The sequence below is a fragment of the Octodon degus genome, unplaced genomic scaffold (genome assembly GCF_000260255.1).
Source record: "Octodon degus isolate 3935 unplaced genomic scaffold, OctDeg1.0 scaffold00027, whole genome shotgun sequence".
NCBI lineage: Eukaryota > Metazoa > Chordata > Mammalia > Rodentia > Octodontidae > Octodon > Octodon degus.
In genome coordinates this window covers 5,625,633-5,691,659 of record NW_004524603.1, presented here as the reverse complement: position 1 = coordinate 5,691,659, position 66,027 = coordinate 5,625,633, and the positions used below count along the sequence as shown (strand labels likewise).

Sequence of the window (66,027 nt, the reverse complement as noted above, 5' to 3'; positions counted from 1 at the left end):
CAAGTTCAAGGGATAGCCTGGGCTACACAAGTGAGTTCAAAGCCAGCCTCAAAAATAATTAATTAATTTTTAAAAATTTAAAAGAAGTAGGGGCCAGGTGTGGTGGTCCGTACCCATAATCCCAGTACTCAGGGGGCTGATTCAAGAAGATTGTCATGAGTTTGAGGCCAGCCTGAGCTACATAGTGAGGTCCTGTCTTTAAAACACAAAAAGAGCCATGCAGGCCCGCCCTCTGGGGTGTGCTGAGATGGAGGTTGAGACTGGGTGTGGTGGTGCACACCTGTAACCCCAGGTCTTGGGAGGCTGTAAATAGGCAGATCACTACAAGTCCCATCTAGTTGTGAGACCCTGAACACCCTTTAGACCCTTCCCTAAAATGCAAAAAAAAAAAAAAAAAAAAAAAAAAAGAATTTCAATCTCCACCAAAAATAAATTAAATAAAAAACCAAAAGAAAGAAAAGAAATAGGGAAGAGAGAGTGGAAGGATCTCTGTTCGCTCTGTTCAAATGAGGCAGAATTGAGAGTTTACCCCAGCATGGTGGGCGTGGGAAAGCCAGCCTGACACTAACCCTTGTCTGGAGGGAAGCCACCCCTTCCCAAGGCCCTGATCTGGTCACTGGAAATGGAGGGGCTTATAGTCACTTGGAAGGACACAAAAGAAAGAAAGAAAGTCCACAGGTCTCTGCTTCCTGGCTACCCTGAGGTAGGTACCTTTGCTCCCCCTCTGCCTGGCCACAGGCCCAAAGCCAGCAGCCATGGTCCAAGCCTCCAAGACTATGACCTAAAATAAAACTTTTCTCTTAAAAAAAGAAAAAAGACATACTTCGCAATGACTGGAGGAACATCAGGATTTGGGGTCGTGATTTCTGTATCTCCAGGCCAGCAGGAGATCTGAAGCCCTGCAGGCCTGCTCCTCCCACCCCAGTTTGGAGAAAAGGTCTGCACCCCACTTGGGCACCTGAGGGTGTGGGTGCCCGGACTTTCCATGCTGGGCACACTCGCTGCTCAGAGCCCCGCTTCCCAAGAGACCCAGCACCACAGCAAGCACACCAGGAAACTGGGCCAGCCTGAAGGATTGCAAGAGAGGAAGGGAGAGGGGAGGGGCACGGGGGGCTGTCACAGCTTCAGCCACAGGTCTGGGGTGACCTGTTGGTCTTGCACTACTGCTCTCTATGTAGGGTCCCCACAGGCCAGGACAGGCCCCCCATGGTTATCATTCAGGAGGCTCGGCTTGACCCTAAAAACTACTCATGTTCACTGTATCCCAGGAATGAAGAACAGGTTCAAGTCCCTGTGGATGTTAAAACATTCATATCCACGTCAGTGTTCTTGGCCCAAATTAGCTTTGGAGAGGCAGGGACCAGATTAGGAGGCAGGTGAGTGGGAGAGCCCCAGGACACCCTGCTCAAAGGCACATGCACATGTGTGCTTCCGTACATATTACACACATGCACACACATACACACACATGCTCACTCACATATATATATATATATATATATATATATTCAATTATATAAACTAAATGTTTAAACCCCTCCCAAATGCATATGTTAAAATCCTAACCCCAAGACAGTAGTCTTAAGAGGTGAGGCCTTTGGGAGCTGATTGGGGCACGAGTTGCCGCTCTCACGAGTGGGATACTGCCCTTGTGAAACAGAACTCCAAGAACCCAACGTTGGCAACCTCTGCCCCTGACAAGACAAGGTCTGATGGTTTCCAAAGGCCAGTGGACCCCAAGATTTTCCTGCCAGTCTTGGGGCCAGGAGGCAGCAGTGGCTCCAGAAGAGGGTGACTGTCAGGCGGTGGGAAGTGCCCTCCCAGTGCCCTTCCCTGGCTTCCCTAGCTACAGGAATTCCCTGGTCTCACAGAAGGCATGGTGTCTGGTGCATCCTCGCCCTTGGCAGTGCTGGGCATCGCTCCAGGCATCTCCCGTGCCCCAGGCCCTGTGCAGTGTGTGCATAAAGGAGGAAGGGACAGAGGGACTTGCCCCTTGTGGTGGGCTGCTCCGAGTCCCTTGGGAGCTTCGGGTATGTGAACGAGTCACTTCGGTGCCCCCAGAGAGCTGGTGTGGACCCACTACCGCGCCTGCGTCAGGCGTGCACATCCTGGACTCAGCGTTCGCTCCCTGAGTCACAGCTGGCTCGGGCGCGGGAGCCCAACGCTGGCCTTGGTGCCTGATCCCAGACTTTAGATCTTTCCTCTTCAGCTCTCTGCTGCCCCCACGTGGCACTCTCAAGCAGGGCGCAGGATGCTAGAGGGCGCCCGCGGCCGCCGCCACCGCCCTTTCACCCCGCAAACTTTTGCTTGCCTGCAGCGCCTAACACCCTAGGCCCTGCCGGGAAGCCACCCCAGCGCCCCGCCCCGGTCCTGTGAGCACCTCTGGGGCGCGAGTTACACCCTGAGGAGGAGGTAACTGCCTGGCGGGCAAGGGCTGCCCCTTCCCGCTCTGCCTGGCCGCTGCTCTCCATCCCTCCTTTCCCCTCGGCTCCCCACCCGGTCCCTGCCCACAGGCAGGAAGGAAGCGGCTCATAGTGGAGTGGGTGGGCCACTTCCAGCTCACGCTGAACAACCCCGGGCTGGGCTGTAAAGAGTCAGGGCCTTCCGCTGCTGCCACCGGCCACCGTCTCCCGCCCACACACATGCCCTGAGCTCAGGGCCTTTACTTCCAAGCACGGGCGCCCCAAGGGCAGGGCAGTGCCCCCTCTCAGACTTGCAAGCTCTCTGATCTAAGAAGGAAGGCAAGAGCGAGATCCACTGTGTTCTCTGAAATTCAGACAGGAACAGAGCCTCCCAGGAGGGGTCCCCTGCTCACCCCAGAAGGCCAGGAAGGGGTAACAGGGCAACCTTGGCCAACAGCAGAAATTCAGCATTCAGGGATGGAGGGGCCACGTTCCAACCGCACCATCCAAGTTCCCTCTATGTCGACAGCCCCTGACCTAAAGTCTAAATTCCTTCTTTTCAATACTCTAAAGCCTTGGAAATTTTGTTTCACAAATTACTCTTTAAAACGCAGCTGCTGAGCTGGGCATGGTGGTGCAGGCCTATGATCCCAGCGCTCAAGAGCTAAGCAGGAAGATCACCGAGAGTTCAAGGCCAGCCCGGGCTACACAGCAAGACATGCTCTCAAAAAGAAAAAAAAACCAAGTGTTGGCCAGGGATTTAGCTCAGTGGCACAGCGCCTGCCTGGCAAGCATAGGGTCCTGAGTTCGATTCCCCGTACCTACACAAAAGAAGAAAGAAGGAAGAAGAAGAAGAAAGAGAAGGAGAAGAAGAAAACAGAAGCAGAAGAGAGCATAGCCCTAAAAAAGAGAGAGGTCAGGATGGACCCTGTTTTCCACTTTTTTGTTTTGTTTGTCTGTTTGCTGTAATGGAGATGGAAGCCAGGGTCTTCACCCTGAGCTACCTCCCCAGGGGTTCTTTGTTTTTATTTATTTATTTATTTATTTATTTATTTATTTGGTACGGGGTCTTGCTATGCAGTTCAGACTGGTAATGATCCTCCTGTCTCAGGCTTCCCAGTGCTGGGATTACAGGTATGTGCCCAGTTTCGGTGGCCAGCGTGTCATGCGGTACCAGGAATTGAACCTGGGTCCTTGCACTTGCCAGACAGGTGCTTAGACCATTGAGCTATGTCCCTAGTTCCTGTTGTTTGTTTCTTTGTTTCTTTGTTTTTATTTTCAGACAGAGTCTCACTAAGTCCCTAAAGTGCTCAGGCTGGGCTTTAACTTGGGATCTTCCTGCCTCAGCCTCCCAGAGTGCTGCAAAGACAGGCATGCACCACTCCCCGGGCCTTGTTTTGTTTTATAACTGACTCATAAAAATTGCCCCGTTCATAGGGTATCACGTAATGTTTCCAGGCATGCGTCCATTGTGTGATTTCAGACCAGATTAAGTGAACTCCTTTCTTCAAGCTCTCTCGACACACACGGCACCCTACAGTTTTCTAGTCCCCCCGCAGGGCATCAGCACGCAGGGCCTTTTGCTCTTCCCTCACTACAGCATGTAGCTGTTGACCAGCCCCCTTCACCTTTTCCTCCCTGCTGCACTGTCGCCATCCAGCGCCTTGACGGAAGTTAGGCCGGGCTATCCCAGAAGGAAGGGCAAGCAGACTTTCTTGTTAGTAAAGCCTCACTCTGCTCTTTACAGTCCCTTTTATTTAGGCGCCAGGGAGATGGCTCGGTGGAATCAGCGCTTCCCTGACAAGTGCAAGTGCCTGAGTTCAATCCTTGGTTCCGCCAAAAAAAAGAAAAAAAAAGAAGTCCCTTTTATTTTCGTAAATGTTGCCTGAGACCAGCCAAATAGCTCAGCAGATTAAAGCGCCTGCAAGCTGGTGCAAGGGCCAGGGGTTCAATCCCTGGGCCTGCTGGGCCGGCCCTGCCCCCGGGGCCTGCTGAACAATTGAGACTGGGTGTGGTGGCGCACACCTGTAATCCCAGCTCTTGGGAGGCTGTAAACAGGCGGACCAGTACGAGTTCAATCTAGTAGTGAGACCCTGAACACCCTGTAGACCCTTCCCTAAAAAATACAATAAATAAATAAGTAAATAAGTAAATAAATAAATACTGCCTGGTGTACTCTGCCCCGACGAAACCCCACCTGGGCCCCTGGGGCTGGAGTTTTCAATGCTGTGAACTAGACCTATTTGCTCCTAGCACTAGATCACTCTCTGGTGGCCCTGTCCCTTGGTACAAGCCAGTGTGCAGGAGAAAACCTCCAGGCGCATGTGCAGACCCCACAGAGACTCCCAAGCATCTCAGGCCTCCAGAGCACTTGGAGGTGAAGATGAGACACAGAGTCAGCTCCCTGAAACCATAGCCTGGGGGACCTGGAGGGAACATGGGCCCAAGACCTGGGGACAGGACCACAAAGAGTTGCCCAGAGGAGTTGGGGAGGTGCTGAGGAAGGCCTCTGGGGGGAAATCACATGGGGCTGTGTGGATTGGGTCCCCTGGGAAGCAGACCCCAAGAAAGAGGCGGAAGCTGAAGAGAACTATGGAGGGGCAATGCCTGAGGAAGCTATGGGGGAGAGGAAACAGGAGTAGAAGACAGGTCTGGGACATGGCAAGCTCTGACTGGAAGGAAGCAGGGATCTAGAGGACAGGCCAGCGCACTGAAGAGGCTTGGCCTTGCCTGACGGCTCTGAGTAGACCCCAGGCGTGAGGTGAGCACTGCTTCTGAAATCCTGCAGCAGCGAGGCTTCGGGAGATCCCCCAGGAGGAGCCAGGGCCCAGGGGAGCATTGTGAGGTCCCAAGAGTGTCAGTGCTTGCCCTGGCCCCCTTCCCTGGAACCTGGGCAGGAGTCTTTGGGTGTGTATGGCTGAGAGGTCTCAGAAAGAGGAGCTGCACCCCATCTCTTCCCCACCCCCCAAAGAAACGAGGCTCTGGGGATCAGCATGGGTACCAGGCTGGGAGGCCCAGGGATGAGGCCCACTGAGCACAGCCTCCTGCCTCGCCCCTGCCCTGCCAGGCCAGGCTTCTCCTGTGGACAAGGGCTCTTGCCCTCCACCCTCACAGACTGGCAGACCCCACCTTGTGGGTGACCCCAGAGCGCAGCACAGCCTGTTCCTTCCGGGTGATCCGCCTGCCTGCTGGCCCCCCACCCAGACCACCCCAATCTTATCCTCTACTGCTTTCCACAGGAGTCCGGCCAACACAAATCTACATGTTTGTTTGTCTGCTGTCTGCCCCTCCCAGTCTCTGCCCCTACCTATTTCCCAGCTTCTGTTTCTTTCCCATAGTCTCTCTCATTCTCTAAGGTCTCAGACCCACTAAGCTTCCATCCTGTGAACCCAGATTCCCAGCTCCCAGCTCTTCTCCAGTGCCTAGGTTGCATAGAACTACAAACCCCAGTGTGCATTTCTGCCCAATGTGCCTGAAAGGTGCTAGTGAGCTCCCTGTGCATGCTGGGAAATGTAGTTCATTAGTCCTCCAAGCGCTTGCCCTTGGGCTATCCTGCCTCTGTCACGTCAGGTTTCTGCTGACCTCCCGCTCCTGGGGAGCATGCGTCACTGGATAACAGGGTCAGGGTGGGGAACCTAGATGGCAGCTTCCTGTCCTTTTATGTCCTCACTTGAGTCATGGAGGGACAGGGGTTCCAGGAAATTGGGGCTGGGAGGGAAAGGATACCCTAAGTCCCACCACAGGACAAAGGGTCACTGCAGCCTGACTAGACCCGCATCCCCCAAAACTCCAGAAGATTCTGAGGGCCACAGGTGAGCCTCAAGGTCCATGTGGCCATTAGGAATGGGGATTCCATCCCACAGTCACCCACAAAAGCCTTGAGGTGCCCCTCCCCTCCAGGCTGACACCTCCACAACCTCTCTCAGGCCCCTGTTGCTCTTCCCCACCACTCGCTGCAGGGTCAGCATCTATAGGGCAGCCCCAAGCCTCTGCCAGACACCTGGGTCCCCACTTATCAGCTCTGGTCCTTATGGCGGAACCCAGGCGTCCGGCCCCCCACCCTCTGAGCCAGCGGGCGTGGAGCCGAAGCTTTAGAGCCTCCGGCTGGCCTTGTTCCTGTCCCATTGTGTAGGGGACAGGGGCGGGGCGAGGGCCAGCACAGGAGAGTCCCCCTCCCCTCAGCCCCCTCCCTGCTTCCTAAGGAAAAGGCCAGGACTGCTGGAGCGGGTGGCAGAACTGACGCGAGGCTGACATGGGCAACTTCAAGAGTGTGGGCCAGGAGCCCGGGCCGCCCTGTGGCCTGGGGCTGGGGCTGGGCCTGGGGCTATGCGGCAAGCAAGGCCCAGCATCTCCAGGGCCAGCGCCAGCACCGGAACCCAGCTGGGCACCAGCATCCCCCCCTCTGCCCCCACCAGCACCAGACATCAGGTGAGAGCCGGGTGGCCAGGAGCAGCGGACAGGAGGGCAGTGCAGATACATGATGTCCAGGGCCAGAGCCCACCTCCTGGCCAGGAGGCCAGGCCGCCAACACAGAGGCTACTGCTGTGGACAGAGCAGGACGGGCAAAGAGGCTCATGTGACGGACCAGGGTTGCTGGGCTTGGTGGCGCACGCCTACAATCCCACTGTTCAAGAGAAGGATCCTGGAGGATCACCACACGTTTGAGGCCAGTCTGGGCTATATAATGAGTTCAAGGCCAGCTGAATTACCTAGCAAAACCGTGTCTCAAAAAAAAGAAGAAAAAGAAAAAAAGAGATGGACAGACAGACAGAAAGACAGACAGACTGACTAGGGTCAGGACTGGCTGGTGACAGGTAGAAAGTACAAAGGTTTCTGCTGTAGAATCGGGCCAGGGTCTGAATATTGCTCCACCATTAAGAGCTGTCGGGGTTGGGCGAGTTACTTAATCTCTCTGACCACTGTTTTTTATAAGCAGAGTTTGGTGCTGCCAACCCCACCAGGCTGTGAGTTTCTAGCTCACTGCAGGCCTTCAACACGTAGTAGTGGTGATTACTGAATTGGAGGTGGGGGGGGGTGAATGGCCTAGGAGAGGGAGAAGTGGGGTGTCGTGGGAGGGGGAGAGAGTTGGGCCAGGAGACTCAGGCTCTGGGGTGGGGATGCTATGAAGACAGAGCTGCGCGGCCCTCTTTGTGCTCCAGGGCCCCCTCCCCATGGCTCTGACCCTCAACCCAGGTCCCAGAAGAGTTCTCCCTGGGGCAAAGGTCCCTGGAGAAGAGAAGGACCAGGAGCCAGATGGGGTGCAGGCCAGGCTGCTCCTGCGGAGGTCTGAGCCCTGCAGCCCAGGCACGGGGGGCCTGCGTCCCTCCCTTCCTCCCTCTCTCGCTGGCGGCTCTGGGAGGAAGTGATAAGGCCTCCAGGGCTTCCCTTCACACAGGCCACTGTCAGGAGGGGTGTGAGTGGAAGGAAAATCAGGGCTGAGGGATCCCAGCCTGGTCCCTCAGCCTGAGCATGTCCCCGTCCCCTCACGTAGGGCTCATGCCAATTCGGGCTGGCCACTTGTCCTAGTCCAGTCTGCTGCTAGAAGGCAGCGCTTGGGGTGGGTGATACATAAAGGTATCCGTTGTCCACGGCTCTGGAGGCAGAAGTCCAAAGGTGTGGCACAGGTGTCTGCTCCGCAGCCTGTGAGGCCCAGGCCACCTGCACGAGGCAGGAAGGTGAGCGGCATGCACCTTAGTTTGTCTGTGTTTGGAAACAGTCCCACTATGTGGTCCAGGTTGGCCTTAAACTGCTGATAGTCCTTCTGCCTCAGCCTTCTGAGTGCTAAGATTAGTTACACACCACATGTCCAGCTCCAGAGCTTGCATTTATAACACAGCCAAGCTGCTAGAGCCCGCTGAGCCACTGGTCCCTTGATTTAGGCCTGGAGCCATCCTTATGAGGACACCTTTCAACCCCATCACATCCCCATGGTCTCTGCTGGGAACCCAGTGTCCAACATGTGAAACTGGGGTACGTGTGCAAGCCCCGGCAGCAAGCCCTCTGCAGAAGAGGCAAGGTGGGCACCCATGGCGGCCTCTGGCATCAGGACCCAGATACAGGGCAGAAGTGAAGGCCCCACCTGTGCATGCACTGGTGGAGACCTGTCCATCTGAGCCTCAGGCCCCTCATGTGTGAGCAAGGCCACACGTGCCGCCCACCTGCCACTGTTGTTACGAGACTAGAAGCGCAGAACTTGGTCAGCCAGGCCATCAGTGCTGCAGGAGTGGCCTCCAGTCTACACAGGGAGGAGGCAAAGAGAACAAATTCCCCCCTGTGACTCTATTCCTGGTCCCAACAGCCCCCCGCTAACCCGGCCCCCGGACGGGCCCAAGTTCCCTCGAGTGAAGAACTGGGAGGTGGGCAGCATTGCCTACGACACCCTCAGCGCCCAGGCTCAGCAGGTGAGGAGGCCCCAAAATATCTCTGGGGCATTGGGGGGCCCAATCTCAGAAGAGACCAAAGTGAGGAAGTTCCAGCCTGCTCCCAGATTGGCCTCTGGTCTCTAACAAGGATGCTAACTGGGGAAAACCAGAGGATGGAGGGGTGTGCAGGGGCCTCCCAGCCTTCACTTGAGTCTTGCCCCGCCTCTGCCCCGCAGTCCCACGACAGCCTTGCTTCCAGTACCAGCCCTGCAGGTACCCATACCTCGCTGGGCCCTTGCTCCCATGCCCCCCATAACACACACTGCACCCTGAGCTGCTGGGCCTCTGTGCTCCCTGCCCCTTGAACCAGGACGGGCCCTGCACCCCAAGACGCTGCCTGGGCTCCTTCGTATTTCCAAGGAAACTACAAGGCCGGCCTTCCCAATCCCCGCCGCCTCAGGAGCAGCTGCTGGGTCAAGCCAGGGACTTCATCAACCAGTACTACAGCTCCATCAAGAGGTGAGACCTTCCTAACACCCCAGGCCTCCTCATCCAGCTGGGACCTTAGAAACCCCAGGGTCACCCTATTGCCAAACTCCTCTCCTGCAGGAGCGGCTCCCTGGCCCATGAGCATCGGCTACAGGAGGTGGAGGCTGAGGTGGCGGCCACAGGAACTTACCAGCTCCGGGAGAGTGAGCTGGTGTTTGGGGCCAAGCAGGCCTGGCGTAACGCCCCCCGCTGTGTGGGCCGGATCCAATGGGGGAAGCTGCAGGTGTGGCCAGTGGACTCATTCATGGGGCAAGGAACAGAGGGGAGGGCACTGGCATGGGCAGCTCCTGACCTTCCCTGGAGATGTGAAGCAGAAGGGCAGGAGATGCCTGTGGTTGGGAAGACCTACAGCAATGCTGAAGGGGAGAGAGAGAGAGAGAGAGAGAGAGAGAGAGAGAGAGAGAGAGAGAGATCCAAAAAGGTCCCCTAACTGACTGCCTGACACACACTCAAAAGTGTCCCCAATCAAATGGCCATGAGCCTGTCTAAGACTTGCCCAATGCTTGCAGCTGTTCAACCTATAGAGAACTCTGGCTTTGCCCCCATGGGCCCCAGGCCAGCCCTTGCAACCCCTGACCCTGCTACAGGAGGACATGGGAACCCCTCCTTGACCCTCTACAGCAATGCTCCCTCGCATCAGAATGTCAAGTGGCAGAGTCCCCAGAACCGGCCTAGACCTAGCACAGCCCTCTGTCCCAGCAACAGTGTGCTCAGAGAGTTAGGTGACTGATGGATGGCAGTCACTGGCCTCTGCTAGGGCCACAGCACTAGGGTTTCCCTAGGTGGACATCAGCTGGCTGTGCCCAGATCCCTGTGCCAGGTATGCAGTCGGCTCCTAGAGTGTGGGGAGATCAAGGCCAAGTAAGAGGCTCCAAACAGGATCTGCAGGGCGTGAGGGTGCGGGAGGCTGGCTGCAAAGGAGCAGAGAAGCAGGCACTCAGGTCCCCTCTTTCCTCGCCCTTCCCAACCACCACCACCACCACCAACCCCCCCACCACCACCACCCGCCAGTGCAGGTGTTTGATGCCCGGGACTGCAGGTCTGCGCACGAGATGTTCACCTATATCTGCAACCACGTGAAGTATGCCACCAACCGGGGCAACCTCCGGTGAGTGCCCCTGCCATGCCTCAGACCCCAGCCCGCCTGCCCAGGCGCCCTGCAGGAAGAACCCTGACCAGCCCCTTTCCGTCCTCAGCTCAGCCATCACAGTGTTCCCACAGCGCTGCCCAGGCCGCGGAGACTTCCGCATCTGGAACAGCCAGCTGGTGCGCTACGCCGGCTACAGGCAGCAGGATGGCTCCGTGCGGGGGGACCCAGCCAATGTGGAAATCACGGAGGTGGGCACTGAGATGAGAGGGGGCAGCCAGTGGGGGGAGGCACGAGGGGACCCGGCCAGAGAGGCTGTTCAAGCCAGGTGTGGAGGTTGGCTTTGAGAGAGAGAGAGAGCGAGAGCACACAGAAAGACAGAACCCTCACTACGAGTCAGCTGCGTAGAGACCCTGTACCAACTACAAAAAATTAATTAATAATGGGGTTCTATAAGCCAGAAGAGGGGGGGTCCCTCCTTGTGAAGGATAGGAGGTACCAAAAAAGGGGCTCCAGGGTAGGCCTGGAGACCCAGCGATGAGGGATCCCGGGGTGAAGGGTGGGCACGGACTAAGGGGAGGGACTCTGGGGAAGACAGGCATGGAGCCTCATAGACCCCGCCCACTTGCTCCCCACAGCTCTGCGTGCAGCACGGCTGGACCCCAGGAAATGGCCGTTTCGACGTGCTGCCCTTGCTGCTGCAGGCCCCTGACGAGGCCCCTGAACTCTTCACTCTGCCCCCTGAGCTGATCCTGGAGGTGCCCCTGGAGCACCCAACGTGAGCGCGAGAGGGCCAGGGTGGAGGAGGGGCTGTGGGAGCCACGGAGCGAAGGCTGACCCAGCCAACACCCCCAGGCTGGAGTGGTTCGCAGCCCTGGGCCTGCGCTGGTACGCCCTCCCCGCGGTGTCCAACATGCTGCTGGAAATCGGGGGCCTGGAGTTCCCCGCCGCCCCTTTTAGTGGCTGGTACATGAGCAGCGAGATCGGCATGAGGAACTTCTGTGACCCGCACCGCTACAACATCCTGGAGGTGAGGGGCCCTCGCCAGGCGCAGGAAAGCCCCAGCTGGGCCAGGCGCAAAGACCAGGGCTCTGGGATCACAGATGTTGGGGCACAGGGTGTGCGTGCGTGCGTGCGTGCGCACATAGCGTGCACATGCTTCCTGAGCCAAGTAAGGTGTACAGTTCCATAGTTCTTGTAAGACTAGCAAAAGGAAGGGTCAGCCAAATAGCTCAGCAAATTAAAGTGCTTGCAAGCAGCCCAGGGGCTGGGGGTTCGATCCCTCGGCCCTTCGGCCCGTGCGCTGAGACCACAATTGAGATTGGGCACAGTGGCGCACCTCTGTAATCCTAGCTCTTGGGAGGCTGTAAACAGGCAGATCACTACAAATCCAATCAAGTAGTGAGACCCTGAACACCCTATAAACCCTTAAGATCAAGCTGGGCATGGTGGGGCATGCTCATGGGATTCCCAGAACTTTGTTGTTTTGATTTTGTTTTTGTTTTTGTGACTATGTATTCTAGGCTGGCCGTGAACTCACTGTGTAGACCTGGCTGACCTGAATTTGTAGTGATCTTCTTGCCTCAGTCTCCCTGATTGCTGCACCACCACACACAGCACTCTGGGAGACTGAGGCAGGAGTGGTGCTCAAGTTCAAGCCCAGCCTGGGCCATTTATTGACTTAGACCCTATCTGAAGGACTAATGATGTAGCTCAGTTCAAAGGCCCTGGATTCAACCTCTGAAAAAAATTAAGGCTCATTTCTGGGAGGAGAAATTCAGGCCCTCTGTAGACAAAACCTGGCCCAGCCCTCCTGGAGGGCCAGCCCCTTGCTACCCACCCCACAGTCCTTTCACTCAGAGTTAGCAGAGAGGCATTCGCCTTCTGCTTCCCGTCCCCTGTCCCTACCAATACTGTGCTCTCACGGCCCAGGATGTGGCTGTCTGCATGGATCTGGACACCCGCACCACATCGTCCCTGTGGAAAGACAAAGCAGCAGTGGAGATCAATGTGGCTGTGCTGCACAGCTACCAGGTACCTGCACCAGACCGGCCAGGAGGGCAAGGGGCTCGGGGCAGGGCAGGTAAAAGACAGGGTGGCTCAAGGATGCTAGGGCGGGGCTCTTAAAGGTGTGGTCCCACAGTCCCTGGGCCACAGGGCACACTGGGCCTCCAGCTCTACACACAATGGTGCCGTGCCAGGGGGCAGCAAGGGGGTACCTAGTGCATGCCAGGTGCCTTGCTGTCAGTAATTCTGCTCCTGGGCCTATTGCGGGACCCTCAGGGAGTCTGGGACCTCTAATACCTGGACAGAGTGCATGCTGGGTAGGGAGTGTAGTGCATTCTGGGAGATATCATTGAGGACAGTCATGCCCGCTGAGTATTTTCATGGGGTTCCAGATGGATGAAATTTTGGCTTTGGGTCAAGGCAAACAAATTCCAGAGGTTAGGGCTTCCACTGCATGATGAACACAGGAGTAGCAGGACCAAACAAGCTGCAGGTTAGAGGTGACATAGCAGTCAGAGGGGACAGAATATAGGTTAGGTCTGTGGTGACCCAGGTTCAGTGTGACCTGGGGTGACAGAAGCAGTGGAGGCTAAAGGGGCAGAATCTATAGGGCGCTTCTGAGTCCAGCCTTCCCTTCCCTGCCCTCAGCTGGCCAAGGTGACCATTGTGGACCACCACGCTGCCACAGCCTCCTTCATGAAGCACCTGGAGAACGAGCAGAAGGCCCGGGGCGGGTGCCCAGCCGACTGGGCCTGGATCGTGCCTCCCATCTCAGGCAGCCTCACTCCCGTCTTCCATCAGGAAATGGTCAACTATTTCCTGTCCCCAGCCTTCCGCTACCAGGTGTCCGCCCCATCAGCTCCTGCCCACCTGGGCCCACCTTCTGCCAAGCAGCCTCCAGGGCCTGCTCACCTTATGTTTTTTTCTCCCCTCCCTCTGTGCCCCGTGCTTCCCTGCAGCCAGACCCCTGGAAGGGGAGTGGAGCCAAGGGCACTGGCATCACCAGGAAGAAGACCTTCAAGGAAGTGGCCAAGTGGGTGCCCTAGGGGTGTGCCCTACCACTATGTGCTTCCTGTGGGCCCAGCCCCCTAGTGGCACCCCAAGACCTTGTATGATGGGCTGGACCCCTGCCCAGGGAGTCCCCGCTTCTGTTACCCAGACACCCACATGGCACCCTCACCCACAGTGCAGTGAAGATCTCTGCCTCGCTCATGGGCACAGTCATGGCGAAGCGGGTGAAGGCCACCATCCTGTATGGCTCCGAGACCGGCCGGGCCCAGAACTATGCACAGCAGCTGGGGCGGCTCTTCCGGAAGGCATTCGATCCCCGGGTAGGCCTGAGACCAGAGAGACAGGGAGCTGGATGTGGTGGGGGCTCTGCCAGTGTCTTCAGAGAAGCCGAGAGGGCAGGAGGAGCCACAAGTCAGGGCTGACAAGCACCCCGGCATTCACAAGGCTTCAGGAATGGAGTCAGGATCTGAACCTTGCCTTGCCTGCCAAGGAGGCCCAATGTCGGGACAGGGGCAGTAGGGGGCTGGGTCCTTGGGATGTCTGTCTTCTCACCCACAGGTCCTGTGTATGGATGAGTATGACGTGGTGTCCCTGGAGCACGAGACATTGGTGCTGGTGGTGACCAGCACATTTGGGAATGGGGATCCTCCAGAGAATGGAGAGGTGAGGTGTTCCAGGAGGGGGCGGCCACTGGGAATGCGGATGGTGGGTGGCGTGGCTGGACAGATGTGTGTGCTTGCATACACACACACACACACACACACACACACACACACACACGCACGGGCAGAAAATTCAGATTCCGAGGTAGCTTCATGTGAGTGGACCTGCCAGCAGGAGCCCCAGTCTCTCCACTCCAAGCCGCAGACCCATGCACTCCCACACCTGCTGAGCTGTGCTCCTAAGTCTTGGCACAAGTTTTTAATGTGACAAAGGCACTTCCTGGCTGACCCAAGAGGTCAGAGTGTCCTGGGTATTGACAAGGAAGAAAAACAGTAAGAGCCCACTCAGTCTCCCACTTGAGCTTTTCCTTTCCCTTCCCTTCCCTTCCCTTCCCTTCCCTTCCCTTCCCTTCCCTTCCCTTCTCTTTTGCTTTTCTTAACATGCCAGCTTAGATTAGCCCACTGGCCTTGTCAGCAACTCTTCAACACAAAACCAGAGTGCACCTTCCTGCCTCCCCAGCTCCCCAAGGGCCTTGCTGTTGACCATCACAGTGTGCACATCTCCAGGCTGCCCCCAATCTCCAGGCATTTCAGGGTCTCCCACATGCTGGACCGAGGTGCTAAATGCCTCGTTAGCCACGCAGGGCCTTTCTGGTCTCCTACTCTAAATCCCCCCTAAAGCATCCTTGATTTCTGGGTGCAAATCTGTGAAATGTCAGCCGTCATTCAGATCAGCCACTTCAACACAAATAACACCTGTCTCGGCATCTGCTTGGCATACGGTGGGAATGCTTGCTGCACCCTGCGGGGCAGAGGGCATCATGTGGCAAGACAGAGCAGGAGTGCCAGAAAGTTTGCTTTGTAAGAAGGCCACCTTTGCCCCAACCCATTCATCCCACACCTGTGGCCTGAGTGGGCTGGCAGATGGCCCTCAGGACCTGAGCGCCTCCCAAAGGCCCCACCCCTAAGCATTATTACCCTGTGACTTTAGATTTCTGACACATGGATTTTAAGTAGCACCATAAATTAACTTCTACTCACATAAGAGTAATCCATGCGCCTGTGCAGCCCACGGCCTCACAAGACAGAACGTCTCCATCGGCCAAGGCAGGCCCCTCCTCATTTCCCCCGAGTCAGTCTTCCGGGTCTGTCTCCCTGCTGCTCTTGGGATCTGTCATGAAAGACGGGCTTCTCCTCCCCCAGAATGTCATATAAATGCAAGCACACGGTGCTGTGGCTTCTGTCGTTCAGCCTGTTTTCTGAGCCTCGTCCGTGATCCAGTGCTTGGTCCCTTTCTGCTGAGGAGTGGCGTTCATTGTGCCACTACCCCAGCTTGTTTATCCATCTTCCACTGGTAGACAACTTGGGCCACTTCCAGTTTGGGGCTATTATAAGGAAAGCTGTTAGGAACATTCTTACTCCAGGCTCTCGTGGGCTCATGTTTTCATTTCTCTTGGATAAATACTTATGAGTGGAATTACTAGGTCATAGACTAGACCTAAGTTTACTGTTTTCCCCCCTTTTTCAAAACTGCTAAATGGCCAAATTTGTGCATGTCAATCTTATCATAAAATTTTATTTTATTTTATTTTATTTTATTTTATTTTATTTTATTTTATTTTATTTTATTTTATTTTATTTTATTTTTTTTGGTGGAACCAGGGATTAAACTCAGACCTTTGCACTTGCCAGGGAAGCACTTATTCTACTGAGCCAGCTCCCCACCCCTCTACCATAAAATTTTAAATGGAGTAAATATAGGATCTATCCCATAAAAAATGGGGCATATTCTTCAAAATTGTGAACAAGAGTATTCATACCAGCATTAGTCATTACACCCCACATCAGAAATAGTTCAGAGGGGCCGGGGAGATGGCTTAGTAGAATAAGCACTTCCCTGGCAATCGCAAGGACCTGAGTTCAATCCCCGCTTCCGCAAAAAAAAAAAAAAAATTATTCAAATGACAGTGACAGCTTGGATCAATAAATTGTACACTCAAATACAACACAGGAGAAATGTGGACAAATTCTACCTCATACAATACTTATTGGTGAACCCCAAAACAAAAAAGTGAAAAGAAACCAAATAGAAAAGAACACATATAATAGGATTCGCTTTGTCCAAAGTTCAAAAGCAGGCAACAGCAATATCCATGGTGTGACAACTCAGGAGAGCGGTCAGGCACCCCTACCTAGGTTGGGAGCCTGAAGGTGACTTCTGGGATGGTGGAGACAGTTCTGTACAGATGCTGAATATGCAAGTGTGTCAGTTGGTGAAAAATCTATCCTCAAGTGATAGCACACACCTGTAATCCCAGCACTGCAAGTTCAAGGCCAGCCTGGGCTACAAAGTGAGTTCAAGTTCAGACTGAGCTGTATAGTGAGACCCTGTCTCAAAAAGACAAAAGAGGCCAGGGGAGGTGCACACTCCTATAATCCCAGCAGTGAGGAGACTGAGGTAGGAGGATTGCTCAGTTCAAGGTCAGTTTGTCGAAAGAAAGAAGGAAAGAAAGAAAGAAAGAAAGAAAGAAAGAAAGAAAGAAAGAAAGAAAGAGAGAGAAAGATTCACCCACCTATACATTTACAGCAAGTGTGCTTTTCTGATATTATACTTCGACAAAGCATTACAAACTAAGGCAATTCAAATCTCACGTGCTACTTGTGGCGAACCTGCAGAGTCACACCCAAGCACATCCACAGTATTTATTTATTTATTTATTTATTTATTTATTTATTTTTAAATTTTTAACATTTATTTATAGTGTGTGTGTGTGTGTGTGTGTGGCCAGCTCAGCCCACCAGGGGGCGGGCGGGCTGGCATGTGGTGCTGGGGGATCGAACCACAGTCCCTGTGCTTTGCCAAGCTTGTTCCAAGTAGGTGCTTTAGATCACTGAGCCATCTCTCCAGCCCCACATCCACAGTATTTAGATGTGATTTCCTTTCTTGGTTTCTCCTTTATGTGAAGCTTTGCTGTAGTTCTAAGCCATTTTCAAGGCAGCGTGAAGGCATCTTGCAACCTCCTGAGGAAGGCCACTTAACAGCGCCAGTGGGGGACCCGGGCACTACAGGGGCACTGAGCCTTGTCCACCCATGAAGTTGGCTAAAGCATTAGTGCCCGCTTACACCCTGGGCTGCTGCCACAAGAACAATTCAACTCCCTCAACTAAGTTTTACACCAAGGAATACCTGTCTGAGACACACACACAGAGATGCAGGCTGTGTGTGTGCGTGTGTGTGCGTGTGTGTGTGTGTGTAGGGCTGTGCTGGGCACTGCGTGTGACCTCAAAATGTCCTGAGTAAGAGGAAAGTGATGCCTGGTGGCGCCCGAATGGCGGGATACGACATAGCCACAGAAAGAATGAGGCCAGGCTTGATGCCTCCACCTGGAGGGATTCCACGATAGACCATTAATAAAACCAGGCGCATAGTTTGGTCCCACTTCTACTTTTGTAAAATATAAATAGACACACAGATGTAAGTACAGACAGTCCCCACTTAGGATGATTTGGCTTATGACTTTTTTGATCGTATGAAAGCAACATGCGTGCATTAGAAACTGAATTTCAAATCTTGAAATGCTGTCTTTGCCCAGACCAGAGATGGGTGGTATGATCGTCTCTTTTTTTATTTTTTAATTACATATAGTATTAGGATTGAACTGAGGGCCTTTGCACTGAGCTATATACTCTCAGGTCTCACTAAGTCACTAAGTTACCCAAGTTGGGCCCCAACTTGTGTCCTGCTTCCGCATGCTGGGGTCACAGGTGTGCACTACCACACCCAACTCAGCCTAGTAGTTTTGTTTGTTTGTTCGTTTGTTTTGGCAGAACCGGGAATTGAACTCAAACCCTTGCAATTGCCAGGGATGTGATTATTCTACCAACCCATCTCCCCAGCCCATAGCCTAGTAATTTTAAAGTGCTGTATAGTTTATTTGTTTGTTTTTCACTATTTCTTTTTTGGCACTGGGAATCCAACTCTGGGCCTTGAGCTTGCTAGGCAGGCGCTGTGCCGCTGAGCTACATCCCCGGCCCTGTGCTGTATAGTTTGAAGTAAAGCAGGACTAACCTCCATGCAAACACTTCTCTGGGCAGAGTTTTGCAGCCGCCCTGATGGAGATGTCTGGCCCTTACAACAGCTCCCCTCGGCCAGAGCAGCACAAGTAAGTGGTCACAACAGTTTTGGGGAGGCAGGGAGAAAAAAAGTCTGACGAGCACCCCAATATACACAAGGCCTCAGTCCTCCCAACAGGACTAAGGGAGGTCTGAGAACCACCCTAGCTCCAGGGGACCCCTCCCTTCCGTCCTGGAGATCTGTCCCCTCTGGGGTCCCCAGACTCTGAAACACGGGGGCAGCGCCAGTCCCATGCCTGCTTCAGAGCGAGGGGAGGCAGGCTGAAGCTTCAGACCTGGGCCTCAGCCCCTTCTGAGGGTAAGGCCCTTCCTTCGCAGGCCCAGGCTGGGCCTGACCCACATTTCAGTTCCCTGTGACGCCCTTGTCTTCCCCTTCTCTTGCCAGGAGCTACAAAATACGCTTTAACAGTGTGTCATGCTCAGACCCGCTGGTGTCCTCTTGGAGGCGTAAGAGGAAGGAGTCCAGTAACACAGACAGTGCCGGGGCCCTGGGCACCCTCAGGTTGGGAGTCCTCACCAAAGGGGATGCGGGGGGCAAGCTGCCTAGGCAGACACGGGCCGGCATGGGGGGCTGCAGCAGTGCTCCCTGTACCGCAGGTTCTGTGTATTTGGGCTGGGCTCCCGGGCATACCCACACTTCTGTGCCTTCGCCCGGGCGGTGGACACACGGCTGGAGGAGCTAGGCGGGGAGCGTCTGCTGCAGCTGGGCCAGGGCGACGAGCTGTGTGGCCAGGAAGAGGCCTTCCGTGGCTGGGCCCAGGCGGCCTTCCAGGTGAGGCCCCGATGTCCCCACCTAGCCCCTCACCCTGTCCGGCCTTGCACCACATACACTGCCTCTCACCGAACTGAGGCCCAGGCCCCAACTCTTCACTACCGAGCCTGCAGTAATGAGGCTGGAAGCTCACCACCTCCCTATGCCGTGTAGTTCTCTGCAAAATCCACCCTGTCTCACCATGGCACAGCCAGCTGGGTGGGCTCAGCCCCAAGTAGTGAACAATGTGCTCTGTGAACAGAAGGTACGGTGCCCAGTCAAAAGCGTGGCCCGCTTGGATATGGTAGCACATGTGTGTAATCCCAGTATTCAGGAGGCTAAAGCAAGATTGGTGAAAATTCAAGGCCAGGGCTGGGGAGATGGCTCAGTGGAATAAGTGCTTCCCTGGCAAGCGCAAGGGCCTGAGTTCAATCCCCAGTTCCGCAAAAAGAAAAGAAAAGAAAATTCAAGGTCAGCCTGAACCGCATAGCGAAACCTGGTCTCAAAATGATTTTTTTTTTTAAAAAAAAGTGTGGCCCAGAGACAGCAGACAGGGCCTGGCAGGAGGGCGCTTAACCAGCAGGCTGGGCCCATGAGTGGACACACAAAGGAGATGTAGGTAGGACTGCAGGAAAGAGAGAAGGCAAAAGGGACAGCTGAAACTGAGCCCAGCACAGGTCCTCAGGCTATCAGAGCCCAGGCCAGGGAGGTTCCAGGGACCCTGACTGTAAGCCTGAGAGTCTGTGGGGGGCAGCATTTCCGGCCTGGTAATCCACCTGGAGCTGGCCCGACGGGCTGTGCAGTGCTGGCTCCACTCGCTACAGGAAGACAGCCATCCCTCCATCAAGCTGGAGCACGGCAGGTCTGGCCCCTGGCTGGGAGGACAGTTCCCAGGAGTACACAGGGGCGGGTGAGCTGGGGAGGCAACCAAACTGGACAAGCAGCCCAGATTGACAAGAGGGAATGGGAGAAGACTTCTGAGTCCTTCAGAGCAGGGCAAGACAAGAGGACAGGGCTCAGAGGGCAGTAGCTGTGGGGATAGGAAGGAAGGGAGGGAGGGAGCTGAGGAAGGAAGGAAGGAAGGAAGGAAGGAAGGAAGGAAGGAAGGAAGGAAGGAAGGAAGAGATAAAAGACTGCACACCACAAAAGGAACAGTAGCAGGACCTGGTAAGGTGGGGCTCAGCCAATCGCAGGCCGGCCACAGCGCTCAAGCCTGAGGAGCTGTGTGCCCTGCACGCGCCCACAGTAAGACAGCCTTGCTGTCTCTCTGCACATGCTGTGCCGAAGGTGTTTCATAGAATAATACCTCACTGCATTTTCACCAGAACCCAGAGATGTCAATATAGGGAAACTGAGGCACACACAGGCCTAATCTGCCCTCCACGACCGGAGCTGTGCACCTGCAGGAACAGCCTCCCCGCCCTGGCTGCTGCAGCCACCTGGAGGAAGGAGGCTGTGGGAAACCCCCCAGGTCTCACTGCACCTCTCACTGTCCTGGGGGGGGGGCAGGGGAGGTCCTCAGCTGTCACTCACTCCTCCCTCAGGCTGCCTGTGAGACTTTCTGTGTGGGAGAGGACGCCAAGGCCGCTGCCAGCGACATATTCAGCCCCAAATGCAGCTGGAAGCGCCAGCGCTACCGACTGAGCACCCAGGCCCAGAGCCTGCAGTTGCTGCCAGGTGTGGCCCTGACCAGGCACCAATCTGGCTGGGGGGGACGTTGGGGGTGAGGCATGGGGGGGAGGCATGGGGGGTGCAGCTCACTTATCAGGGGCCAGGCCTGGCTTCCAGGCTAAGGCTTTCTCCTTCGTCCCCATCCCCACCCAGGCCTGATCCATGTGCACAGAAGGAAGATGTTTCAAGCCTCGATCCTTGCAGTAGAAAACTTGCAAAGCAGCAAATCTACGTGAGGAAGTCAGCTCACCCCATGTCTCCACCCTCCCCCTCCCCCAACCCTTCCCTATGACCCGGTTATGAACCCTGAACGCCAGCATCCTCCTCCCCTTCTTCCCACCCCTCCCGCATGGCCGCCTCTAACTCCCCTTCCCCTCTCAGCCGGGCCACGATCCTGGTGCGTCTGGACACTGGAGGCCAGGAAGGGCTGCAGTACCAGCCTGGAGACCACATAGGCATCTGTCCCCCCAACCGGCCTGGGCTGGTGGAGGCACTACTGAGCCGCGTGGAAGACCCACCACCGCCCGCCGAGTCTGTGGCAGTGGAGCAGCTTGAGAAGGGCAGCCCTGGTGAGGGTGCAGGCCGGGCAGCACAGGGACAGCCAGCTGCATCCTCCAGTCTCAGACTCAGCCTCAGCCCTAGCAGAGTGCCACCCCCCTTCCCAGCTCAGCACCAGCCCAGAGCTGGCTGTGCACCACTGCCAGGCTGGCCCTGCTGCTGGATGGTGCACACAACACATGGTCCCTTTCTCAGAATCTGTCCCCATGTACCCCAAAAAGCTGTCCCCTACTTCTGGGCTCCTCCCACATTCTCCCCCTGGCAGACTAACTTGCCCTATGGGGTGCATCTTCTATCAAATCACTACACAAATGAAGGTACACTGGGTGAAGCCAGACCCAAGGGGTGTCCAAATCAACTCCATCTACCCAGGGACCCCCAAACAGACACACCCAGGCTGTCCACAGAGGCCACCACCACCGTTCAAGGGCAAGTTCTCCAAAAACCATGGTGACCCAGTCAGGCCACCAAAGTCAACTTCAACCCAGACAACAGAGCCTGGGCTGAGGCCCCTCCTCAGGGCCCGCTATGCACCCCCAGGTGGCCCTCCTCCCGGCTGGGTACGGGACCCCAGGCTGCCGCCATGCTCACTGCGTCAGGCCCTCACCTTCTTCCTGGACATTACCTCTCCGCCCAGCCCGCGCCTCCTTCGTCTGCTCAGCACCCTGGCCGAAGAGCCCAGCGAACAGCAGGAGCTGGAGGCCCTCAGCCAGGTGGGGCCCCAGGGTGCGGAGCAGAGCCTAGGGCAGATGATGAACTGGGGGGAACCATACAAGGCCCGCCCCATGCTTTCTGCTCCTGGCCAGAATACACTGCTGCTGTGAAACCCAGCTCCAGGCCAACCTATCACTGGAAGCTCAAGGTCTCTTTGGTTTTCTGAGACAGTCTCACTACCTAGTTCAGGTTGACCTTGAACTACAATCCTCATGCTTCAACACCCCCCCCCCGTGTGCTGGGGTCACAAGTGAACATGACCAGCTTTTTCCCCTCTTTCTGGATGCTCAAGGTCTTAAAGATGTGTTGCTTGGCCTGAACTGAAGAACCCTAGGGAGGCTCAGTAGGGAGGGCTCACGAAGGGATGTCACTGGAGAGCGCACAGGAGCTCCCTGCCCAGGGCTTTCTTCCTACCAGGACCCACGGCGCTATGAGGAGTGGAAGTGGTTCCGATGCCCCACCCTGCTGGAGGTACTGGAGCAGTTCCCATCTGTGGCCCTGCCTGCGCCCCTGCTGCTCACCCAGCTGCCCCTGCTCCAGCCTCGGTACTACTCTGTCAGCTCCGCACCCAGCGCCCACCCCAAAGAGATCCACCTCACGGTGGCTGTGCTTGCATACAGGACCCAGGGTAAGGCTGGGAGCAGGGTGGGCCTGGCCTCAGCAGGCTGGGGAAGAAGACCCCTCATGGCTTCTCTCCTCCCCTAGATGGGCTGGGGCCTCTGCACTACGGGGTCTGCTCCACGTGGCTGAGTCAACTCAAAGCTGGTGACCAGGTGCCCTGCTTCATTAGGGGGTAAGTGGCTAAGTGCCCTGGAGGATGAGGAGGGACATGAAGAGAACATATGTCTGTCCAAGCCAGAGTAGAGAAGGGTCACAAGGACATCTGGGGACGGGTAAGGAATCAAGGGAGGGTCACACAGGATCCAGTGGTAGCTCTGGTGAGAGGGGTTATTAGAAACAGGAGGGACCTCATAACAGACCCAGCACAGGGTATCAGTGGATCATTAGAACTCTGGCTGACCAGTTTGACTGAGGGTCCTGCCCTAGAACTGTAAGACCCAGGGACTCGGCAGGGCTGAGGCCACTGGCTCTGTGCTGGCGTGGCTTCTGCATGCCTCTCTGCACCCCTGGACACATCCCGGGTTGGAAAGCACAGCAGACCAGACTGTGGTCTCCAAGACCGCACTGGGTCGAGGGAGGACACACATAGTATTGCAGAGGAGATAACATCCTGCCCTCCACCGGTCCAGAAGTCTCTCCAGCCCAGCAGTCAGAGGCCAAGTCTAAGTGGGCTTGAGAATTCCCAGGCTGGTACCAGCTAGGCCCAGGGATCCAAACCTACCAAGCAGGCAAAATTACCAATAAATTACACCAATTCATTATAAACCAGATATCAATCTTACAGCTATTTAACAATACTTGATGAGCCCCTTATGGACCAAAAATCTGTCTTCCCTTCCCCTATTTTTATATTTTATTTTGTTTTATTTGGTGGAACCAGGGATTGAACTCAGACCCTTGCACTTGCCAGGGAAGCTCTTATTCTACTGAGCCATCTCCCCGGCCCTTTATTTGTGTTTTTGAGACAGGTCTCGCTGTGCAGTTCAGGCTAGCCTTGAACTCACTTTGTAGCTCAGGCTGGCCTCAAACTTGAAGTGGTCCTCCTGCCTCAGCCTCCTGGGTGCTGAGATTACAGGCATGCACCACCACACTCCTGGCTCCCTGTATTTTTAAAAGCCCATAAACTTAGTTATCTAAATATCTTTCAGTCCAAACTAAACTGTATTTTCTGCTGGTCCAATCCCTAAGCACCACAGGCCCAGAGAGTTTGTGGCTGTGAGCAGAGTTCTTTTAGTAAACAATTACATAATCTTACATGACCAGACTAGGAGTGCTAATGCACTTGTCACTGGGTCTTGGGTGGTGGGGACAGGGGACCCAATGGAGGGGAGGCCTGACCAGGTGTCTCTGGCCAGGGCTCCTTCCTTCCGGCTCCCACCTGACCCCAGCTTGCCCTGCATCCTGGTGGGCCCCGGCACTGGCATTGCCCCCTTCCGGGGATTCTGGCAGGAGCGCCTGCACGACATTGAGAGCAAAGGTGAGGCCCAACGAACACTCAGGATGGTGCGGAGGCAGGGGGAGGGACAAAGGGGCGGGGCTGGAAGAAGACTGGAAGAGAGAGGACAGAGAGGGCAAGAACCGAGCCAAAGGTGAAGGGAAGTTTACTAGACCAAGGCAGAGAGAGGGACCAGCGGAAGAGCTGGTGCCAGTCATCTGCCTCCTGGCGCCTGGCACATGGGGGCTGTTGAGGATCTGGGTGAACATGGGACCACCAAGAGCTCGGTGTTTCAGCCCCTAAATGCCGGACTGTCAGCCTGGGTGGGGGTGCCGGTGGGGCGGCGTCAGTAGGACTACCCCAGATGAAGGGATCCTTCCAAACGCCGTGTTGCCTGCAGGGCTGCAGCCTGCACCCATGACTTTGGTGTTTGGCTGCCGATGCTCCCAACTCGACCATCTCTACCGCGACGAGGTGCAGGATGCGCAGCAGCGTGGGGTGTTTGACCGCGTCCTCACCGCCTTCTCCAGGGAGCCCAACAGCCCCAAGGTGCGACACTCTGAGCTCTTAGAAGCGACCTGAAGATAGTGAGGCGGAAGAATGCAAGGGGCACGCTGAGGCTCAGGCCCAGGACCCGCCCCGCCCCCGGCCCAGGCCCCGCCCCAGGTGCCACCCTGGAAATGTAGGTCTCACCCCGGTCGCCGGGGGTCCTACCACGTCTCGGCCCTCAGACTTACATCTCCCCTCAGACGTACGTGCAGGACATCCTGCGGACCGAGCTAGCTGCTGAGGTGCACCGCGTGCTGTGCCTCGAACGGGGCCACATGTTTGTCTGCGGTGACGTCACCATGGCAACCAGCGTCCTGCAGACTGTGCAGCGAATCCTGGCCACCGAGGGCGACATGGAGCTGGACGAGGCCGGGGACGTCATCGGTGTGCTGCGGGTGAGGAATTGTGCCCCAGCTGGCTGGCCTGGGTGACCCTGGTGGGAGGTCTGCTGTCCTCTCCAATGCGGTTTCTGATCTGCTGAGCTTTCCCCGCAGGATCAGCATCGCTATCACGAGGACATTTTCGGGCTCACGTTGCGCACCCAGGAGGTGACAAGCCGCATACGCACCCAGAGCTTTTCCTTGCAGGAGCGGCACCTGCGGGGTGCAGTGCCCTGGGCGTTTGACCTGCCAGGCCTAGACACCCCCAGTCCTTGACAGCCTATGGCATCCAGTAGGTGTCCCAGAGAGAGGGACTGCACTGGTGGATGACCGGCCTGCTCATTCCCCTGGGAGCAAGTGGCCGCCTCCTTCCTCCAGGCCGGCTCCCGACAGGGTCCCTGTAACCCTGAGCACTTAGCAACAGTGGTGTTCAGGGCGTGCTGCCACCCACTTCAAGTACGTCAGTGACCTGCAGTTCCCCCTCCCCTGCCCCCCTCCAGAGTAGCTCACCTTTAAAGCCTATCTCTGAACCATTCCAATAAATATTTATTATTGAAGATTTACCACAAGAGACTACACCAGGTGTTAGACGATGCCTCACCCAGCCCGTGGATTACAACTATAAAAGGCGAGTTTTGTGTTTTGACTTGTACAGATGTGGGGCCGGTAATTCTTGAACATCAAGTCCTACACACGGCACATGAACCAGCATTATAAAAACAGCCTCCAGCCAACCACAGACAGTTCTCCTGTGTTCTTCCCTGGGGCTTTATTGCAAAGGCAGGTGGCGCCGTCGGCTGCCAGAAGCGCCATCTGGGACATGGGAGCAGTTCTGACTGCTGCTGTCACGCAGCGTGAGGCACGCCCACTCCCGCAGACTGCTCAGCAGCCATAAAGTCCCAAACATTAGCCCCTCGAGTCTTTCCACATACGAGGCCCCATCCCCCAAGCCCCCGTGAACATGAGGGGGGTCAGCAGCACACAACCTGGGTCTCAGGCCATGTGCCATGGATTGCCTGGGCCCTGCCCTGGCACTCTGAGGATACTTGGGGATTTCCCATGCAACTTCTCCTGGACAGCCAGGCATTTGGATAGGTGACCCCTTCTTAGTCCTTTGTGTGGGGACTGTCTCCAACACTTGACTCTCACTGCCACAGTCGGTGCTTCTTTCTCTGTTCTCTGGGCCAAGTTCCTCCATAACCCCAGGTCCTGTCTCAGGAAAGCATCTGGGCCTTTCATCTCCGTAAAGATGACATTTCGTGTCCTTCTACGCCACCCCGTCCAATCTGCTGCACCTACAGGAGCCAGGAATCTGGGGGGAGAAGAAGGCACTTGGAAAGCATCCAGAGCCCACACTCTACAGAGGCCACCCCCAGCACCCCAAGCCATGAGCGGTCCCATCCCTCCAAGGCTAATTTCCTGCCCGGGCCTTCCTTCCAAAGTGAGCAATACCAAAGACGCTGGCTCAGTCGGTGTCAGGGGCCTGGCCAGGCTCCCCCTGGGTGTCTGTGGTCTTCTGAAAGTCTTCAGGGAACAGATTCTGGGCCCTCAGCTTTCCCCACTGCTGTCTGGGGCTGGAGGCAGGGCTGGAGCCTGGTAACAAAAGCCATCAGCTGGGTAGTGCCACGATGGCCCACATCCGCCAGGATCAGCCCCCTGCACCTGCTCTGCTCACCATCACTTGACCAGGATGGCTTCTCCTCATCAGGCGACGCTGGCTGTGAGGGGCTAGACCAGGCCCTGGACGGTGAGGAGGCCGAGGCTTCTCCCCACAGCACCTGCTGCTGCTGCTGATGGAGCTACGCAGAGGAAGAGGAGTGAGGCCCCTCTGCCCTGAGCTAGCTCAAAGGGCTTCCTCCCATATCTTCCCAGCATCCATCTGCTCACCTGGTGCAGGTAGATGGCATGCAGACTCATCTCCGCAGAGGCCAGCTCTGGGAGCTGGAGTAGCTTCTGGCCCCCCGTGACGCCTCCTGGGGACACACAGCTGGAACAAGGGGTGTACCAGGTCAAGCAGGTCAAGACATGGGCACCCCAGGGAGAGAGCCTGCCTGCGCTTCCCCTGCATCCGGGCTTGCACCACTCACCTGGGGTCCTGAGCAATTCGGGAAATGGAGGCAAGAACGCTGGCTGTGGCAGCGGCTGGACGGGTAGCTGTGGGACTCACATCCCTCGGGGGCAGGATAGGGTTCACCAAGAGGTTGGCCAGGAAGGCATCTGGCTGCTAAATGAGGAAAGCCGAGGAGGTCAGCAGAGAGGACAGGAAGGGAGGGAACAGAAATCTAAAGGAGGCAGGAAACTGGACCTGGTGGCACATGCCTGTAATCCCAACTTTCAGGAGGCTGAGGCAGGGAGGTGGCCATGAGTTTGAGGCCAGCGTGGGCTACACAGTGAGTTCAAGGCCAGCCTGAACCACATAGCAAAACCAATGGTCAGTACCTTTGAGAATGACAGAGGAATAGGCTAGGCCTGGGACTCACCAGAGGTGAGGTGCAGTCGCTGAGCACCCCAGGGGTTGGGGGGCTTCGAGCGGAGGTGGCCCCCCAGGCCGCTGCATCTTGTTGTACCCGGCCCCGAAGGTGGCCAAGGAACTTAGAGCTGTGCCCTGGGGGGCGCCACTGTGGATGCGCCAGCGAGAACCGCATCAAGGAGAGTTCAGTCTTCCCATTCTCAGCACGCTGGGCTGTGGAGGCCTCCGTCTGTCCCTCTGAAAGCCACTGCAAAGAAGGACTGGTGCTGAGGTGCCTGCGCCTCTCAGGGGAGGGGCAGGGCAGGGACACACATGTTCCACACTTCGGGTCATTCAGAACACAGCCACCGAGCAGAACCTGGGCCCAGACTCAGCCTTCTCTGTGCCCGCCCCCTGCAGTCCCCTTGTGACCCCACCCACTCTCCAGTCCTCTGTTGGGCTCTGCATCCATAGCAACTCTGCAAAGAGCTCTAAAGATGTCCTGTCATCCTCAGGACAAGCCTGTGTGCTGGTCCTGTCATTGTACATCAGAGTACAGAGACTTGCTTAAGGTCACAGGCAGCAAGCAAGGAAGGGAGCTGGGCTTGGAACTCAGTCTGCTCTGATGAAGGGGCGGGCACCAGGGCGCCAACCTGAGGGTGGCCATGGCGCTTCACATCCATGAGAGCAAAGGAGCAGATGTCCCCGACCCCGGCCACATCCACAGTGAAGTGATGAAAAAAGTCGATAAACTCCAGCGCTCGAGGACGGAACCAGAAGAGCAGAAAGAGCGGAGTGAGGAGTGGGGACAGCAGCTCTTCCAGGAGGGAAGCCTGGAGAAGAAGAGGTAGGTAGGGCTCAGCAGCGGTCCTTGGGGGCACACACAGGAGATGGAACCAAGGAACCCCAGGGACGCTTTCCAGGACCGGGAGCCTCCAACCCAGTCATCGCACAGGCTCTGGGGATCTCCTGTGCGGCCACATGGAGGCAGCCCTCTGCAGATCCAGAGCCTTACCGCTCGGTACTGCAGCAGCTGCGACATCTGCCGATAGTCGCTGTCCTTGACAACAGCTCTGGGCTCCTCCGGGAGGTAGTGCATGTGGGCCAGCGCCGCCTGCAACAGGAGCTGTGGAGGTCGCCCCTGCCCCTGCTCCTCTGGGAGGAAACACCTGCAGGCCGAAGCGGGGGTTAGAGGACCGGCGGAAGAGCCCACCTCCACTCCCACCCTCACCCCCAGCCCGGGGATGCACGCGACTGGCACCTGGCCACGGTAGCCACGATCCCGAGCGCGGTCATGGTGGTAAACACGTGCTCGACGGTGAGCACGTCCTCGTCGTAGACGGTGAGCAGCAGCAGCGCAGCGAAGAGTGCGCCGGCGAAGAAGAGGAGCTGGCGGGCCAGCAGCGCGCGCAGGGGCGCGGGGGGCTCGGCGGCGCGCAGGAAGGCGGTGGCCGGACGGTAGGCGCGGGCCAGGCGCGCGCGCAGCTCGTGCGGCAGCTCGTTGAAGTGGCGCAGCTGCAGGCGCGCCAGGCGGGACCAGCGCCGCGCCCCGAAGGCGCCGGGCTCGCGCCGCAGCAGCTCCGCGTGGCTGTAGAAGGCGCGCAGCACCTGCCAGGCCAGCACTACCGGGCTCAGCGCCAGGTTCACGACAGCTAGCAACAGCGCTGTGCGCCCCCAGCGCGCCGCCAGGGCGCCTCGCTGGTCACTGCGCTTGTAGGCGTCGGGCAGCTCCCAGCCTCCGCGGAAAAGCGAGAAGGGGCCGCGGAAGAGCAGCAGGTCCACGTTGAGCGCCAGGCCGCGGCTGAGGAAGGCTACGCTGCCCCCCCAGGGCAGTGGGCAGCGGGCCGGCAGCAGACCCTTGTTGGCCAACGCCACCTGGTAGTTGGTGTAGCGTAGGATTCGGTGGTGCACGTCCAGTTCAGTGAGCGGCCGCGGCTGCACGCACAGCCCCCCGCTGCGCTGCAGCTCCAGGAGCCGCGCCTGGACCTCCGCCCACGGCGCAGAGCTGAGTTCTTCCTACCGTGGGAGGGGGCAGCGGTGAGCAGCTGCTGCCCTAGCTCCCCTCAGTTCACCAAGACCAAAGCAAGGTCCCTGCCCCTAGCCGCGTTTAGGTGGCTTTCTCTCCACCCCTACCCGCCAGGAGCACTTGTGACTTTCTCTCACCCTTCTCAGCATCGCCCTGTGCCTGCCACCCTTGCCACTCATGTGGCCCTCAGCTGTGTGCTTCCCAGTGACATCTCTGTAGCAGACTCTGGGTATCTGACCTGGCTTCTCAGCTCTTTAAGAACTGGAGCTCCTGAGAGACCCTCCGCTTCCCATTTCCTCTCGATCCCAGGCCTCCACGGCTGCTGCTCTGATAAGCTTTGAGGTCCCCAGTGCCACCCCACTCCTGGTTACTTGGACTCTGGCATCATGTTAGCTTTCCAAGACCCCAGCTGAGTCTTTGAATAGGGGCAAGGATGCTGCCAGACCTCCCTAGAGAGCTGCAGACCCCACCTCAGCCTGGGCAGCCTCTCCAGCTCATACAAATGTCTCCCCTGCCTCTGAAGGAACTGGACAGGAAGGAACAGGAAAAGAGGAGGGAGGAATCAACAGGGCCTGGAGGAACAATGGTCACATTCCCACTGTCCATCTGCTCCACCGGCCTCCTGTCTTCTCCTTGCTCCATGCCTGGTGTCCCCCTACCCCTGCACCTTCTAGAACCCTCCACTTGTGCTGGGGGAGGGTGTGTCAAAGCCCCGAACTTCCCAGAGTGAGCAAGGGACTTGTGCTACTTAGCTCCAAAACCAGTAGCCACAGCAACAGCAGCAAGGTAGAGAGGAAAGGAAGGGCAGACAGACAGCCTGAGCAGGGAACAGGGATAAACCAACAAGGCCCTGCAGGCTCAGTTTTAGGCTCGAAATGTGTCCGGCACATGCCCTGCACTGGAGTCAGGACCGCCCTTCCTGACTCCATCCTGACCTTCCAAGCCCAGCTCCAACTCCCACTGCTCTAGAAGCCAGGCGCAGCCCTTCCTCTAGGCACCCATTGTTTGCACCAAGAGCATGTGACTCTAAATCATCTTCCATGACTCATCTAAATAAAGGAAGCTCCACAGGCCAAGGGCTCTGCTCTGCAAGTGGCAATGCCCACCTCTGGCACCCAGTGTCACCACGCTGCCCTCTTTCTGTTCTCTTCCCACCCACTCACAGCAGACAACGCTGCTGGCACAGCTCACCGGGGGGATGTGCAGGGCCTCCCTGTAAAACACCCGGATGTCCCAGTAGCTGAAGAGGCTGCGAAGAGAGCGAAGCAGCTGGAACAGCCAGTAGCAGGCAGCCAAGAAGAGGAGGAACACCAGCAATGGGCTGGCATGGATCCTGTGTGGAGACATGGGCGGGAGGTGAGAAACCCAAGAATAAGACCAACACCAGCACACCAACAGGCCTCACAGTGGGGCCCAGAAAGGGGATCCCCAAAGAGGCCCTCACAAGTGTCTGCAAAGCCAACACTTTTGTTGCAAAACACTAGTATCTCTTGCCATTTGCACTCTCATTCACCCATGAGTGTGTGAGGTCTCCAGACCCTGTAGGATGTGCTAAGACATCACACCCGGTACAAGCCCAGGCTGCTTGCTTTTTTTTTTTTTTTTGCACCAGGGATTGAACCCAGGACCTTGTGCTCCCAAGGCAAGCGCTTATTCTACTGAGCTATCTCCCCAGCCCAAAGCCCAGGTTTGAAGCACCCTCAGGTCCAGGGCTCAGAGTGCAGCTCAATGGTAGAGCCTTTGTCTAGCATGCTCCAAGCCCTGGGTTTGATCCCCAACATGAAAAAATAAAAGGTTAGAGATTTCCTCAGCTTGAATTTCTAGTAAGGTAAGTATAAGTCAGACATAATTCTTCAAAATAAAGGCTCTTTGGGGTTCTCAATCAATCTCAAGTGTATTCCAAATTATATTCAGGTCAGGGTGTCATGGCCCATGCCTATAATCCCAGCACTCAGGAGGCTAAAGCAGGAGGATCACCCTGAGTTCCAGGCCTGCTTGGATTACATACCAAGATCTTGTCTCAAAAAAATAAACAAGAGGGAGCTGGGGAGATGGCTCAGTAGAATAAGTGCTTGCCTGGCAAGTGCAAGGCCTGAGTTCAATCCCTGGTTCCACAAGAAGAAAGGGGTCTGTAATCCCAGCTCTTGGAAGGCTGTAAACAGGCGGATCACTATGAGTCTGATCTAGTAGTAAGACCCTGAACACCCTGTAGACCCTTCCCCCCACCAAAAAAAAAAAAAAAAAAGGAACAAGGACTGGGGAGATAGCTCGGCAGTCTAAGAGCCTGCCTGGCAAGCACAAGGACCCAGGTTCGATCCTTGGTACCTCATGCCATGCCAGTCCTGAAACTCTGAGCACACCATGCAGACCCCAGAACTGGGCATGGTGGCCCACACCTATAATCCCAGCACAGGGGAGGCTGAGACAGGAGGATCACTAAGAGTCTGAGCTGTGTAGCAAGACCCTGTATCAAATAAATAAATATCGAGAAAAAACTTTTTTAAAAAAACACACATTTGAGGGGCTGGAGAGATGGCTCAGTGGTCTAAAGCACCTACTTGAAACAAGCTTGGCAAAGCACAGGCGGTTCGATCCCCAGCACCACATGCCAGCCAGACCCGCCCCCTGGTGGGCTGAGCTGGCCACACACACACACAATAAATAAATGTAATAAATAAAAATAAATAAATATTAAAAAAAAACATTTGGGGCTGGTGAGATGGCTCAGTGGTCTAAAGCACCTACTTAAAACAAGCTGAACAAAGCACAGGGACCGCTGTTCAATCCCCCAGCTCCACATGCCAGCCAGCCACGCCCCCTGGTGGGCTGAGCTGGCCACACACACACACACACACACACATAAATAAACAAAATTTTTTTAAAAATTAAAAAAACACACACACACATTTAGGGGGGGCCAGGGAGATGGCTCAGTGGAATAAGCGCTTCCCTGGCAAGCGCAAGGACCTGAGTTCAATCCCCAGTTCAAAAAAAAATAAAAAAAAAAAAAAACACACATTTAGGGCTCAGTAGGACAAGTTCCTTCCTGGCAAGCACAAGTTCCTGTGTTTGATTCCCAGTCCCCTCCCCCCCAAAAAAGTCTGCAGAATGCAGCTCAGTGTGAAAGGCCTGGGTTTAATCACCAGCAACACACACACACAGACACACGCACATGCGCTTTTCTTTTTTAGTATACTTTAAGCTAAGCATGTAGCTTAAAGTACGGAGCTGTAATCCCTGCCCTTGGGAGGCCAAAGCAAGAGACTCACCACCAGGAGCTCAAGGCCGGTCTTAACTATATAGTGAGATCCTGTCTCAGCACAAACACCAGAAGGCAGCCACGCCCATAATCCCAGCACTTGGGAGGATGAGTTTGGGGTTTTTTGTTTTGTTTTGTTTTGTTTTTGAGAAAGGAGGATTATAAGAGTTCAAGATCAGCCTAGGGGCTACAAAAGTGAGCACAAGTTCAGCCTGAACTGCATAGTGAAATCCTGACTCAAAAACCAACCAAAACCCACTACGCTTTAAATCCTGAGGCCACTTTGAGAGCTACCAAGGTAAAGAGCAAAGAGAGTGTGTCTGTCTACTCCTCCAGCCCCAAGAGACCCCACCTCACCGTCACTCACCTCTCTGCACACTGGGCAGAGGGTAGGATGGCATCCGACAAGGTCACTTTGCCCTGGCCCAGCCTGGGTTTTGTATAGTTGTTGGGCTGATTGGCAAAGAGAACATCATAATCCACACAGCGAAGGAGAAAGGTTGTGAAGGTGACGATGAAAACAAATTGTCTGCGGGAGGGGAGTGTGGGGAAGAGGCAAGGGTCAGGCTTGAGGCTCCCCTTGCACCCCAACTCCTCTGGAGCCCTGGGCTGACAGACTAGAAGCAACGGTGCTAGGAAGGAAGATGCAGGCAGGCGCCCAGGACAGAGCGAGGGGCTGGGCAGCCTCTCACCCCAGTTGGAAAACGTCCTCCAGAAGGATGCAGGCGAAGCCGTTCCGCCGGTGGTAACTATACATGTGGCCCGAGTCAAGCAAGAAAGCAGGGCACAGCGCGCCCGTCCCAAGGGCGCCCCTCCCCCACAAGCCCAGTGCCCACTCAGTCTGCGCCAAGGCCACGCCAGCTCGTGCCAGCTCTGGCAGCCAGCACAAAGGATATATTGGTGAAGAACGTGTCCAGGTTCTGGATGTGGTGCCAGGAGCCTGGGAACAGAGAGGACCCCGTCAAAACATCGTAACCTTGGCACTAAGCCTTCACCTGGCTCAAACGAGTCCTCAGTCCCCAGCCTGTCCCCTGCACTCACCCCGGAGCCCTTCAGGCACGTGAAGTAGGGGCTGCTGCTCCTCCCCGTGGAGTGGAGAGTCTTGGGACCCCTCTGGGTCACAGTCCTCCAGCCTCTCATAATCCTGCTCTGAGACCAGAGGACCTATCCGCAGCCCACGAGGGTCCTGGGCGCAGCAGTGTGAGGGAGAGGGGGCAGACGAGGCCAAGGAGGGGGCAGACTGGGGTCTCCAGGGAGAGGGAGCAGAGCTGGGCACTGGTGCAGGCCGTGCCCGTTTTGGAGTGGTGGCTGGGATAGGCAGGGCTGTGTGGCAGGGCTGAGGAGCCCCTGTCCCCTGCAGCCCCCAGCACGGGGACCCAGGGGTCGCAGGGAACAGTGAAGAGGGAGAACTTCTTGTATGGGGGACAGAGGGCAGAGAGAAGACAGAGACCCTCCCTCCCCCAGGTGCCCGTCCTGGAGGAGCAGGTGGCAGCAGCAGTGGTGGCATGGAAACCAGGGGTGGCCCAGAGCCAGGGCCGGGGTCTCCCCAGTGCCTCAGCCGCCCCGGGCTCCCCCCCAAGCCCATTCGTCTCACCATCAGGCCGAGGCTCTTCCGAAGAAGTTAGAGGGATGGGGCTGCCACTGGTCACACAGAGGTCTGCGGGTTGAGCAGCCAAAGGACAATGACAACAACACCAGGTGACTCAGGCTGGGCAGGCCTGAGGCATCCCAGCTCCTGATCACCTGTGCGATCACCCACACCCCAGGGCAGGGCATCAGGAGCCAATGCATGCCTGGGAGGGGCACCAGCCAGGATGGAGGGGCTCAAGGGCTCGCTGGGACAGCTTCAGACCTTGAGGGACCACAGATAGAGAGCAGCAGCCAAAATAAAGCAGCAAGGGGGCGGGGGATTTGGCTCAGCAGTAGAACCAAGCTGGAATGTCCTCGCACCAAAAACAAAACAAAATAAACAAATAAATAAACCTCAACCAAAATAAAACAGCAAGATCCCATTAAAGGATGACAGGGCCCAGCCACAAGAAGGTATTAAATCTGCTAGGCAAGCATATTGCCCCAGCCAAAAAGTTTGTTTTAGGAGACAAAATTTTGTTTTTGAGATAGCAACTCTTTATATAGTTCATGATCACCTTGAACCCACAATGATCCTCCTGCCTCAGCTTCCCAAGTGCTGGGATTAGGGTGGGGCAAGATATCGAGATAGCTCAGCAACTAAGCGCCTGCTTGGGCAACTGCAGGGACCTGGTTTAATCCCCAGTACAGCATGCTGCCTCAGCCCCACCCCTGGGTGCACTAAGCTAGCCACAGAGTCCCAGCATGGTGGCGCGTGCCTGTAATCCCACTGTTGGGGAGGCTGAGACAGGAGGATCACTGAGTCCAAACTGCATAGTGAGATCCTGCACCAAATACAAAAAAAAAAAAAAAAAAAAAAGTGCTGGGATTAGAGATACATGTCACCACTCTTGGCTCTAAATCCTTTCTTTCTTTTTTTTTTTCTTTTTGGTCTCTTTGAGACAGGGTCTTGATATGCAGTTCAGGCTGACCCTGAGCTCACTTTGTAGCCCAGGCTGGACTAACAAACTCAGTGATCCTCCTACCTCAGCCTCCCGAGTGCTGGGATTACAAGCATGCACCACCATGCCCAGCTTAAATCTTTTATTTCTTAAAATAGTATGGTGGGGAAGGCCTATAACCCCAGCACTTGGGAGGATGAGGCAAGAGGACTGCCTCTAGTTCAAAGCCAGCCTGAATTACAGAGTGAGACCCTGTCTCAAAAAATAATTTTAAAAAAGATTGGGTGGTGGCACACTCCTATAAACCAGCACTCAAGGATTATAGCACTCAGGCCTTGCTGGGATTGTGGCTATAACCACAGCACGGAGGCAGAAGGTCACTGAGTTCAAAGCCAGCCTAAAATGTGCACAGAAACCCTGTCTCAGAAAGACAAACATAAAGAAGTAAATAATCTTATTTCTCTTCCCTTCACCCTCACATCTAATGAACAACAGGGAAAACTCAAAACAGAGACAAAGCCAGGTGTGGTGGTCCATGCCTGTAACCCTGGAGCTCAGAGATGCTGAAGCAAGGGCATTTACAGATTCCAGCCCTGAGTGGGCAGTTTAGCGACTTAGGGAGACTTTGTCTCAATTTTTTTTAAAAAAATCATTTTTTTTTATTTTTTTTTTATTTTGGTGGAACCAGGGATTGAACTCAGGCCCTTGTGTTTGCCAGGGAAGCGCCTATTCCACTGAGCCATCTCCCCAGCCCCTGTCTCAAATTAATATACAAAAAGGGCTATGGGTACAGCTCACTCGCTCAAAGGACCTGCGTCCAATCCCCACTACCACAAAAGGAAAGTCAAGGAAAAGGCTGAACTGTGTGTGGTGGCACATGACTGTGATCCCAGCTACTTGGGAGGCTGAGGCGGAGGATCACAAATTCAAGCCAATCTGGGAAACTTAGTGAGATCTGGCCTCAAAATAAAAATTAAAAATTAAAAGGAAGGCTGGGGATGTAGCTCACTGGAACAGCACCCCTGGGTTCAACCATTAGATAACATAGAGAGGGAGACTGAGACAGGCAGACAGACAGACAGACAGACAGACAGACAGACAGACATGTCTGAGGGTGCTAAAGGAGAGAAAAGGGGGAACTGTCTGAGTTTTCAGCCAGATGGGGGAGACCAAGGAAAAGAGTGAAGGAAGAAAAGGCAGATAGGCCAGACATGGTGCCACACACCTATAACCTTAGCACTCTGGAGGCTGAGGCAGGAGGATCACTGGGAGTTCGAGATCAGCCTGGGCTACAAAGTAAGCTCAAGGCCAGACTGAACTGCACAGGGAGACCCTGTCTCAAAAAGACAAAACAGAAAAAAGAAAAGGCAGCTATCCTTAAAAAGCAGTTTGGGAACTTAAAGTAGAAAAGCCAGGTTCCTTAGGGTATCCTTACATTTCCTTCCTTACCTTCCTGAACCTTGATGCCCTCTCTTCTGTGTCTGATCCAGTTTCCTCAGGTCCCTGAGCAGCATGTGGTCTGGACCCGCAGAGCAGACAGCAGTCGTCCAAGATGAGGAGGAAGGCTAGTTTGGGAACCTGGAGATGAGCTGCCCGAGGTAAGTTCCCTGTTGTCACCTCAACAAGGAGGAGGAGACCCAGGCAGCTGGTCTGGTGGCTTGCCCAACGCCATTCTTGAGGCCCTGAATCACAGGTGCCCTGCTGAAGACCATGCCTGAGATACTGACTCAGCCAGCAGGTGTCAGGGCCTCCCGGTTCAGGCCCAGGGGCTGATGTAGGCCAGCACCCGCGAAATGCGGAGGAACACAGTGCTTCCTAAACTGTTTACTGGAGGAATGTGGCAGCAGTCGCGGAACTGTCCACAAATGGAATCCACATGAGCTTGTGTTTCTCCTTCTGTGTCTCTTTTCTGGAAGAGGAACTGTCCCAGGAGCTCAAGACTTGCATACCTTTATGGCTGAGCAGGAGACAGAGCTACGGGAACAGCACCCACCCCTTGTACCGGCAGCAAAATGGAATCCTGAATTATAAGGGCATCAGGGAATCCCCATCATCTTCTGAGACTTCTGTCAAGATGGCTTCTGTGTGGTTTTGTCTAGTCTGTCCCTCACCTCACTCCCCTGATATCACCCACTCAGTACCCTAAACATATTAGGGCCCCTCCCCGTGCACCCTGAGTCCTCAGCCTCATCGTACGCATCCACCGACAGCCTCCCCACCACCACTCTCAATTCAGTGCAATTGCAAAGGGCATTTTTTCCTGCCAGCCATTTGGGGGAGGTAGACTGTATAAACAAGGCAAACCGTGACCCACCACCAAGTGACATTCCAGTGGGTGAGGCAGAGACGAAAATAATCACACGGAAGAAGTAAGTAAAAATTAAATAGGGGTGCCGGCGTTGTTCAAAATTGGGAGATCCTTCGAATTCAGGCCGCCATGAGGAAGGTACATGTCGGGGAGACCGATCCAAGATGTGCCTTGATGAACAACACTTCTTCATTGTTGAGTAGAGTTTATTAAATGCTACAATAAATAATATTTATTATTGGTGTTGTCCCAAGGGTGCCACACGCCTGTACGCCCAACGAACCAGAAGCCTGAGGTAGGAGGATCACAAGTTACCGGGCTAGGTAATTTAAGACCCTGTCTCAAAACTGAAAAAAAAAAAAGGGGGGGGGGATGGTTTAGCGCTCAGTAACTCAGGGCTTGCTCCCGGAGTTCAATCTGCAGGGGGGAGCGTGGCTTAAGGGGGGCGTCCGCATCACAAGCACCGAAGAGCTTCTGCACAAATGCATATAGTTATCGTTCAGGAGTTACGACCCGTCGAGAATAGCGCGGGAGGCAAGGGCCTTGGATTTGTTTTTAGCTCCCCGGAGGATATTGCTCATTAGCCACTCAGAGCCAGCGCCCTACGCTCCCTGGAAACCCCAGGCCTTCTAGAGACTGTCGGAAGTATCCTTAAGAAAATGACTAGAGGTCAGTGGCTGACGCGTTACTATAGACACTCCGGGATCTGGTAAACAGTTGCAAAAATACGCGTCACCCGGAGCTGACGAGCTCCTGTGGCCCAAGGCAGATCCCCTCCCTACGCAGCCCCGCCCACAGCCGGGAGTGGGCGGGTAGATAGGCGACGTTGTCCAATCACAGCTCGGGACGGGGGATGGAAAAAAATCTTCTCCAATCACAGCTTGCAACCAGATTGATGTGTCTTTCCACCAATCATCACCGAGGCGTCACGGGGTTATCGCGACGCGGGCCGTAGCCAACATGGAGCCCACCGTGGGATGAGGGGAATCTGCTGTTGCTGGCTGTGCCTGTTTCCGCCCCATCATGTTGATGCACCTATTTCGGGCCGGGATTCGGGGCGGCCCTGTCCCAGGCAGGTCGCTGTTTTCCCACCGGCTCCAGTCATTCTCGGCCGTCAGGTAAAAAGGGACAGAGTTCCCCGGAGCCCGGGCCATTGATCGGAAGGCAATGAGCGTGGCCCGTCGGGAGATGGAATCCCGAGCTCGCGCGAGGCCTGATGGGAGCTGATGCTAGCCGAGCCGGAGGTGAAATGTCACTCCTTGGGCGTCGGCCTCAATTATTCATAGCGACGGCCGAGGTGGCGGTGGGAAGCTCTGCGCGTCGGTGTCCTGGAGTCGGATTGACAAGAGTCCTCCGGGTCGGTGGCCACGCCCATTCCGCGTGCCCACTAGGGGGCACCACTCCCGGCCCTGTCGCATTGTTGAAATTGATCTGGTGATTGGCACAAAAAACCTTTAGTATCGAGACATTTATTATTGGTGGTACTCCCATGACCCAAAGTGACCCCATCAAAAGCAATTCCTGAGCCGGGTGTGGTGATGTTGGCCTGTAATCCCATCTCTGGGAAGCTGAAGCTGGAGAGTCCCAAGTTCAAGTTCATCTTGGACAATTTAGCAAGACCCTACCTTGAGAGAGTTTTTGTCTTTGCAGAACTAGGGATCGAACTCGGCCCTTGTGCTTGCCAGGCAGGTGCTTATGTCGCTGAGCTATATCCCCAGCCCTTGAGAGAGTGGGGTTTTGTTTGGTCTGTTGGTGTTTATTTGCTTTATACATGGGATTGAACCCAGGGCCTTTGCTCCCCAGTTTGTTTTGTTTTGTTTTTTCCTGAGACAAGTTCTAAAATTGCACCAGGGGCTGGCCAGATAGCTCAGCAGACTAAAGCGCCTGCTTAGGAAGAGCTCAGCACCTGGGGTTAAATCCCCTGGGGCACACTGAGAAGGTGATCGAGACTGGGTGGGATGATGCACCTGTAATCCCAGTGCTTGAGAAGCTGAAAACAGGAGGATCACTAGAGTCTGAACTGCGTAGTGAGACCCTGAACATCCTGTAGACCCTGTATCAAATACAGTAATTAATTAATTAATAAAATTGCTCCAATGGAGCCCGGGAAATAGCTCAGAATAAGCGCTTGCCTGGCAAGCTCAAAGGCCTGAGTTCAATCCCTAGTCCCCCCCCCCCCAAAAAAAAGGCACCAAGCCAAATTTACAATCCTCCTGTCTCAGCTGCCCAGAATACTGGGATTACAAGCTTAAAGCACCATGCCAGGCTGAGATACCTTGAAAAAAGGAAAACAAAGAAATGAATGGGATATAACTCAATGGGAAGGATTTAAGTTCAATCCTCAATACCAAAAAAAGACAAAAAGTAGTTCCTAGAATTGGAGATTTTTTTTTAATTTTTATTTATTTATTTTTTCAAATCAAATTGGTAGGACAGTTTCAATAATTCATACGTTGCATACATTCTTCCTAGTAGAATTGGAGATTTTTTTTTTTTTTTTTTAATTTTATGTGTGTGTGTGCACGGCCAGCTCAGCCCACCAGGGGGCGGGGCTGGCTGGCAGGCATGTGGTGCTGGGGGATTGAACCGCGGTCCCTGTGTTTTGCTAAGCTTGTTCTGAGTAGGTGCTTTAGACCACTGAGCCATCTCACCAGCCCTAGAATTGGAGATTTAAAGAGAACAAGAACCAGTTGTGACTGTTCTTGACAAAACAGTCTACTCCTGTTCTTGTTCATCCAGCGAGAGGAAAAGATGAGAAACAAGGATTTGTTTGGGCTTTTTTTGGGGGGGGCGGGGTACTGGGAATCAAACTCAGGACCTCACTCTGAGAAGCAAGGATTTAGAAGTTACATTTGCAATGCTTTGTGGGCTGCGACTGATTCCCTTCTGATCCCGCGGGGCTGATCTGAAGGACCAGGGCCAAGGGCGGGATTCTGAGGAGCTGTGTCTCTTGGAAAGCTGACTGATGGAGGGAGGAGGGCAGGAGCTGGGATGAGCTAGAGCAGGGAGTCCTGATGCTGGGGAGTCATCCATCAGCTACTGGCAACCAGCAAGCCCTTCTTAGTCTCGGTTTAGAGATGAGAGAAGCTGGAAAGTGGCCATGGCAAATTATTAAACGGTTTGAGAACAGTCTTCAGGAAAGGATAAGAAGGGTGTTGATATTATTTGAACCAGAAAGAAACCCAGGGGAAACCGTAACACTGCGTGTACGTGCGTTCCCTCACCAGTGCTTTTCACTGGGCCGTGAGATGAGCAGACACTATCAGACTACATGTTTAAAAGTCAGGGAAGTACTATTTCGTGAAGCCTTTCCATTTTGTTGTTCTGGAGTGTTGCACGGGATTGCAGTGTGAACTACTGGCCACAGTAAGTCTAAAGTTTTGCAAAGTACTGTAGGAGTCGGGCTAGACTATCCGGCATCTCTAATGAGGGCTTGCTTGTGTTCAACAAACAAACACGCTCAACATCTATTATGTCCCTGAGCTCTGCTGTGTATAGCTTCCTGCCCTTCTGGGAAAATGGAATCTAATGGGGAAAGCAGAACAATTATACAGGAAAGGACATGAGTGAGATTCCCTATCTAAAACTTGAGACAGACATAGAACATGATGTGACGTAAGACATAAAAACCAGCCAAGTGGAATAGGGTGAAGGGAGGCACCATACAGAGACAGCAAGTAGCACAGGCCTTCCTGAAAGCGAAGGAGGACGAAGGCTGTAATTAGAAAGGTATGGGAATATAAAAACCATGGTGGTTGGGGCTGGAGGGATGGCTCAGTGGAATAAGCACTTGCCTGGCAAGTGCAAGGGTCTGAGTTCAATCCCCGGTTCCACCAAAAAAAAAACATGATGGTAAAGAGGGTACTTCACACTGTATGGGGTTTTTTTTGCTTGTTTGTTTGTTTGTTTTAATGTATTTAGTACAGGGTCTTACTACACAGATCAGACTTATAGTGATCCTCCTGTTTTCAGCCTCCCAAGCACTGGGATTACAGGCGCACACCACCATGCGGTCTCATTTGCTGTTTTAGCGCACCCTGGGAGCGGAACCAGCACAGCAGGCAAGGAATCGAACCCCGGTCCTTGTGTCTGCTTAAGCAGGCACTTTAATCTGCTGAGCTATCTGGCCAGTCTTCTGTATGCTTTTTTAAAAAGCCTTGGGCCTGGGAGATGGCTCAGTAGAATAAGCACTTGCCTGGCAAGCACAAGGGTCTGAGTTCAATTCCTGGTTCTGAAAAATAAAATAAAAATAAAAAGCCTTTCCATACCTAGTCTTTTGGATCTTTGCACATCCAACCATGCCCTTTTGGCTAGCTAACATCCATTTCTAACCTTCCTATAGCCTGCCTTGTCCTGCTCCAGCCACTCCTGGCCTTTAAAATGTAAATCTCATGTCACACTGCAGCCTAAAAACCCAGATGTTCCTGAATGGCCCTCCTGCTTATACTCTGACATCCAGCTGCTTTTAGAGATTGGAATGACTGCCCCTTGCCAAGAATCCTGTCTCTTCTCTTGTAGCCCAGCCCTTGCTAGGTTACAGGTCTGCCTAGGTGCATACCTGTAACCGCAGTACTCAGGAGGCTGAGACAGGAGGATTAATTCCAGTTCAAGCCCAGCCTGGGCCAGCCGGGGCTATGTAAGTGAGTTCAAGGCCAGCCTGCACTACATAGCAAAACGGTGTCTCAAAGGAAAACAAAACAAATGGCCAGAACAGTAGAATGCACGTTGTCAGTTTATAGATACAGGGTCTCCAGGAAAAGGAAAGGTTAGGGGCCGGGGAGATGGCTCAGTGGAATAAGCACTTCCCTGGAAAGCACAAGGGCCTGAGTTCAATCCCTAGCTCCACAAAAAAAAAAAAGGAAAGGTTGGCCTGTTCAAAACAGGATAAATTCTTTGGATTTTTATTTTTCTCTTTCCTTTTATCACCCAGTGGAAGGGGATCTGCAGCACTTTCCCTCCTTGCCTTGTCACACACACGACCCTCAGGCCCAGGAAGGGAGGGTGAGTGATGGGTGTGACAGGTTCCTCCCTACCCCTGTCACAGTAGCGTTGGGCCACTGTAGAATAAGCCTGGATTCTGGAACCAGTCCCCTCGCATCCAGGTTCTGCCTCCCAGGGATAGATGACTTCACCTCTTCCCCCCACGTGAGGTTTTTTGTTTTTTTTCCTTTTGAGACAGGGTCTTACAATGCAATTCAGGCTGGCTTTGAGCTTACTTTGTAGCCCAGGTTGGTCTCGACCTCAGCAATCCACCTGCCTCAGCCTCCTGAGTGCTGGGATTACAGGCATGCACACGTCGGGGGTTGGTGAATGTTTTTAATCCAGTGAGGGTAAGGGCATCTCTGGGATCAGCAGGGTCACAGGCAGCAGACCCCTGGCTGTGCCGCTGCTGGGGTCTTGACTGCCTCTCTTGGCACCTGAGTAAGCTCACTGCCAGGTCAGAGCAGGAGCCACCAGGGGCGCTGGTCACCTTGGAGCCTCACCAAGGACCCCATGTGGCCAGAAGTGCCTCTAGCCCTGGCTTGCACTGATTGTGAAAGACCAAGGCCAGCAGAACTGCCCTCCGGGCTTGGGGCTGAGGGGCAGAACCAGGCTTGCCTGCTTTGGTGGGGGGGGCACTTTGAAGGCCTGGCTCCCGCTCAGCCTTCACATTCCTCAGAGCCTGCCTGTGTGCCTTTGCCTCAGGAGCTGAGGTTGCTTCAGAGCAATCTTTGTGGATGGCAGGATCGTGCTCCTAGTTCCCTGGGAGGGCAAGGCCTGAAGATTACAGATTCAAACCCAACTGGGCCATTGAGCTGAAAAGGAGACCGGAGTCTCAGAATTACAAATAAGCTGGGCATGGTGGCACACACCTGGCCTGTAATGCCAGCGGTTGGGAGGCCAAGGCAGGAGGGTCACTGGATGAATTCAAAGCCAGCCTGAACTACATAGCAAGACTTGTTTTGAGGGATTGAACTCGGGACCTTGCACTTGCCAGGCAGGCGCTCATTCTACTCAGCTATCTCCCTGGCCCCATAGCAAGACTTTGTCTCAAGAAGAAGAGAACAGGGTGCTCGCTTCGGCAGCACATATACTAAAATTGGAACGATACAGAGAAGATTAGCATGGCCCTGCGCAAGGATGACACGCAAATTCGTGAAGCGTTCCATATTAAAAAAAAAATAAATAAAGCACTAACCAGTCAAAAAAAAAAAAAAGAAGAAGAAGAAGAAGAAGAAGAGAACAGGGTGGGGGAGATAGCTCCTCAGTCTAAGTTCAAGTGGGTTGGACCCCAGTATCACATGCCATACTGGCCCTGGAGCCCCCAGCACACTGTGTCAGCCCCAAAGCTTGGCATTGTGGTGCACCCCTATAATCCCAGCACTGGGAAGGCTGAAACAGGAGGATCACGATAAGTTTGAGCTGCGTAGGAGGCCCTGTACCAATAAATAAGTAAATAAGTAAATAAAAGATTTTTTAAAATTACATAAAAAGAACAGCCCTAAGGAAACTAGGACCAAAGGCTTGAAGGAAGATGAAATGCCTTATTGGTCAGGGGAAGGACAGCCGAACCTCACCTATTGTCCCTTCTCTCCTGACAGGTCCCCAGATAGCCATCCCAGCTCCTGCCTGCTCAGGGCTGTGGCCCAGCTGCGGTCACAGCTGCAGACCCACCTCCGTCGTGCCCCACCAACTGCAGCCCGCAGCCAGGGCCCCAGTGCCTGGTGCTGGGTGGGGGCAGCCCTGGTGGGCCCTGTGGTGCTATGCAAGCAGCCCCGCCTCTACCTGGTAGCCCTGTGTGAGGCACAGGAGGCCCCTCCAGCCCGCCCTGTGCCCCACGCTGCGCAGTCCCAATTCAACTGGAAGCTCTTCTGGCAGTTCCTGCGCCCCCATCTGCTGCTCCTGGGGGCTGCCATTGTGGTGAGGCTCTCCCCACCCCTCCCTCTGGGAACAGCTGGCTGCATAGGGCTCAGGGCAGCTGGAAGCCTGGGTTTTAAGTCTCTTCTACACACGTGGGTGTAGATGAGTAGCTACACCTGTGGCCACTCCTGAGCTTGCTCAGTTGTAGAAGGGGACAAGTATGGCTGCCCTTTTCCAAACATCTGTCCCCACTGTCCTGACCTGTCACAGCTGGCACTAGGTGCAGCCCTGGTGAATGTGCAGATCCCTCTGGCCCTGGGTGAGCTGGTCGAAGTTGTGGCCAAGTACACAAGGGACCACGTGGGGAGCTTCGTGTCCGAGTCCCGGAACCTCGGCACCCACCTGCTTCTCCTATATGGCATCCAGGTACAGCAGGGTGGGAGCCCTGGGCACTGAGGAATCTTCCCAGGGGGCATTGCTGAGTGCCCTGGCCTCTCCCGCAGGGACTGCTGACCTTTGGGTACCTAGTGCTGCTGTCCCACATCGGCGAGCGCATGGCCGTAGACATGCGCAGGGCCCTCTTCAGCGCCCTGCTCCGGTACTGCCCGGGGCAGGGTGTTGGCAGGGGTGACTGGTAGCCCGGGAGGGCCCAGGAGCTACTGGATCCTGAAATCTCATCTCCTGTCCCCTGCCTGCTGCCATCCTCATGTTCCACCGCCAGACAAGACATTGCTTTCTTTGATGCCAAGAGGACAGGGCAGCTTGTGAGCCGCCTGACCACTGATGTGCAGGAGTTTAAGTCATCCTTCAAGCTTGTCATCTCCCAGGTTAGTGCTCTGGCACACCCTTACATGTCCCCCTCGCCCACGGGAACACACCAGGCCAACCGCCGAGACACCTTGTTGTCTGTAGAGGAGACATGTGAGGAGACATGGCCATCCAGTCCGTGGGGAAAGAGGGCCAAGGCCAAGCCAGGCTGCCTCTCAGATGTGGGACGCCTCCCTGGGGCACGGACTTGAGCCTCTCCCAGCAGGAGCAATCTCTCAGTGCTTGCCCTGTCCCCAGAGTGCTGATCACTGGCCAGCCCTGGGCTTGAGCACACTGACACCCTCCTCAGACCCACCCCACCGCCATGTCATGCTGGACACTGGCTCCGGGCAGCCCATGAGTGTCATCCCCACGTGTGGTTCTTGGTTCTGATCTAAATTGGAAAGTGAAAGCCAGGCATAGTGGCGCATACTTGTAATCCTAGCACTCGGGAGGCTGAGACAGGAGGATCACTGTGAGTTCAAGGCCAGCCTGCACTACACAGTGAGATCTAGCCTCAAAAAAAAAGGGGGGGGGGGAGAAAGAGAAACTAGTGGGCTTTGTGGCCCCAGAGTCACAGAGGGTCCAGGCTCTGTGACCAGGGCCTGCTGCTTGACTTCCCTGAGGTGGGGTCTTGCTGCAGCACTGGCCATAGAGGCCTCCTGTCTTCCTCCCCTGCCCAGGGGCTGCGGAGCTGCACCCAGGTGGCTGGCTGCCTGGTGTCCCTGTCCTTGCTGTCCCCACGCCTCACGCTGCTGCTGCTGATCACCACACCCGCCCTGATGGGCGTTGGCACCCTCATGGGCTCTGGTCTCCGAAAATTGTCCCGCCTGTGTCAGGAGCAGGTATGGGGTACCAGGCCACCCGCCTCATCTTTCAAGCCTGCTGTCCCCATCAGTCCCCCCAGTGGCAACCCAGCTTCTGGGTTCTTGGACTCCACATAGGTTGCCAGAGCAACAGGCATAGCGGATGAGGCCCTGGGCAACGTCCGGACGGTGCGCGCCTTCGCCATGGAGCAGCGGGAAGAGGAGTAAGTGCCGGGAGGCCGCAGTGCAGGGTGACGTAGCTCCCACACCCTGCCCACCTTGTCTGAGCTCTGGCCCGGGCTCTCCCCAGGCGCTACGGAGCAGAGCTGGAGCGGTGCCGTGCAAAAGCGGAGGAGTTGGGCAGGGGCATTGCCTTGTTCCAGGGCCTTTCCAACATCGCCTTCAACTGTGAGTGAGCCCCCCAGTCCTGCTGGGGAGAGGACCCAGGGCTGCAGCAGGCAGGGCCAGAGCAGCAGGGGCAGAGCCACCTGCCCCCGTCCTCGAGGGTGAGCACGTGCCGGAGGGAAGGGCAGTGGGCAGGATTGGCTGCGGGAAACCTCGGAGGCGGGCGAGTCAGCCCTGCCCCTCCTCCGCAGATGACCACTCTAGCTTTTCTCCACAGGGGACACGTGGGCAGGGCTTACCCTGCCCCTGACCTCTCTCCCTCCCCCACAGGCATGGTTCTGGGCACCCTTTTTGTTGGGGGCTCCCTGGTAGCTGGACAGCAGCTGACGGGGGGAGACCTCATGTCCTTCCTGGTGGCCTCGCAGACAGTACAGAGGTGAGTGGAGGTTGCTCCCATCCCTGCAGAATGCCCTGCAGCCCTCCAGAGCCCTGCCTGGTCAGGACTGGGTTGCCTGCGTGCTCCAGGGGTACTGCCCGCCCCCCAGCAAGGTTCCCAGGTGCCTTCACTGGCTCTCCGTTTAACATGCAGTTGTAGTTGTCATCTTGGCCTTCCACATAGCACAGGTGTCTTGACGGAACTTTTGAAAATGTATTTATTTGTTTGGTTGGTTTTGGTATTTTAAGACCAGGTCTCAGTATGTAGTCCAGGCTGGCCTTGACTTAAAGAGCACCCTCCTGCCTCAGCCTCCTGAGGCATGCACCACCACACCCAGCTTAAGATTTTTAAATTAAGTCCACTTGGGGATACTGTCACCCTCCTGACAATTTTAAGCGCCCGGGTCAGTCATGTTGAGCAGTTGCGCAGTGTCACACAGGCAGCAGCAGCACGCAGCTCCCTCACAGGTGAGCCTGCACTCTGAACACTGACCGGTCCTCCTCCGAGCCCGGCCCACCTGGCTGCTCAGTCTGTCAGGCTCTGGCTCTGTGTGCCCTGGGGACACAGCAGTGCAGCCACGCCGCACTGGTTCTTTGTGGGCTCGGGACCTCGCCAAGGCTGTCCGTCCTCTGAAGCGGAGCAGCGTTCTCCGTGTGTGGCAGCTCTTTACAGACTGCCCCTGTCCTCGGGCTGGCCATTTCCTGGCATGGGAAGTGGCCAGGGCTCCTCCCCTGCTAGCCCCACTCACACCGTGTCGCACTCTGCCCTTCCCCGCACTTGGTGAGGCTAAGAAGATACGTCAGTACACCCCAGGAGAAATAATTAAAGAGTGAATGTCCTATAATAAACGATGAGAGCGTGAAGGTCTGTGTTACCGACAGCAAGTAAACATCACCTTTGGTGGTCCCTGTTTGGGGCCCTGCCCTCATTAGTCCTCACCCCTCCTCCAGAGGTGACACTTGTGATTCCGGTGGTGCCCATCCCTGCCCAGAGTCCTATCTTGCCACTGCTGTATGTCTGTGGTATTCTGGGATTGTTTTGAGACAGAATCTCAACTACGTAGCACAGGCTGACTTTGAACTATGGAGCCCAGGCTGGCCTTGACCTTGCAGCGATCCTCCTGCCTCAGCCTCCCCAGTGCTAGGATGACAGGTGTGTGCCACCACGTCTGGCTTGTGGTTTTTATAGAATTGTGCAGCCCTTCTAAGCCAGCGCCGCACACTGCAAAGTCCCTTGCCCCCATCTGCGGCTGCGTAGGCCCCGCCTCAGCCCTATTTCTGTCACAGGTCCCAAGCCCTGCACGCTTGGGCTCTCCCCGCTGCAGCCTGGGGCCTGTCCCCGGGTGCGTCAGGATCCAGATCCTCTGATTGCAGGAGGGTAGGGCCAGGGGTTCCCACACTGCCCACAAACTTTGGTGCTCCTGCCCCGAGGACTGACCTGCCCGGTCTCGCTCAGCCTCTCCAAGCAGGAAACCTGCCACCCCTCACAATCAGCTGGGCCTGCTCCCTGGGCCTGTCCCCCCTTGGGCCCAGCACAGCCTTGCTACCTCCCTGCTGCGCCACTCAGCTGCATGGCAGGATTGGGTTCCAGCTGCCCCCATCACCTGCAGAGATGAGTTCTTGTGTTCTGGAAGCTCCTGTTTGCTTCTGGTCTCACTGTGCAGTGAGGGGCACAGCTCTTAGTCCAGGGGGACGTTGGCACAGCAGGGCAGCCCCAGCCTTTAGGCCCACCCAGGTGACCTTTATGGCAGTGCTGGGGCCAGGCCCCACCTGGGCAGGACACAGCTGGCATCCTGCAGTGTCTCCGTAAGCAAAGTCACCCCACAGCAGTGAGTCACGCGCGGCTTAGGTTTCTTAGGTGGTGGCCTCTTTGCCAGGGCCTAATGGCTTCCAGATCTTGGCAGAGCCATCCCCTCCTCCCATGCAGATAACTCTGGGCCCTTCCCACCCTGTCCCCCTACTCCGCCCAAGTGCAAGTGCAGATTGCTCCCCACACGGTGGCACTTTCTGTGAGCTCTGGGGTTGCTCCCCTCCCCCATGCTGGAAGAAGTGAGTCCCTCGGCCCTCGAGTCCCAGGGGAGTCAGCCTTTCCTCTTCCCGGAGTGGACCGTGTGTGCATCATGGTGCTGATACTGCCATGGGTCAGCGGGCTGGCCGGGGACCTATGAGTCGGTGGCCCTTGACCTCCCTAGCACAGCAGCTTTATCCCCAGTCCTGCTGGGACAGAGGAGGCGACCCACTGTCTAGACAGACACGCCTGTCTCCCACACAGGCACCCGCAGACCAGCCAGCAGAACACATTCAGTTGGAGTTTTGTTTTGGGGTCTCCCCAGAGTTCTCCCTGAAACTCTTATCTTGTCCTTCTCTCCCTCTCTCTCTCTCTCTCTCTCTGTCTCTCTCTCTCTCTCTCTCAAAGGATTTCAGTTTTGAGTTGTTCTTCCCCCGCCCCCGCCCCCGCCATCTTTTTTTGTTTTCTGCAACGTAGCCTCTCTGGTTTGTTGCTGCCCCCCCACCCCCAAGTCTAGCAGCAGGTCTCACTTCTGATGGCCCATGCCACCTTGAGGTCTTACCAGGAGCAGCTGTGCTGTTGCTGGCCCAGGGCAGGAGGTCATGGGTCACTGGGGTACCTCTTTCTGGGCTGATGTCACCCCTCAGGCTGTGAGCCACCTTCAGCCCCCATGCGTGGGTCAGGATCACCCCTGGACCCCTTCCTGTGCCCTCAGGCCTGCATCCTATGGCCCCTGCCTCCTGGATCCCGGGATGAGTTGGGGCCTCACTTCACACAGCCCAGGAGGGGACCAAGGCTTGGAGGATGAATCACCAGGCCCCAGTTTTCTGCAGGCCCAGGTCTTTTGAGCCTTCTCCACCCTTGGCCTCAAGTCCTTCACACCCGTCCTCCCCAGTTCTTGCCACCCCAAGAAAGTTACTAACAACCCTTTCTGCTCCTCACAGGTCCATGGCCAACCTCTCTGTCCTGTTTGGTCAGGTGAGTAGGGGTGTCCTGAGCTGGGGCTGGTCCTGTGTGCTGCCCAGGCACAGCCTCTGTCTATGTGTGGGGTTCTGGAGCCCCCCAGTTGCAGCCTCAATGCACAGAGATGCCCCATCCGACCTTATACAGACTTGGACTTCCCCTGCAGGTGGTGCGGGGCCTCAGTGCAGGTGCCCGTGTCTTTGAGTACATGGCCCTGAGTCCCTGCATCCCACTATCGGGGGGCCACAGCATCCCCAAGGAGCAGCTGCGAGGCTGTGTCACGTTCCAGGACATCAGCTTCAGGTGGGCATTGAACAGCGGGGTGAGAGGGCTGGGGAGATGGCTCAGTAGAATAAATACTTCCCTGGCAAGCCAAGGGTCTGAGTTCAATCCCCGGTTCTGCCCCCCCAAAAAAATAATAAATGAACAGCAGGGTGGTACTAGATGGGCGCAAACCCACGGTCCAGCCATATATCCCCTTAACTGGCCCAGTTGGAGGAGCACAGGAAGATCAGGAGGGCACAGAGGGCACGGGGCCACAAGGCCAGAAACCTGCTCTGACCAGGGCTTCCTGGACCCCCAGCTACCCCTGCCGCCCCGGCTTCCAGGTGCTGAAGGACTTCACTCTGACGCTGCCCCCTGGCAAGATCGTGGCCCTTGTGGGCCAGTCCGGGGGAGGTAAGGGAATCCCCAACCCCCCCCACCCCCCACTCCTCTGGAAGCCACCAGAGCCGGGCAGGGAGCACTGGCCCCCTACCCTTCACTGAGCTGTGCCCCTCATTGCCATACGGGTCCCTTTTCCTGGGACAGTGTATGAACTCTACCTCCTTCCTCCCCAAACACCACTATCCCAGGAAAGACCACAGTGGCTTCCTTGCTAGAGCGCTTCTACGACCCCACGGCTGGTGTGGTGACGCTGGACGGGCACAATCTGCGCACACTTGACCCCTCCTGGCTCCGGGGCCAGGTTGTCGGCTTCATCAGCCAGGTGTGACCTGAGGCTGGCATGGCCCCAGTGGCATGGCTGGGCTCTGGCCTCACCCTCCTCCACCCCTGACCTCTTTCCAAGCTCCCCGGGAAGCTCGGGCCTCCTCCATACTTCCTGGGCAGCCTCTTGCCAGAGACACCCCTGTCCTAGCTGGTGCCACTGCCCCCTCGCTAAGCCGTGATGGCCAGCCTCGCTGTGCAGGCTGGGAAACGGAGCAGCGCCCTCAGCCTTCTGCAGGGGGAAGCCTCCCGCATGTGGGAGAAGCATGGCTGTTTTGAGACAAGGACTCACTGTGGAGTCCAGGATGGCCTTGAACTCACTGTGGAGCCCAGGCTGGCCTCAGACTCAAGATGATCCCCCCCTGACTCAGGCTTCTAGTGCTGGAATGACAGGCATGTGCCACTCCGCCCCGGACTTGATTGACCTTTGACTTTGAACTTCAGACTACCTAAAATCCCTTGGCAGGGATCCAGTCAAAACAGTCTCCTAAATGGGACTGGTGGCGCGTGCCTATAATCCTAGCACTCAGGCGGCTGAAGCAGAATTGTTTGGAATTCCAGGCCAGCCTGAGCTATACAGTGAATTCAAGGCCAGCTTGAACTGCATAGCAAGACCCTGTCTCAAAAAACAAAAGTAGGGGCCAGGGAGATGGCTCAGTGGAATAAGTGCTTCCCTGTAAAGCATAAGGGCCTGAGTTCAATGCCTGGTTCCACAAAAAAACAAAACAAAAATCAAAAAACAAAAGTAAAAGTCTCCTGGTGCAGGTGGCACTCAGGGATGGAGTCGGAGTGTTGCCTGTGGACCCTTTCTGTGTCCTCCCCCAGGAGCCAGTTCTGTTTGGAACAACCATCATGGAGAACATCCGCTTCGGGAAACTGGAAGCTTCGGATGAGGAAGTGTATGCAGCTGCAAAGGAGGCCAATGCCCATGAGTTCATCTGCAGCTTCCCCGATGGCTACAACACCATCGTCGGTGCGTGCCAGTCACAGGCCCCAGGGTGGCATGGCACAGAAGAGACGGTGTCCCCTGTGAGCATTGAGGACACTGTGGGACTGAGGCCAGGAGGGATGGCAGGGAAGAGAGACGAGGACCATGGGAGGGGACATAGGCAAGGCCCAGGATGCTCAGCCCAGATAGGCAGACCCCATAGGCTGCAGACACAGGCAGGACTTCAGTGATGGGGGAGGCGGAGGAAGTAACAGGCGGTGAGGTGGCAGGACTCTGGCTACAGACAGGAGGATTCACTGCTCTGGAACCTTCTCAGAGCCTGCCAGGCCTGAGAAGGAAGGAGAATCTCTCCCCATAACTTTCTCCGCTTCTGACTCCCAACTTGAGGGTCTCATTTTTTTTTTTTTTTTTTTTTTTTTTTTTTTTTTCTTTTTTTTTTTGAGGAGTCCAATGTCACGGAGGACGGCAGGGACACGCAGTGGCCCTGTGAGCACACACACTGCAGCCTGCAGCTTGCGTGTTTGTCCAGAGCATTCTTGTCTTGATCTCTGGCCGTATTTAGCATGTGTCTGGGCTATGTTCATGGCTTCCAGCTTTGCCTCTTAGGACAGGAACATCAGAGTCCTCAGCCCTTCCCAAGCGGCTCAGGTGCCAGCCTTCCAGGCCATGGCCCATCTTCTGCAGAGGAGGTCCTGCTGCCTCTGTGGGGTGGGCCTTCCTTGTCCCTCAGATCCTAATGCGACTTCTGTGCCGCCCCCCAGCAGTGACCTGTAACCTGCAGCCATCTTGCTGGTCCTTGAGGTCCTTGAGGTCTCCTGGGCTATCACTTCTGCTGTCCTCCAGGCTTGGAGTCCCACCGCCTAGAATCTCCTTACTAGGAGCCACATTTGGCCACAGCAGCACACCTGTCCCCAAGGCCCTACAGGGGAGGCATGTTTCTCTTCACAATCTGTGTCCACTCATCTGCACAGGGTGGTGAGACTGGGGAGCTGACAACTGTCACTCTTACCTGTCAGAGAGGCAAGTCAACCATGGGGGCCCTCAGAGGCAGCGGAGCGGGCGCACTCCAGCTAGAAGGACCTGGCGCCCTGCTGCAGGCCACCCCAAATGCGGGGCTGAGGATGCTTCAGCCTCACCACCCTCTCCCTCCCCAGGTGAGCGAGGCACAACTCTGTCTGGTGGCCAGAAGCAGCGCCTGGCCATCGCCCGGGCACTCATCAAGCGGCCCACAGTGCTGATTCTAGACGAGGCCACCAGTGCCCTGGACGCGGAGTCTGAGCGGGTGGTGCAGGAGGCACTGGACCGGGCCAGCGCTGGCCGCACGGTGCTGGTCATTGCACACCGGCTCAGCACTGTGCGCGCAGCCCACTGCATCGTTGTCATGGCCAATGGCCGGGTCTGTGAGGTGCGTCCGGGCCTGAGTGTGGGGTGGCACATTAGGGACGGCTGCACCCTCACTGAGGGACAGGCAGTGCAGCCATGGCTGTGAGCCTCTGCCTGGACCCAGCCCTTCTTCAGACGAGCACAGCTGTATCAAAGGCTCCTGGGAGCCAAGGGTAATGTGGATAGCTCTGGGGACAGGGCAGCCACCTGGCGATTGAGGTGTAGAGAGGCCGCAGCAGGGCCCCGGAGAGGCCAGCCAGGAGTAGCTCTGGGGCAGCATGTGGGCCCTGGACGCACAAGCTTCCAGTGTTCTTCCAACTTCCTGAGTAGGGAAAGAAGTGGGACTGAGGGAGTGCATCACTGTGCCCAAGGGACTTCCTTTCGCAGGGTCACTGCAAGGGATGCCAGCTCATGTGATCCTGAGCGCGGGGCCCTCTCCCCAGGCTCTGCATGGGCACTTCGGGATGACCCTCAGGCCCTCCCCACATTTGCAGGCTGGGACCCACGAAGAGCTCCTGAGGAAAGGTGGGCTGTACGCCGAGCTCATCCGCAGACAGGCCCTGGATGCCCCGCTGCCATCGGCCATGCCTCTGGAGACCCTAAGAGACCCCCAGAACCACTGGCACAAGACCTGAGAGAGACTCCAGGGTCTGGTCGCTGCCTCCTACCAGGGCGAGGGCCGAGTCCCTGGAGGGCCACCATGGGCTGCTGCTCCCCCCACACACACACAATAAAGCTGGACTGTGGCTGGCTCGGAGTTGGGCTCTCTTCCGCCACTCTGCCCCTGCCGCCCCCTTCCTACCCTCACACCAGGGTTGTTGGGCTGACCACAGGTCAGCTACACCGAATGAAGTTGCCTGGTCCCAGTTCCTTGGGATATTGAATGCCAGGGCCCTTCCCCCAGCCAGGGGCTTGCTTGCCTCACCCGCCTGAGGACTGTTACCCAAGCGCTCCTGGCCCCAGCCCACAGCCTCTGCCTTCATTGTCCCAACCCCATGACCTCAGACCCCACAGTCCTGATCCCCACCAGCCACCCTGCAAGGACCCACACCTGCCAGGGCCATGCCTGGTCAGGGTAGGATGCAGGACGAGTGGTCCTTTCCTGTAGGAAATGCCTGCCTGCTTCACTGGGAACCACTGCCCTCTGTGCCTTGAATCTGACCCCTGAGACTGAAGCCAGCTTCCCACCCCACTGAAGGAGGCTGAAAGAGACCAGGTGTGGCCCAGCCAAGGAGCCTGTTGCCCCAGGGTGAATGGGGCAGGCCTGGCTTCCCCTAGGAGCATCTGGAGCCAGGCACACTGGAAGGGCCCTTGGACTGAGCCTGTGCTGAGGGTGGAGCCAAGAGGCCCTCATGTCCCTGCGCTGCTGCAGCTGCACCTGCCCTCCTCACACATCTCCCCAGCAGGGCTGGTAGCTCCCTGCCTTGACACTGGCCACATCATTTCCCACTAGAACCCTCCTCTGTGCTGCTGTGTCCAAGCAGTGGCACTCATGGGGCTGCTCTGCAGGGCAGGAAGACGGGGTCCCTGTGCTGCACCTGCACTGCCTGCCAGGCATTTAGGGTCTTCCTGTGGCAAAAGAGTGGCTCCATCTTCCATGTGGCAGTGGCAGTGGGACCGACAGAGCAGAGGCTGCTGCTGGGAGGCCATCTGGAGGAGGCGCCTGCAGCTTGGACCATGGCTTAGGACCAGGTGCTGCTATGGGGACGCACCACACGTGCCCCACAGCCAGCTGCCTGGTGACCTCAGCCTGCCACCCGCACCTGCTCCGTAGAGATCAGCAGCCAGGCTATGCTTGGATTTGAAGCCTCCTCAAGGGTTAACTGGGAGTTGAACCTATAATCCCGGGACTCAGGAAGCTGAGGCAAGGGAATCAGTGATGAGGCCGAGGAGATGGCTCAGTGGAATATGCAATTCCCTGGCAAGCCCAAGTGTCCAAGTTCAATCCCCGGTTCCACCAAAAAAAAAAAATCAGTGAATTCAAGGCCAGCCTGAACTACATACTGAGACCCTGTCTCTTTCGCTATTAAAAAAAAAAAGGATGACCTGTGATCATGACTGAATTTCATTTTATTTTAGGGAAGGGTCTACAGAGTATTCACGGTCTCACTACTAGATCAGACTAATAGTAATCTGCCTATTTACAGCCTCTCAAGAGCTGAGATTACAGGCTCATGCCACCATACTCAGTCTCAGTTGTCTTCTCAGCAGGCCCAGGGATCAAACCCCCGACCCCTTCGCCTGCTTGCCAGTGCTTTAATCCACTGAGCTATTTGGCTGACCCTACAACTGATAGGGGCGGGGAAGATGACTCAGTAGGATAAGTGCTTGCCCAGCAAGCGCACGGACCTGAGTTCAATCCCCGGTTCCACAAAAAAAAAAAAAAAAAATCAGTATGAGCTGGCTGTGGTGTGTGCCTGTAATCCCTACACTTGGGCGGCTGAGGCAGGAGGATACATGTGAGTTCATGGGCAGCCTGAACCACATAGCAAGACACAAAAATCACTGTGGCAGACTCACGAAATGGTCACTGCTGTGCCACAAGCCACCATATTCATCCCTTCCCAATCATGCACCCATCCTGCGCTGCTGACAACAGCCCAGGATATCCCCACACGGCCTGGAAGTGTGACAGGAACAGCTGAGGCACAGCATGACCATGTTTTGTTGGAGGATGCCCCAACCACTCACAGCCAAAAGCCACTGAAATCAATCTGGCGGCCCCAAAAGTTTCAGACAAGATGAAATAAACTTGCGTAAGTCCACAAAGACACACCTGCTGTCTTTCTCAGGCCTGTGGGAAGTGTCAGCGTGCATTCCACCAGTACGGAGCTGACAGTGCAGTGGGGACCAGCCCCTGTCCCCATGCCTGTGCTTCCCAAGCCCCTGTGGCTCAGCTGGGCCACACCGTCCAGTTTGGCCCAGTGCCCTGTGCAGCTTCAGCCTAGCCAGCACTGGCCTTGCAGGCAGCGACTGCCGAGGTCACTGCTGCACCTGTGGGGAGCCCAACCCAGCTCCCTTTCACCCTGCTCAGATATCATGCTGGTTCAGCTTTCTGGGGGGCATGGCGGGCTTGGCACAGAGGCGCCCCATGCAGGAGCAGAGGCACTCCCTCTCGCATGCAGGTGGAAGCACAAAATGACAGCCCTGCTATGGGGGAGTGTGGTGACATCAGAGCAGCACTGCCGTGGCCTCTTGACCTGGCCATTGTATTTTTGGAAGTCTACGCCCATGCACTGGTATTGGTAGCAAGTGTTTGTGCTGAAAAGACTGGAAAGCCCCGCTGCTCTTCAGCAGGGCGAGTGGTCAAGTAAACCTCACACATCATGCCCTGGCACAGTATACAGCCACTTCTACCAGGGTTTCCCAAGTGTGGGGTATCACAGGGTCTCTGGGGTGTGTTCAGTAAGAAGAGGAAGGTGTGGAGTCGCAGGGCACCCCTGATACCTGGGGATCAGATCAGCTTCCTCAACAAGGTTCTGAGTGTGGGGAGGAGGTGGGGATCTGACTCCCACAAGGGGTGTCCCTGCCCGTGCAGTAGGACCTGGGATGCTGGGGGCACAGAGAGGAGAGATCTGCTGATGCCCAGTCTTCCCACCGCTCTGGCCTGGTCCAGAGCCAAGTCTACTCCACAAAAAGAGATGAGCGCAGGTGGGGCACTCAGAGCCAGACAGCAGAGGGAGGGGCTGGGCTGCCAGTCAGTAATTGACCCCAGGCCTGATACGCAGGGGCTACAACCTGGGTGCTGAGGTCTCAGAGACAACCCTAACCCCAACAGCACCCCAAACCCCACTTACCTCTGGGCTCCCTTCGAGCCCTCCCCAGGACCGCTGTGGTTTCCTCCTGGCGCCTATGGTCTCTGACAGCAGTGCTGCCCCACCCCACCCCCCACCCCCGTGCTAATGGCTCAGCCTGGGGCTCCAGGGACTTCCCCGCCCCCCAGACCATTCTGCTGGCCCCTGGGCCCCCCTCACTGCTGAAACCCAATCCTCTGCAGCAGCTCTACTCAGCGCCGCCCCACAGGCTGGGCTTGCCACCAGCGCCTGTACCCTACCTGGTCCCTGCTGCGGAGCCGAGGGCTGAGCCACCGCCTGCTTCTGGAGAAGGCCAAGCTGGACCCACGGGTCACCGCTTCCTGCCTCACCAGGCCAGTGCCTCCCCACCTCTCACCCTAGCTCTTCTCCCACCCGCTCCCCTGCCCACTTCACGTGCCAGGCCCTTGCCTGGGCACCTGAGTCCTGCCTGCCGACACCCAAGCTCCCTCTAAGCTGCAGGCCTCCTCTCCTCCCTCTTCCTCTCCAGCTGCAGCCATGAAGGGCATCTCAGGGCCACAGGAGGTTCAGAGGCCTGGTGCAGACATCCACGTGTTTGCTAGCAGCTGCACGCTGCATGGCCTGGGCCACGTCTTCCGTCCCGGTGGCCTTACCCCACGCCGTGGGCTGTGGGCCTTGGCTGTGCTCCTGTCGCTGGCAGCCTTCCTCTACCAGGTGGTGGAGCGGGTCCGCTACTATGGGGAGTTCCACCACGAGACTGTCCTGGACGAGCGTGAGAGCAACCGGCTCACCTTCCCTGCTGTCACCCTCTGCAACATCAACCCACTGCGCCGCTCCCGTCTCACACCCAACGACCTGCACTGGGCCGGCCCTGCGCTGCTGGGCCTGGACCCTGCCGAGCACGCCGCCTTCCTACGAGCCCTGGGCCGGCCGCCCGCGCCGCCCGGCTTCATGCCCAGCCCCACCTTCGACATGGCACAGCTCTATGCCCGTGCCGGCCACTCACTTGATGACATGCTGCTGGACTGCCACTACCGAGGAGAGCCTTGTGGGCCCGAGAACTTCACCATGGTGAGCTGCCTCCCACACATCCTGCCCAGGGACACACACACACACACACACACACACACACACATCCCACTCCCCCAACGTCAGGGAACTTTGACACCCTCTGCCCAACACCCTTTCCTTCCTGCAGGCCAACCTTCCTGCCCCATAGTACCATCCTGTCTCCTGTCTCCCAGCTGGGTGGCACTGTACAGGGCACAGCCACTGACCCCAGCTAGCTGCATGGACCCTGCTCCATGGAGGGCTTTTGGTGGTACCTCCACCCCGCAGGCCACAGACCTTCTTTCTGCCAGGGAAGAACTTGCTTTCCTCTTCCACTTCAGTGTCCTGCCAGCCTGAGAAGGCAGCTACCTCCTTCCTTTCCTTGTACCCCAGAAGTCACACCTGCCCTGTAGGCAGTGCCTGCGGCTGGTGGGGGTGCAGGGGGCGCAGTGGTGATTCAGAGAGGGCTCCACTACATTGTCTAGGGCTTGGGGCATCAACACAAGGGCTTCAGAATGCAACGTGAAGAGCCAGAAGGAGCCCAAGGGGAGGAGATGCCCCATGTGCTCCTGCTTGTCTGGGGAGAGGGCTGTCACTTCCTGCCCCCTTGCCAGATCTTCACCCGGATGGGACAGTGCTACACATTCAACTCTGGTGCTGGCGGGGCAGAGCCACTCACCACTTCCAAAGGTGGTGCTGGCAACGGCCTGGATATCTTGCTGGATGTGCAGCAAGAAGAGTATCTGCCAGTGTGGAAGCCCACGGGTAGGGGCACACACGTGGGGTGTGGCTGCCTCTGAGGAGGAGTGTGGGTATGGGTTGGATGTGGAGGAGGGGTCCACATGTGAAGCTAGAGGGTGGCAATGATTCGTGAAAGGCTAGGGCAAGGTGAGGAGGGAGGAGCTGCCCGGGACAGGCCCCAAGGCACACGCTCTCCACGAGCAGGAGGAAGGGTGGCTCTTCCAAGCCCCAGGCAGAGCGGGCTGCCAAGCAAGGGGCTCAGGCCTCAAAGGCCCCTCCCTGCAGATGACACCCCCTTTGAGGTGGGGATCCGAGTGCAGATCCACAGCCAGGAAGAGCCTCCGGTCATCGACCAGCTGGGCTTTGGGGCAGCCCCAGGGTACCAAACTTTTGTGTCCTGTCAGAAGCAGCAAGTATCCTCACTGTGCCTCCAACCTAGTCCCGCCTCCTCCCTCTTCCTTAACCCCATTCTACACCCCATGTCCCTCAGTCTGGCTCCAGACTCCAGCAACCTCTCACCCTGTCCCAGATCCTCCTTAACACACCCCTCCACAGCTGAGCTTCCTGCCGCCGCCCTGGGGCGACTGCAGTTCCACATCTATGGATCCCGACTTGGAGGAACCCTCTGATCTCCTGGATCCCCCCAGCCCCATTGCCAACCCCAGCCCTCCCTACAGCCTAATGGGATGTCGCATGGCCTGTGAGGCCCGCTATGTGGCTCGAAAGTGTGGGTGTAGGATGATGCATATGCCAGGTAAGGAGCTGTGGTCCGATCTTGGGGTAGGGGAAGCCCCCTTGGAGAGCATTCAGGAGCCTGCATCTGCCTCCTTGAACTCTAGGCAGCGCACCCGTGTGCAGCCCCCAGCAGTACAAGGACTGTGCGGACCCAGCCCTGGGTAAGGGGCAAGCCTCCCCCACTGAGCTCCATCCTCGACCTGGCCTTGCCAGGCTGGTGGCCCTGACCCAGGCCTCTGGGGCCTACAGATGCCGTGGTGCGGAAGGAAACGTGTGCCTGCCCCAATCCATGCGCCCTCACGCGCTACGCCAAGGAGCTCTCCATGGTGCGGCTTCCAAGCCGGGCTGCTGCCCGCTACCTGGCCCGGAAGTTCAACCGCAGCGAGGCCTACATCGTGTAAGCCATGCCAGCTGAGCAGGGCGGGTGGGGCCCAAAGGGGTCAGACCTAGGCCTCATCAGGGCGGGCTCAGGGACTCTGGAGCCTGGCAAACACTCAGACCCATTTTCCTACAGAGAGAATGTGCTTGCCCTTGACATCTTCTTTGAGGCCCTCAACTATGAGACAGTGGACCAGAAGAAGGCCTATGAGATGTCGGAGCTGCTCGGTGTGTGCAGAGGGCCCAGGGTCATGTGGGTGTGGCCCGGCAGGTGGCTGAGCTGACTGCTGACAGGCACTCTGCCTCCCCAGGCGACATCGGGGGCCAGATGGGGCTCTTCATTGGAGCCAGCCTGCTCACCATCCTAGAGATCCTAGACTTCCTCTGTGAGGTGGGCCGGGGGCCCTGGTTGGGGGAGGGGAGGAGCTGGCCCAGAGGGCCAGGGAAGGTGTGCCCTGGCCACCGCCCCTGCTGCTGGTCCCCAGGTGTTCCAGGACAGGGTGCTGGGGTACTTCTGGAACCGAAGGCGCTCCCAAAGGCACTCCCGCACCAATCTGGTAACAGCCCCTGTGCCTGCCCTGCCAGCTCTAGAGGGGCGCTAGGCCTCCACCCAGAGTGCAACTGACCCCCCCCCCCCCCCCCGCTTCCTTCTGCAGCTTCAGGAAGGCCTGGCTGGCCACAGGACCCACGTTCCTCACCTCAGCCACAGGTAACACAAAATGCCCCCCAAGAGGTAGGGCGCAGTAGTGAAGGCACCTGCAGAAGCCTCTGGTGTCTCCCCAGGCCTCCCATACCATCCTGCGCTGTCACCAAGACGCTCTCGGCCTCCCAGCGCACCTGCTACCTGGTCACCCGACTCTAGACCTGCAGTCCAGGGGCTCAGGGCCACACCCCCACCTCCCACACACTGGCCTGTGCCTCCGTGCTGTCTCCACCCCAAATAAAGCATGAATACATCCGTCTCGTGTGTTCCTGTCTCAGGGCGGAGAGCAGCCAGCCGGTGCTCAAGCCCTCCTCAGTTGAGAAGTACCTACCAGCCATCGCGAGCAGCATCAACGCTGGGGCACAGGGAGCCTTCACATGGATGGTAGGAAGAGGCGATCAGTCATTTATACTTCAGTGTGATTGAGTTTATGGGGATCTCAGAGAAGACGACCCTCTCCCCAGGGCCAGAGCTCAAGGGGAGGCAGAGTCTGGTCAGTGAGTGCTAAGTGCACTATCGGGGCACAGCTGAAAGGGGGCTCCCACCCAGAGCCCAGCAAGCAGGGGAGAAGGCGAGGGGCTCTTCCATTTCTGATTTTTTTTAATGTATCTGTTACAGGGTCTCACCACGCAGCTCGGACGCGTAGTGACCCTCCTGTTTTCACTCCCCATGCTGGGATTACAGGCATGTGCCACCACGTCTGGTCTGGCTCTTCCATTTCTAAGAACACAAACTAGGATCCTCCTTCAAGGCCATGATTCGTCTTCTTACATGTAGGACCAGGCGTGAAATGTGGCCTGTCTCCATGGGAACAGTCTTTTGTTTGAGACAGTCTTGCTATGTAGCCCAGGCTGGCCTCAAACTCTCAGCAGTCCTCCCGCCTCGGCCTCCAAATGCCACTGTTCCCAGCATTCCAGGAGAATAGTTCTTACATCCCCAACCTCCCCGCAAGAGTAAAAGGACCCAGCTTGAGAAGGGACCATGGAGTTCTCCTTTCCCCTCCTGCCAGGAAAGACACCCCAGGCCTTGGCCCCAGACCCCTTTCTCTTTTTCTCTATGCCTCGGCCACTGGAAAACTGGCAGAGGGGAACAGGGTTATTCCTGGTAGAACCAGATCCTTGGGTCTTTCTTGCAGGTTTTTGGGGACAGGGCAGAGATGCAGACAGCCACAAGGACAGGACAGCCCTTGTTGGTCCCTGATCAGAGGCCTATATTTGCTCCCAGAGGGTCAAATGCAGAAAGCGGTGGGGGCAACAAGGCCCTGTCCCCAGGAGGGCCCTGACTCCAGGAAGGGGGTCAAAGGTCAAGGCCTGCAGCCTCTGGACTCAGGTCTCTTACAGTCTGGGGGCAGGGTGTGGACAATTGGGGGTGCCTGAGCTGGAAGCAGGGCTGCAGAGGATGCTAAGTGGAACATAGCTCCCGGCCCCCTTCCTGGACACCCTACCACCTCAGACTGTGGGAAAGGAGCCAGTTTCTGGAATTAAATCAAGTCTATGGAGAGGAGCAATGACCTCTGACTAGGGCAGCTCCACCCTGGCTGGGCCCAGCGCAGTGGGACATCAGCAACCCCCCACCCGCCCTCCCCCTCCTCATGGAGCTTAAATAGGCCAGGCCCCAGCCTGGCAGCCAGGGCCTGGGGCCTAAGGGGGACAGAAGTCGGAGAAGTAGGGGTGCTGCAGGGCCTCCTCTGCTGAGACGCGCTGGACAGGGTTACACTTCAGGAGGTTCTGGAGAGGGAGAGGAAAGGCATCAGGCTCCCACTGGGTGGCTGCCACAGCCCTGCCTGCCCTCCCCCTTGTCCCTCTGGACACATCCTGGTGGCCTACCTGCAGCAAGTCCCTCCCTGTGGCATTGAGCTTGGGCACCACATTCACCAGGGACGTTGTGGCTGGGTACATTGGGTAGGGCTGCAGAGGGGCAGAGAGGTGGACCAGGGGTGTGAGACGCGCAGGCCCTGGTGTTGAAAATGCAGGGACCTTTCATGAGCCCTGACCCCTCTCGCAAATCACACCTTATAGTCCGGCAGCTTGGTCATGGCGGGCCACTGCTCCTCAGTTGGTGTCCCCAGCAGCGTGTCCACAGGGTCAAGGTCACTCGTGGGAAGGGCTCTGCACCTCCAGGGGTAGGGAGTGCTCTTCCCTCCAGGTGGGAGAGCTCCTCACACTGGCTCACCCCTGCCCCTCCCATTCTGCACCTGAGTTCATGACAAACACTCCCCTGTAGCTCCCATTCACCCCACTGCATGGCCAGCCATGTTAGCTGGGTCTAAATGTTAACTAGTAACAGGATGCCCGTGGTCCTAAGGGGTCATCTTCTCCTCCACCCTTCTGCTTGCTGTACCCTGGGACACTGCCTAGCTCAGAAGCACCCTCCTTGCCTATAGGATGTACCCTGAAGGGGTCAGCGTGCACCATAAAGGGGACAGCGAGCTCTGCTCCCCTCACCGCTGGAGAAGCCCTGGATCTCCCCTTGTTACTCTTGTCCCTGATTTTTTTTTTTTTTGTGGAACTGGGGATTGAACTCAGGTCCTTGTGCTTGCAGGGAAGCGCTTATTCCACTGAGCCATCTCCTTGGCCCCTGTCCCTGTTCTAAGATCCCTGTCCACTCCCCTTCTGCAGGGAGGACAAGAGTAGGAGGCAAGGGGAAGCGGAAGGATATCGGAAAATCCTCTTCAGCTGGTCATCCACATCGTTGCCAGGGAAAAGAGGCCGCCCAGCATTGGCCAGCTCTGGGGAAAGAGAGGACACTCAACTACAATAGGCGAAGGATTCTTCCCCCATGCATCTTTCATCCTCAGTCCAAGCATCCTGCTCCCTCTCCCCACAGCAAACCCTCCAGATGCTGTATGTCAACCATGAAAGACATGAAGGTGTTACCACAAAGCCCCAGGATATCACCTGCGAAAATGCAGCCGGCTGACCACATGTCAATGGACGTGGAGTACAGCTTGGCCCCGAAGAGGACATCCGGTGGACGGTACCACAGTGTGACCACCTGGAGAAAGCCCCACCCACAAGGATCTCCACTTAGCGGGCTGGAGAGGGTTGCAGGAGGCAGCACAGACAGAAAATGGAAACAGCCCTGGAGGTGCTGGATGGTCACTGGGCACTCCTTCCTCAACGCCCATATCCCTTCCCCCAGCTCACCTCGGCTGAGTAGCAGCGAACCGGGATTCCAAAAGCTCGTGCCAAGCCGAAGTCAGCCAATTTCAACTCCCCATTCTGAGGGAAGAGAACGGGGGCCATGAGGGAGCAGGCTCCAGCTCCCCTCACCCTGGCCCATTCCCCAGTGTTCCCCAACCCGATTCCAGCCTCTCCACTCTCGGCTTTCTCCAGAGCAGTACCCTGTTTATGAGTAGGTTCTGGGGCTTCAGGTCCCTGTGCAGCACGTTGCGACTGTGACAAAATCCCAGGCCTTTCAGCAGCTGGAAGAGGAATGACTGGGAGAGCGGGTCAGAGACGCTGGGTGTGAGGCTGTGCCAAGCAGGAGCTTCTTTCCTGCTGTACCCTCTGCCATGCTGTGTGGCCCACTGTACTCAGAGCACTGAGCACAGAGGATCCCACCTGTTAACCTTCCAGGACCTTCAGAGGTCCAGCAGTAAATCAGCCGACTCTGGCTCCTGCCATTCAGGAGCTTACAGTCTGGTGGGGCTCCTGGCCTTCCTGGCTCAGCTGACTGCCCCTGCCTGGCCACACCTGAGCACACATGCCGTGACCATCAACACAAACCTAGTACAGCACTACAGTATTACTGAGAACCTGATTCTCCCGGACCCTGGACCGAGCCGCTTGGTCTTAGGGCTAGACCAGTGCCTGGGGCACAACAAAGCATTTAGTGAGAACTTCTGGAACAAGTGGAACTATCTCTGCAAGCTTTCTTTTCACATCTTTCAAATGCAAACATCACTGAGATCAAAGCCTTACTGTCCAAGTCAAAAAAGACCATATTAAAATGCCGGTCTTGCTCCAGCAGAACAGCAGCAGGGTCTGCTCATTCTCTGAGCCCTCCAGGCCCAAATCTGTACTGAAGAAGCAGTCACACTGAACTCAAATCCACCCAGCCTCATGCATTCCCAGGACAACCCTCCCCTAACCTTCACAATTTCAGGATCGAGGTCACCATTGCAGCTGTCAAAATATTTTTTCAGGTCCTGAAAAGGGATGGGGTAGAGAACAGGGCCGAGTTTAACTCAGTCTGGATCCTGGTACCCTTTCAGGCTTACTGCCCTCCAAGCCCATCTTTTACCTGATCACAGAACTCAAAAACCAAAGTCAGCTTCTTATCACTATGAAGGACATCATGAAGCCTAGGGAAAAGGAAGGGCTCAGGAAGCTGGTCCCCGAGTACCAGCCTGGGCAGCTGAACCCCACCCTTTCCAACACCCGCAAAGACTGGTAGGGAGGACAGGCACACACACCTGACAATGTTTTTGTGCTTTAGCTCCTTAAGTAGGCAGATCTCCCGGAGGGCTGAGCTGGGCACACCCTGTGTGAGCAGGAGCCAGGCGGAGCAGTCAGAACACCCCCAGCCCCCCTTGCCCACTCTGCCCCAATCCTACCTCATCATCGTCGTCCAGCCTCACACGCTTCAGAGCCACAATCTCATGGGTCTCTCGGTTTTTGGCCTTGAACACTGTTCCATAGGTGCCTAGGGGAAGGAGGCCAGGAATGAGGGAGAGGATGGCACATCCTCCGCTACCCTAGGAAATTCCTCCCGGGAGGGGGCAGCGTCTGAGCGTGCAAGAAAAGGTCCTGCTGGGAATAGCTTTGTGAGTGAGGATGGGGCAGGTGGGACTCGGCAAGAAGGTGCCTGCAGAGGCTCAGGGGAAAGGGGCCTGCGGCCCAAGGGTAAAGAGAACTGATTAAGGTGGAGCCCCAGGAGGGTCTGGAAATAGTAAAGAGGGGTCTAGGGGAACAACGAGACCCTGTGGAAATCTGAGGTTGAAGGTCTGCAGTGAACTGAAGCTGGGGGTGGCGGTGGGGTTAGCGAGTGGTGCTGAGCCTTGGGATGGGCAGTGCGGGAAGTGCTCGCTTGGGAGGTAGCGTCTACGAGGAGTGCTGAGGTTGGGTATGGGAGTCTGCGGGAAATGCTAACAAGGGGGAGGGCTGGTGTCTGCACTAAGTGTTGGGCTCAGCGGCCAGGGCTTCTGCCAGTGCCGAGGTCGGAGCTGCAGGTATCGCTGTAGGGAGCACCAATACTATAGGATCTACGGAAGAAGACCTTGCAGGAACATGTCGTGGTTCCGTTACCTTCCCCAATCTTCTCCAGTTTCTCGTATTTCTGCATCGCGGCGGCCGCCGGGACCCCTGCGGGCCCTGGGTTCTAAGACTTCGGCCCCGGCGTTGCAGAGGAGGCGGCACCCCAGCCTCCGGGCCTGCCCGCCCTGCTGTCCGCGCACGGGATTCTGGGTCTTGTAGTCCTGGGCTGACCAGGTTTCCCAAAGACGCCCGGGGCGGCGGGCGGATGGACTACGATACCCAGCAGGCTGCGCGCTGACTCTCGCTGCGCCCATTCCCGGGACCAGGGCGCCACCTCGGAGGCCAACCCCGGACTTCAAGTCCCAGGAAGCATAGCGTATCCGCTTTCCGGGCGTCCCTCCTTGGCGCCGACGCTCCCAGTATGCCTTGCTCTTGTTATTCCTTTTCTGTGACTACGGCG

General features: G+C 56.3%; 5 protein-coding genes and 1 non-coding gene across 11 annotated transcripts; 4 read left to right on the top strand and 2 right to left on the bottom strand.

The window, feature by feature from the left end:
* The first annotated feature begins 6,640 nt into the window (after positions 1–6,640).
* Nos3 (nitric oxide synthase 3) lies at positions 6,641–25,456 on the top strand. Of its 2 annotated transcripts, none has more exons than XM_023712862.1 (26): positions 6,641–6,830; positions 8,701–8,803; positions 9,225–9,283; positions 9,374–9,536; positions 10,330–10,421; positions 10,510–10,651; positions 11,039–11,178; positions 11,256–11,430; positions 12,333–12,434; positions 13,056–13,250; positions 13,367–13,440; positions 13,594–13,738; positions 13,977–14,081; positions 18,176–18,243; positions 18,600–18,716; positions 18,812–18,986; positions 20,510–20,642; positions 20,790–20,868; positions 21,018–21,205; positions 21,735–21,907; positions 22,326–22,536; positions 22,614–22,701; positions 23,885–24,006; positions 24,365–24,513; positions 24,714–24,908; positions 25,008–25,456. In XM_023712862.1, exons 1-26 carry the CDS (start codon positions 6,655–6,657, stop codon positions 25,167–25,169), a joined length of 3,531 nt encoding a protein of 1,176 aa, XP_023568630.1. In that variant the 5' UTR covers positions 6,641–6,654; the 3' UTR covers positions 25,170–25,456. The 2 variants fall into 2 exon arrangements, with proteins under 2 accessions (XP_023568630.1, XP_004629056.1); XM_004628999.2 differs by having other exon boundaries at positions 9,135–9,283.
* Positions 25,457–25,546: 90 nt separating this feature from the next.
* On the bottom strand, positions 25,547–36,683 carry Atg9b (autophagy related 9B). The gene is made up of 15 exons (XM_004629072.2): positions 36,608–36,683; positions 33,669–34,284; positions 33,524–33,567; positions 33,320–33,384; positions 32,995–33,156; positions 30,560–30,701; positions 28,604–29,358; positions 28,358–28,511; positions 27,996–28,175; positions 27,374–27,610; positions 26,981–27,114; positions 26,781–26,880; positions 26,569–26,692; positions 26,346–26,486; positions 25,547–26,205 (listed from the first exon to the last, which is right to left on the bottom strand). Exons 2-14 carry the CDS (start codon positions 34,222–34,224, stop codon positions 26,359–26,361), a joined length of 2,781 nt encoding a protein of 926 aa, XP_004629129.1. The 5' UTR covers positions 34,225–34,284; positions 36,608–36,683; the 3' UTR covers positions 25,547–26,205; positions 26,346–26,358.
* Positions 36,684–37,977: 1,294 nt separating this feature from the next.
* Positions 37,978–54,881, top strand: Abcb8 (ATP binding cassette subfamily B member 8). Of its 2 annotated transcripts, XM_004628998.2 has the most exons (16): positions 37,981–38,584; positions 44,048–44,366; positions 44,577–44,732; positions 44,810–44,904; positions 45,028–45,133; positions 45,797–45,958; positions 46,058–46,143; positions 46,230–46,327; positions 46,595–46,700; positions 49,652–49,685; positions 49,837–49,973; positions 50,254–50,348; positions 50,525–50,658; positions 51,483–51,630; positions 52,761–53,011; positions 53,484–54,881. In XM_004628998.2, the coding sequence occupies exons 1-16, from the start codon at positions 38,490–38,492 to the stop codon at positions 53,622–53,624; spliced, it is 2,163 nt and encodes a 720-aa protein (XP_004629055.1). In that variant the 5' UTR covers positions 37,981–38,489; the 3' UTR covers positions 53,625–54,881. The 2 variants fall into 2 exon arrangements, with proteins under 2 accessions (XP_023568634.1, XP_004629055.1); XM_023712866.1 differs by lacking the exon at positions 49,837–49,973 and having other exon boundaries at positions 37,978–38,584; positions 50,279–50,348.
* Positions 43,516–43,621, top strand: LOC111816159. The gene has a single exon (XR_002820638.1). It is a non-coding gene; the product is annotated as a U6 spliceosomal RNA (small nuclear RNA).
* A 2,203-nt stretch (positions 54,882–57,084) lies between the features above and the next one.
* Asic3 (acid sensing ion channel subunit 3) lies at positions 57,085–60,578 on the top strand. Of its 3 annotated transcripts, none has more exons than XM_023712881.1 (11): positions 57,085–57,833; positions 58,427–58,577; positions 58,839–58,966; positions 59,109–59,307; positions 59,393–59,449; positions 59,538–59,685; positions 59,803–59,894; positions 59,978–60,057; positions 60,152–60,223; positions 60,323–60,375; positions 60,450–60,578. In XM_023712881.1, exons 1-11 carry the CDS (start codon positions 57,300–57,302, stop codon positions 60,526–60,528), a joined length of 1,593 nt encoding a protein of 530 aa, XP_023568649.1. In that variant the 5' UTR covers positions 57,085–57,299; the 3' UTR covers positions 60,529–60,578. The 3 variants fall into 3 exon arrangements, with proteins under 3 accessions (XP_023568649.1, XP_023568648.1, XP_023568650.1); XM_023712880.1 differs by having other exon boundaries at positions 60,429–60,578; XM_023712882.1 differs by lacking the exon at positions 60,152–60,223 and having other exon boundaries at positions 60,429–60,578.
* A 215-nt stretch (positions 60,579–60,793) lies between these two features.
* Cdk5 (cyclin dependent kinase 5) lies at positions 60,794–65,747 on the bottom strand. 2 transcript variants are annotated; one of them, XM_004628989.2, is made up of 12 exons: positions 65,619–65,747; positions 64,928–65,016; positions 64,787–64,854; positions 64,615–64,675; positions 64,463–64,519; positions 63,713–63,808; positions 63,516–63,590; positions 63,267–63,363; positions 63,028–63,097; positions 62,381–62,441; positions 62,196–62,276; positions 60,794–62,096 (listed from the first exon to the last, which is right to left on the bottom strand). In XM_004628989.2, the coding sequence occupies exons 1-12, from the start codon at positions 65,653–65,655 to the stop codon at positions 62,010–62,012; spliced, it is 879 nt and encodes a 292-aa protein (XP_004629046.1). In that variant the 5' UTR covers positions 65,656–65,747; the 3' UTR covers positions 60,794–62,009. The 2 variants fall into 2 exon arrangements, with proteins under 2 accessions (XP_004629046.1, XP_004629047.1); XM_004628990.2 differs by lacking the exon at positions 63,713–63,808.
* Between the last annotated feature and the right edge of the window lie 280 nt (positions 65,748–66,027).

Bases quoted from the DNA above. Each gene is read 5' to 3' on its own strand.
- Abcb8 (XM_004628998.2), top strand. From the start codon at position 38,490: ATGTTGATGCACCTATTTCGGGCCGGGATTCGGGGCGGCCCTGTCCCA. The intron at 50,349-50,524 runs GTAAGGGAATCC...CCACTATCCCAG, and splicing joins TGTGGGCCAGTCCGGGGGAG to GAAAGACCACAGTGGCTTCC. The intron at 50,659-51,482 runs GTGTGACCTGAG...GTCCTCCCCCAG, and splicing joins TTGTCGGCTTCATCAGCCAG to GAGCCAGTTCTGTTTGGAAC.
- Atg9b (XM_004629072.2), bottom strand. From the start codon at position 34,224: ATGGTGAGACGAATGGGCTTGGGGGGGAGCCCGGGGCGGCTGAGGCAC. The intron at 33,385-33,523 runs ATATCCTTTGTG...GACTCGGGCCAC, and splicing joins TGGACACGTTCTTCACCAAT to ATGTATAGTTACCACCGGCG. The intron at 26,881-26,980 runs GTGAGTGGTGCA...CCCTTGTTCCAG, and splicing joins CGAATTGCTCAGGACCCCAG to CTGTGTGTCCCCAGGAGGCG.
- Nos3 (XM_004628999.2), top strand. From the start codon at position 6,655: ATGGGCAACTTCAAGAGTGTGGGCCAGGAGCCCGGGCCGCCCTGTGGC. The intron at 21,206-21,734 runs GTGAGGGTGCAG...ATGCACCCCCAG, and splicing joins GCTTGAGAAGGGCAGCCCTG to GTGGCCCTCCTCCCGGCTGG. The intron at 22,702-23,884 runs GTAAGTGGCTAA...GTCTCTGGCCAG, and splicing joins GTGCCCTGCTTCATTAGGGG to GGCTCCTTCCTTCCGGCTCC.
- Asic3 (XM_023712880.1), top strand. From the start codon at position 57,300: ATGAAGGGCATCTCAGGGCCACAGGAGGTTCAGAGGCCTGGTGCAGAC. The intron at 58,967-59,108 runs GTATCCTCACTG...ACCCCTCCACAG, and splicing joins TGTCCTGTCAGAAGCAGCAA to CTGAGCTTCCTGCCGCCGCC. The intron at 59,895-59,977 runs GTGTGTGCAGAG...CTGCCTCCCCAG, and splicing joins TGAGATGTCGGAGCTGCTCG to GCGACATCGGGGGCCAGATG.
- Cdk5 (XM_004628989.2), bottom strand. From the start codon at position 65,655: ATGCAGAAATACGAGAAACTGGAGAAGATTGGGGAAG. The intron at 65,017-65,618 runs GTAACGGAACCA...TCCTTCCCCTAG, and splicing joins ACTGGAGAAGATTGGGGAAG to GCACCTATGGAACAGTGTTC. The intron at 64,676-64,786 runs GTGTGTGTGCCT...CCTTTTCCCTAG, and splicing joins AAGCACAAAAACATTGTCAG to GCTTCATGATGTCCTTCATA.